Source organism: Podarcis pityusensis (genome assembly GCF_964106645.2).
Source record: "Podarcis pityusensis genome assembly, chromosome: Z".
Lineage (NCBI taxonomy): Eukaryota > Metazoa > Chordata > Lepidosauria > Squamata > Lacertidae > Podarcis > Podarcis pityusensis.
In genome coordinates, this window is record NC_138044.1 from 50,539,810 (window position 1) to 50,600,757 (window position 60,948).

Below are 60,948 nucleotides of genomic sequence, written 5' to 3' on the forward strand. Positions count from 1 at the left end.
GTCGCACTACCCCATTGACCCGGCTACTGCGCCCCAAGACGCCGTTTTCCTGGGACAGCGAGGCAGAGGAGGCATTTCAGGGGTTGAAGGCCTGTTTCCAGAGAGCACCGATCTTGCAACATCCGGATCCTTCTCGACCCTTTGTGGTAGAGACTGACGCCTCCAGTACGGCTCTCGGTGCCGTCTTGTCTCAGCAGTACGGACCTGATGCGCCACTCTTACCCTGCGCCTTTTATTCCCGCCAGCTCCTGCCAGCGGAGCGTAACTATACTGTATGGGAGCGGGAACTACTGGCCATCAAGGTGGCTTTTGAGGTCTGGCGCCACCATCTTGAGGGGGCACGACACCCGGTGGAGGTGAGAACCGACCACCGGAACCTGGAGTACCTCCAGACCACCCGCAAGCTGAACCAAAGGCAGATCCGGTGGGCGTTGTTCTTTTCCCGGTTCCAGTTCCGGATCCGCTACATCCCTAGCTCCCAAAACCAGAAGGCGGATGCCCTGTCCCGGAAACCTGAAGACAACACAGACACGGTACAGCAGGCAGTACCCACCATGATCCTACCACCGGCTGCATTCCTGGCCACCCAGGAGGCTGAGCCACTGCAGGCTCGGGTGCGGGAACAGCAGCGGGTCGACGCTTGGGCCCAGGAACGACTCCAGGAACTGGCCGAAGGGTCATGCCCTCAGTACCCGGGGCTGGTCCTGCATCAGGGCCTTCTGCTGCACCACGGGCGCCTGTACATCCCGCCAGGGCCGCTGCGGGCTGAGGTTCTCCGGATGACCCATGATGCTCCAGCAGCAGGGCACTTTGGGCGGTATCGGACCACCCATCTGGTAAGCCGTGAGTTTTGGTGGCCCCGTCTGAAGGCTGACGTGGCTCGCTACGTCGCTGGTTGTGATGTCTGCCGGCGGGCCAAGGGGCCTACCGGGCGACCCCCCGGCCTTCTTCAGCCGTTGCCGGTTCCACCACGTCCTTGGCACACGGTTTCTCTGGACTTTGTAGTGGAGCTACCCCCGTCTCGTGGCTGCACCTGCCTTCTAGTTTTCTCTGACCATTTCACGAAGATGGTGCACTGTGCCCCCTGCCCATCCGTACCCTCAGCTAAGGAAACCGCTCAGCTGTACCTTCAGCATGTCTTCCGCCTGCATGGCCTACCTGAGCGTGTGGTGTCCGACCGTGGCGTTCAGTTCACGTCCCGGTTTTGGCGTGCTTTGCACCAGGCCCTCGGAACAGAGGTCTGTCTCTCATCTGCCTACCACCCACAGACTGATGGCCAGACGGAACGGGCGAACGCGGTGCTGGAACAGTACCTCCGGTGCTACTGCAGCTACCAGCAGGATGACTGGGTCGACCACCTAGCATTGGCGGAGTTCGCTTACAACAACGCGGTGAATGCATCCACCCAGCAGACCCCGTTCCAGGCCAGTTACGGTTTTCATCCACGGTTGTTTCCGGATGTGCTGCCGGCATCTGCGGTCCCTGCGGTGACAGAGTGGCTTCAGGAGCTCCAGTCCCAGCAACAGCTGTTGATGGAGCAGCTGCGCCAGGCCAAGGAGGCGTACAAGGTCCAGGCCGACCGCCACCGCCAGGTGGGGCCGGAACTCCACGTCGGTGACCTGGTATGGCTCTCCACTCGCCACCTCCACCCTTCTCGACCTTCGCGGAAGCTGGACGCCCGTTTCACCGGCCCGTTCCCTATCGTGAACCAGGTCTCGCCTGTGGCATTCCGTCTCCAGTTGCCCGCAACCCTGAAGGTTCACCCGGTATTCCACAGGTCCCTTCTGAGTCCGGTGGCCCCACCCGACGAGTTCCACCCGGACCGTCCCCGACCGCAGCCAGTTTTGGTTCAGGGAGAGCCTGAGTACGAGGTGGAACGCATTCTGGACTCCCGATACCGCAGGGGAAAGCTGCAGTATCTCATTGACTGGAAGGGGTATGGGCCGGAGGACCGTTCCTGGGAACCAGCGGCCAACGTCCACGCGCCTGCCTGCCTCCGAGAGTTCCATGCGGCGTACCCCAGCAAGCCGGGTCCAGACCCTCGATTAAGGGGGGGGCCTGGGAGGGGGGATGGTGTGATGGCCTGGGATTCCGATTCTGAGAGTGAACCGGAGGAATCCCAGCCGGCACAGGAGTCCCCGCCTCCAGGGCCGGCTGAACTGGGGCAAGGCCTAGATTCTGAGGAGCCTGCACCTGTGCCAGATCCTCAGGAGCAGGCACCAGGTGAAACCATTCTGGCCCCAGAGGTGCTTGAGGACTCAGTGTCTACAGGTGAGCCTTCCCCGGGGCCCAGTAACCCTTCGGCCTCTCCTGAACTGCAGAGGCTTAGGGCAGAGAGGCGAAGGGAACTGGTTTCTCCCAGGAGGAGTGCTCGCCTTAAGGCCAGGAGAGGCGGGGCTCCTGGGGGCCGGGACCGCCCCTGGCCTTAGAGAAGATAAAGGGCAGTCAGCCCGGTCCCAGGTTGCGGGAGCAACGTCGTCATTGTAGAGCTGTTTTGGCCAGCATCCAGTCCTGTTCCTCCAGTGTTCCTGTTCCCCGCCCGGCTACCTGCTTCTGATCTTCGAGTGTTCCTGTCCCCGCCCGGCTCCCTGTTTCGGACCTCACCTCGCACTTTGTGGACTATCTCCAGGCTAGTGACTTAGGACTGAACTTTGACTACGGTAACAGTAACCTTCCCCCCGGGACCAGCACAGTTGCCATCAGTATGCCGATGACACCCAACTCTATCTGTTGATGGATGGCCATCCTGACTCGGCCCCAGACACACTGACCAGATGTTTGGAAGCTGTGGCTGGATGGTTACGTGGAAGCCGGTTGAAGTTAAATCCTTCGAAGACAGAGGTCCTCTGGCTGGGACGGGACGATATGGGATTGGGGGGGCAACTCCCATCTCTTGCGGGGGTGCAATTAGTGCCAGCACCGTCCGTTAAGAGTTTGGGTGTAATCTTCGATACCTCCCTCTCTATGGAGGCGCAGATTACAGCTATAACAAAGGCAGCATTTTTTCATCTCCGCCAAGCTAAGCAGTTGGCCCCTTATCTCTCTCGCCCTGACCTAGCCACTGTGATCCACGCGACAGTCACCTCCAGACTGGATTATTGTAACTCGCTCTACGTGGGGCTGCCCTTGAGACTGACCCAGAAACTCCAGCGGGTGCAGAATGCCGCGGTGAGACTCCTTATGGGGTCTTCGCTGCGAGATCACATTCATCCGGTACTATACCAGCTGCACTGGCTCCCGGTGGAGTACAGGATCAGGTTTAAGGTGCTGGTTTTAACCTTTAAAGCCCTATACGGCCTAGGACCCTCGTACCTACGGGACCGCCTCTCCTGGTATGCCCCACAGAGGAACCTACGGTCTGCAAATAAAAACATCCTGAAGGTCCCAGGCCTCAGAGAGGTTAGGCTGGCCTCAACTAGAGCCAGGGCTTTCTCGGCTGCGGCTCCAATCTGGTGGAACGCTCTGTCACAAGAGACTAGGGCCCTGCGGGACCTGACATCTTTCCGCAAGGCCTGCAAGACAGAGTTGTTCCACCAGGCCTTTGGTCAGGGCCCAGCCTGACTCCCTCCTCTGGCAACCTGCACAGAACTTTGCTTAACGGTTGCCATTAATTTGATTTTAATTAATTTTTATAATGAAATGTTTTAGAATGTTGGATTATTTGATTGTTTGATTATTTGTTTGTTGTTAGCCGCCCTGAGCCTGGCTTTGGCTGGAGAGGGCGGGATATAAATAAAATTTATTATTATTATTATTACCCATGCGTAAGCTACAGTAGGAGGATTCGGGTGGCGACATTGTCTCAACCCCTGAGCCTCTTGGGCAGGCTTCCTCAACCTCGGCCCTCCAGATGTTTTGGCCTACAACTCCCACGATCCATAGCTAGCAGGACCAGTGGTCAGGAATGATGGGAACTGTAGTCTCAAAATATCTGGAGGGACAAGGTTGAGGAAGCCTGCTCTTGGGCTTGCTGATCGGAAGGCCGGCGGTTCAAATCCCCGTGACGGGGTGAGCTCCCGTTGTTTGGTCCCTGCTCCTGCCAACCTAGCAGTTTGAAAGTACATCAAAGTGCAAGTAGATAAATAGGAACTGCTCCGGCAGGAAGGTAAACGGCGTTTTCGTGCGCTGCTCTGGTTTCCATCACAGTGTCCCGTTGTGCCTGAAGCAGTTTAGTCCTGCTGGCCACATGACGCAGAAAACCATCTGTGGACAAATGCTGGCTCCCTTGGGCAGGGCTGGATTTTGAGGAAGAGCAGTCCTTGGCCCCGCCACTTAGGAGGCCCCTCCCAGCTCCCCACCCTCACAGGCAAAATTGAGTGACGCCAAGGGTGACGGTGATGGGTCTTTAAAATTCTGCAACTCTCAATTTCTCCTCTAAAGGACAGACGGTGTCATTGTTAAAAACTATGGTGTTTTTTAAAAAAGCATAAAAATAATACAGAGAAAGTTTTGCGGTAACTGAACTTTGTAAACCTTTTGCAGAATCAGCATTCATGTTAATGTTGTACAGTGGTACCTCTGGTTATGTACTTAATTCGTTCTGGAGGTCTGTTCTTAACCTGAAACTGTTCTTAACCTGAAGTACCACTTTAGCTAATGGGGCCTCCTGCTGCTTCGCCGCCAGAGCCCGATTTCTGTTCTCATCCTGAAGCAAAGTTCTTAACCTGAAGCACTATTTCTGGGTTAGCGGAGTCTGTAACTTGAAGCGTATGTAACCCGAGGTACCACTGTAATGTTATTCTTTAAAAAAACAACCTTGAGTTTACAAATTATATTGTGGCCCTTAATTCATTCTTTTGAGTCTTGAAAAACTCCTCTCTCCTGAGCAGTTAGTAACCACAAGGCTAAAAAATAGCTGCAATAATGCTTCCACATTAGAAAGGGCCATCTGATTTCCCCCCTTGTATATAATTTGATAAATGTCTGAATGAAACAGAGAGGGCTCTGCTGTAAGCCTATGGCTTTGTCTCACATACAGGTGAAAGTGCCAAAGTTTCAGGTCAATATCTTCTGGGTATGCTTCCATCAACCGTTCAACACTTTGCTGAATTTCTTGCTTAGATGCTGTCAAATTAGCAAGAATGGCAAACAATTGTGCAACGTCACACAGTACTTCTTCTTTTTAAATTGGCTTCAAGTGCATCTAAGACAGTATAGGAATAAAGCATGGGTAGGCAAACTAAGGCCCGGAAGCCAGATCCGGCCCCATCGCCTTCTCAATCTGGCCGGCGGATGGCCTGGGAATCAGTGTGTTTTTACTTGAGTAGAATGTGTGCTTTTATTTAAAGTGCATCTCTGGGTTATTTGTGGGGCATAGGAATTTGTTCTTTCTTTCTTTTCCCCCCCAAAATATAGTCCAGCTCCACACAAGGCCTGAGGGACAGTGGATCAATTTTTAAAGAAATGTTTTTTATTAAATTTATTTTCTCAAAATAAATATCAAATATCATTACTAAACTTACCTTTTCCATTCCCCCTCCCTCTCTATTGACTTCCCTCAACTACCATTTCTGATTTATTACATCCAACAATACATTCTGCTGTTTGAATGCAATGTACTTCTTGTTCTCTGTAACTAAAGTTGTAAATGCTCATTTAAATCCTGCCAGTGAGACCATTTCTTTTTGCTGTTTCTGCAATATATCGTGAAAGGTTCCCATTATTTTTCAAAGTCACTATTATCCCTTTCACGCAATTTTTCATTAACTTTGCTAACTCTGCATAATTCACCAACTTGCCATTGTGCTTTTGATGGGACTTCTCCGGTCTTCCAGTTTTGAGCTATTAAAATTCTTGCAGCTGTCGTAGCGTACATGAATAATGTCCTTTGTTTCTGTTATGTACTGAAGTTCTCACCCTGGGCCAGCAGGGGGATACTGTAGATAGTTATGCAAATAAGGGATTGAAAGTGACGTTCAGTGATTGGATAGTTTTAGAAAAGTTGTTAGAATTATGTGTACTGGAGCTCTATATAAGCAGGCTGACTGAACCCTTCAGCTCAGTTCTTATCTGGCCTCTAAATAAACAAGAGCTGTTTGAAGAATCGCTGTGTTGTTTGATATGTTCACCCACAACTAAACACTGGCGACGAAGGTGGGATCGATGGACATCAGAGCACAGCCAGATGCGGCCACCCTCTGAGCTGAGCTGAATCACTGAGCTGAATCACTGAGCGAAAACAGAACCAATTCAGAGCTGACTGTTCTGGCTAGAGCACTGTGTTCCATCCATCGCCCTCCATGCTGGCATTGGAATCATGGCTTCACTTGTGCCTCTACCACTGTTTGTGCCAGCCTCTGAATCATGGGACTCCTACCTCGCTCAGTTCGACTGCTACCTCCAAGCCAATGAACTGACAGAAGTATCACAGGAGCGGAAGCGGGGCCTATTCCTCAGCCTCTGTGGGCCTGAGGTGTTTGAGACGGCCCGAGCATTGGTTGCACCTGAAGCAGTCCAGGCAGCACCGTGGGACTCGATTCAAGAGAAGCTCCGCAACCACTACATGCCAAAGCTGTCCAAGATTGCTGCCCGCCATGCGTTCTATTACCGGAACCAGGCAGAGGGGGAATCAATTAACAACTACACCACCGCCCTCCGACAGGCTGCAATGCACTGCGAGTTCCGAGACTTAGACGATGCCATGATGGATCGAATCGTCTGTGGGGTCCGGGACATCCGTCTGCAACGGCGTCTCCTCGCCAGGCCAGACCTCACACTGCAGAAAGCCATTGAGGAGGCCGTGGCCTCGGAAGCTGCTGAACGCTCTGCCCAGGAAATCCGCAAGGCCAGCAGCCCGCATCTTACTAGGAAGCCAGTTCCAGTGCATCACAAAGAGGCCAGCAGTGATGAGGCATCCTCCAGTGAAGACGATGACGTGCACCAGACAAAGCGGGAGCGCAGGAAGTTCCAACAGAAGTCCAAGGGCCAAGCGGAATGTGCCGGCTGTGAAGGCAACCATTCTCGTACCAAGTGTCGATTCAGAGACGCCATCTGTCGGAAGTGTTCCAGAAGGAGCCACATCGCTAAGGTCTGCTGATCAGCTCCGTCCGGCACCCCTCCTTCACTGACTCGCAAGTCCAAGTCTTCACTCCAGTCTGCCAAGGAAAGCTGTTTCGCTCTCACCAACTGCCACTGCCCGTCTGGAACCACGATTGGCTAAACGGACTCGCCTACACGACGCAAGCTGAACGTCACGGTTCTCATTGAAGGAGCTCCATGTGACATGGAGATCAACACCGGGTCTGCCCTGTCCATCGTGTCTTGGAGCACCATCAAAAGATTGGTACCCAGAGTGTCTAAAAGGCAACTTGACTCTCACCGCGTACACCTGAGAGACTACCAGGGAAACGACATTCCCATGGTAGGCGTTGGCCGGTTCTGGATTGCCTTCAAGGATTTTTCGGGCCTGCTCCGACTGGTGGTGGTCGAAGGTCAGCAGCCAAGCCTCCTAGGGCTAGACTGGTTTGATGCCCTCGGCCTGGAAGTCGCCGGCATCAACTGCATCTCTAACGCAGAGACTGCGGGTTTGGTCAAAGACTTTGCTAAGGTTTTTGACGGCACTTTGGGGCAATATACAGGTACGCCCATCTCCTTTAGCCTTGATCCACAAGTCGCCCCCATCAAGCTAAAGCCACACCGGGTTCCCTTTGCTTTCAAGGCTAAGGTGGACAAACAACTGGACAAGCTGATCGCCCAAGGCGTTTTGGAGCCGGTTGACCATGCCAAGTGGGAAACCCCCATCGTCACGCCTGTCAAGCCGGACTGGTCGGTGAGAATCTGTGCCGACTACAAGTGCACGATGCAGCACACTTACCCGGTTCCTGTTGTTCAACACCTGCTGCATTCCCTGGGTGAGGGTAAGTTCTTTGCTAAGCTGGACCTTGCCCAAGCCTATCAACAACTGCCCGTCGATGATGCCACCGCTGAAGCCCAGACGATCGTCACCCACTGAGGGGCATTTCGTTGCTGCCATTTGCAGTTTGGAGTGAGTGTGGCTCCTGGCATCTTCCAAAGCCTTATGGAGCGTCTCCTGCAAGGGCTTCCGGGCGTGGTACCGTATTTTGATGACGTCTTGGTATCCGCAGACTCACACCAGCAGCTGTTTGAGCGCCTCCGTGCCGTGCTGACCAGGTACCAGGAGGCCAGACTCAAGGTAAAGAGGGAGAAGTGCCAGATCGCCATTCCACAGGTGGAGTTCCTGGGCTATCTTATCGACGCCTCCGGCCTTCACCCGACCACATCCAAGATCCGTGCTATCCAGCAGGCCCCCATCCCAAAGAACAAGACGGAGTTGTATGCGTTCCTGGGACTGCTGAACTTTTATAACATGTTCCTTCCCCACAAAGCCACGGTGGCTGAGCCTCTTCACCGACTCCTCAGTACGAAAACGCCTTGGTCCTGGGGTCATCGGGAGACAGCGGCCTTCAACGCGGTCAAGGCTCTCCTTTCATCGGACAGTGTGCTGGTACAGTACAGTGAAGCCAGGCCGCTGGTCCTTGCCTGCGACGCCTCACCTTTTGGCATCGGCGCTGGCCTTAGTCACCGTTTTCCAGACGGAAGAGAAGCACCGCTCGCCTGCTTTTCCAGGACGCTATCTCCGACTGAACGGAATTACAGCCAGCTCAACAAGGAGGCACTGGCACTTGTGGCTGGAGTGAAGAGGTTCCATGAATACCTCTACAGCAGGACTTTCAACCTCATCACCGACCACAAGCCGCTCCTGGGCCTCCTCGCCGCGCATGCTGCAATGGACTGTTTTCCTGGCTGCCTACCACTACCGTCTCGTCCATTGCCCAGGGAAATCGATGGGCCATACCAACGCCCTCAGTCGTTGCCCTCTTCCAGTGTTTGTGAAAGGCCCGGCTCCTGCTTCATCGCGCCTCCTGATTGAGGATCTTCTGGCAGCACCTGTATCGGCTGCCACTGTGGCCTCCGCATCTGCCCAGGATCGCACCATCAGCCGTGTGCTCAACTGGGTGTGGAGGGGGTGGCCACAAGGGCCTTTTGCTTCGGAGTTCCAGCCCTTCACAACCAGACAAGACAAACTCTCGGCTCATCGCGGCTGTCTGCTGTGGGGAGACCGCGTTGTGATTCCCCAAAGACGCATCCTTGAGGCTCTGCACGTTGGCCACCCGGGAATCGTAAAAATGAAAGCGTTGGCTCGGTGTTACGTCTGGTGGCCTAACATGGACGATGCCATCACTGCCTGGGTGTCCGCCTGTCAAGCGTGCCAAGAATTGAGGCCTGCACCACCGGCAGCTAAGGGACACACCTGGGAGACGCCCAAGATACCCTGGTCGAGGGTGCACATCGATCTGGCTGGCCCCTTTCGTGGCTGGCCCTTTATAGTAGTGGTGGACACCTATTCCAAATGGCTGGAGGTGGCCCTGATGCCCTCCACCACTACCAAGGCGGTCATCCGGGTGCTGTGAGGCCTCTTTGCAACGCATGGGTGTCCTGATGTCCTCGTCTCTGACAACAGACCGCAGTTCATGTCAGGCACTTTTGAATGGCACCTTTTGGGACTGGGCATCCGCCATGCCCTACCAGCACCATTTCATCCATCCAGCAACGGGCAAGCGGAGAGAATGGTGCACTTGGCAAAAGAGGCACTGGCGCACCTGGACCAGGGAGACTGGTACGAGTGGGTTGCTGAATACTTGTTTGTGCAACACATCACCCCTCATGCGGCCACAGGGTGGAGTCCTGCCGAACTTCTTATGGGCCGCCGCCTCAGGTCTCCGCTCGACCGGCTGCACCCGGACTTTGCCATGGCCAAACCCCCAGGCTGTGCCAATGCGCCACGGTCATTTGTTCCAGGAAACCAGGTCTTTGCCCAGAACTTTGTGGGGGACATTCCTTGGGTGCCAGCCACAGTAGTGGGAGTCACTGGACCTCGCTCATACCAGGTGGCACTTGAAGACGGATGCTTGTGGCACCGGCACATAGACCAGCTTAGGTGCAGGGTTGCGGACTTGGACACTACTGCAGTGCCCCCAACTGCGCTCATGGATCCAGAACAGACACTTACAGATGGCGAGGCTCCACCTACACCTCTCTCACAAACTGCAGGCGTGGAGCCGAACCAAGCTGCTTCAGAGGGTTTGCCGGACTTCCCACAGACTCAGACCACTGCCGTGCCTGACATTCCGCCAACTCCACTTGCGGATGTTCCACCCACAGCAGCGGATCCAGGGGACTTGGTTTCAACGCCACCTAGGGTCGCGCCACAGCCTCAGCAAGAATCGGGCAGCCCCCTGGACCTGGGTACCGCTCCCCGGCAGTTTGGCAGAGTTTCCAAGCGCCCAACTTATTTAAAGGACCATGTTATTGGACATATAATACTGTTGGCCTAATGGAAGTGTTGGGTGTAGTGAAGGGTTAACCTTCTGTGTCTCAAGGCTGAGAGGAGGCGCTTACAAGGGAAGTAAGCCAGGACGTGACGAAAGCAGCTTGGAATGCTGTGAGCTGAGTGAAAAGTGAAAGCAGCTTTGCTACGCAGCTGCTGAGAGAGACAGGTCGAAAAATGCAACTGGAATCAGATGGTGTCTAAGAACTGTAAATATGCTACTTCTGAGCAAATAAAGTGCTACTAGGAAAGAAGAAACGTGTGGGACCTATTTACTGACTGCCTTTTCTACACGAACTGCTGTGCAATTCTGCTAATTGCTTTACGACCTGCAGAGGTGCAGGGGAGCGTGCCGGACCACAACAATAAAGCAATAAATCTATCCTAACATGGTTATGGGTCAACGTGAAGCGTGTGAGGAAGGGCTTTGAAGCTTTATCTGCTGGTCGTCAGCTTGATCGACTGCCGGAGACTTCAAAGAGGCAGATCGGAGGAGGCTGACGGAGGCTGGGAGCCAAGAGCCATGACGTCCGGAGTTTCCAGTTTGGCTGAGTGAGTGAGTACCTTTTGGGAAAAGCCAACAGAAGGGAGGCAATGGCTCAGCCCCAGGGACAAGTCTTTGAGAGTTTCAATATCCCCTTTGAGAGACTCAATGGGAGTAATTGGGAGAATTGGCTGCAGTGGAGCTTTCAAGTGGAGCTTTTGCTGGTGGGGGAGCAGCTGTGGAATGTAATTCACCCCACACAGAATGCAGCTGGGAAAGCAGAGGCTGAAAGGGCTGCAGAGCAAAGTGAAGTGGAGAAGCGTGTGCTTGCTTTTTTGGCAGAAAGTGTGGATGCTCATCTGGTGCCTGTTGTCATGGGTGCAAGAAAGCCAGAGGCCGCTTGGCTAGCACTCCAAGAAGCTTGTGGAGCTGGAGTGGGAAGCAAGGGCCGAGAAGGGGCTGCATCCGAAAGGGAGAGGCAAGATGGCGCCGGCCACATTCTTGATAGCCGATACACAGCTGGGCGGAGCTGTGAGCCCCCACAGGGGGGCGAAGGGACTGTTGTTGCTGTTGTTGTTGCTAGCACTGCTGCTTGTGCTTTTGCTGAGCCTGGGAGCTGTGTGGATGCTGCAACGTGTCTGTGTGAGGAACCTGAAGAGAGGCCAAGTGTTGAGAGCCCTTTACCCTTCAGAGGGGGTGCAGAAAAATGTTCTGAAGACCCCATGAGCAGTGGGGGGGGCAGTGAGCAGTGAAAGCTCAGAGACGCCTCTTTCTCCAAAAGCTGCCAAGAGTTGTTTACGTCGTGAGTCGGAGCCTGGGAAGCTGAAAAGGGCTAGAGGCTTCAAGGTCAGCCACCTGCAGCAAGTAGAGATAACAGCTTCAGAGTTGTGTGGGAACGCCGAGACAAGTCCAGTCTCCATGGCAACTGAGAGAGTTGCATCTACGGAAGCTGTGAAGGTCGTGGGCAAGTCTTCCTGCCGGGGGGAGTCTGTTGCCGTGACAACCAGAAAGGACATCTGCAGAAGCCCCAAGGAGGGGGGTAGTGAGGAGATTGTTGCCCTGGCGACCCAGGAATGTAAACAACAAGACTTTCTCACTATAATCATAGACTCTGGTGCCTCAAACTCGCTAGTGCCATCTCCTGATCTTTTGAGGAATTGCAGGACAGTAAAAACTGAGAAGTTTGTTAAGTTTGCAGATGGGAGCAGAAAAAGGCTGACAGAAACAGGACTGTTCTTCTGTCCTTTCCTTAAGCATGAAGTCAAAGCTTATGCAATGCCCGGTTTAACTAACTGTTTGTTAAGTGTGCATGATCTATTGATTGATAATTTTCAAGTTTCTTTTGCAGGTGACAAATGTGAATTTTCCAAGGATGGGAAACACGTGTACACAGTGCAGTCTAAAGATAATTTGTTTGCTGTAAATGTGCCTTTTTCCACAGGAGAGGATGACACCAAAGATGCGAAGGGCCAATGTGTGAATGTAGCGCCCCACAATGGTTGTGCACATATTTGGCACAGACGCTTCGCTCATTTGAATTGGAGATTTCTCCAGAAAGCACCAGAGCTGACACAAGGGTGCAAATTTAATGTTTGTGACAAATTTCTAGATTGCAATGCATGTAAACAGGCGAAAGTTGTGACATGCTCATATCCAAAGTCAGAGAGGCAGACCACAGAACCCTTTGAATTAATTCATGCAGATTTGTGTGGACCCATGTCTGTTGAGTCACTGGGAGGTTCGAAGTATTCTTTGCTTTTGATTGATGATTTTTCGAGGTCTGCTTGGACCTTCTCTCTGAAAACGAAAGGGGAGGCGGCTAAAATGATCAGGGATTGGATCACCGCAGTTGAGGTAACCTTTTCCACCAAAGTTCGTGGTTTTCAAAGTGACAGAGGTGCTGAATTCACTGGTTCTGCTTTACAGGATTTCTTTAGGGAGAAGGGGATTAGCCACAGACTGACCACTCCTTACTCTCCGCAACAGAATGGGGTCGCAGAGAGAAAGAACAGGATGGTGCAGGAAGCTGTGTCTGCGATCTTGTGGGACGCAGGGCTACCCCAGAAGTTTTGGTCGGAGGCCTGGAGATATGTGGTCTATACCGAGAACAGAGTGTACAACTCTAGTGTAGGAAATACACCGTATTTCTTACTTCATGGAAGGCAGCCCAAGGTACACTACCTTCGTGTGTTTGGTTGTGAGGCTTGGGTGCTTATTCCAAAGGCTCTACGCAAGAAAGGTGAGCCAAGATCTAAAAGGATGATCTTTGTAGGGTATGAGCCTGGCTCAAAGGCCTGGAGGTTTGCGTACCCAAGTGGAGATCAGTCTAGGTTGGTTATCAGCAATAGCGCTGAGTTCTGTGAGCAAGCTGGTTGGAAGCGTCTGCACGCTAATCCAGACGTGCTTCCACAGCAGTTCTATGACTCAGACGAGGAGGAAGAGGAACTTGGTGCTGGGGACCGCGGTCCAGAGCAACAGAGTCCAAGGCAGGGACAGCTCAGGATCCCTCAGAGGGGGGAACCTAGAACCTCCTCAGGCAAGTGTCAAGTTTGAGCCAAAGAGTGAGCCTTCTTCACCTCCTGGACCAGCTGTAAGGCCCAAGAGGCGCAGCAGGTCAGAGGGGGAAGACACTGAAGGTTGAGGATGATTTAGCTGGACCCAGTGAAGCAACAGGGTCACCAGGATTCACACTGAGGAGATCAGCGAGGACAAGGAGGCCTCCTGATCGGTACGACGCTTCAGGCGTCTGGGTAGGTTCTGCAAGATGTGAACCTGAATCCTTCGAGGATATTCAGAGTTTACCTGAGGAAGAAGCAGGCAAGTGGCACAGGGCAATGGACAAAGAGATGAAGTCCATGAAAGATCTAGGTGTGTTCTCACTCACAGAGTTGCCACCGGGGAAGCAGGCTGTGAGTTCCAGATGGGTTTACCGCTTAAAACCCACTGACGCTGGAGAGCCGCAGTATAAAGCCAGGTTAGTTGCTCGAGGATTTACTCAGAGGAAGGGAATACACTTCACGGAGGTGTATTCGCCAACGTCACGAGCGGAGACTCTGAGAACGCTTTTAGCTTGTGCAGCACAGAGAGGCTGGAAGGTAAACCACTTTGATGTGGATGTTGCCTACCTTAACTCAGATCTCCAGGAGGAGCTGTACATGATTCCTCCTCCAGGGTTTGAGAACTCAAGGCAGGATGTTGTGTGGAGATTGCACAAATCCATCTATGGATTACGTCAATCTGCTAGAAACTGGAACATGTGCCTGAATGAAGCTTTGGAGAAGCTAGGTTTCAGGAAGAGTCTTGCTGATAGTTGCCTGTTCCTTAGAGGATCAGGAGACTCACAGGAGCTGGTGATGATTTGGGTTGATGATGTGCTTTTCGTCTCAGAAACAGATGAACAGGCGGAGAAGTTTGCCAAAAAGCTAGGTAAACGATTCAAGCTTAAACAGCTTGGTGCTGTCAAAACCTATCTAGGTGTCAATGTTGAGCGTGCACAGGATGGAAGTTTTTTGCTCAGCCAGAGAGGTAAAATTGAGCAGTTGCTTCAGAAGTTCAGGATGAGTGATTGTGCAGGAGTGAGGAGTCCTATGGAGACTAGTTTTGTGAAGGACAGCCAGCAAGTAGAACGCGCTGCGTTCGAAAATACTGAAGTGTTTTAGTCAGCTCTAGGGAGTTTGTTGTACTTGTCCCAATGGAGCAGACCTGATATAGCGTTTGCTGTCAATCTGCTCAGCAGGGAGGCATCAAACCCTAGTGTGCAAGCCTGGAATGGCATCAAGAGAGTTCTGAGGTATTTGCAGGAGACCAAAGATTTTTGTCTTAGGTTGCCAGCACAAGGAGAAGTGAAACTGACTTGCTTTGTGGACTCGGATTGGGCTAATCTTGAGGATCGCAAGTCTGTGTCTGGCCTAGTGGTGAAGTTTGGGAACTCAGTAGTTGGATGGAGGTCCAAGAAGCAAAGTCTGATAGCGCTCTCATCCACTGAGGCTGAGTTTAGTGCTCTTTCAGAGGTGTGCAGAGAAGTAGAGTTCTATGCTTGTTTGGTGCAGGAACTCTGCGAAGTGGATTGTCTGCCAATACGTGTTTTCGAGGACAATCAACCATGCCTGCGTTTGGCAGAGTCAGGTCAGTTCAAGGCCAGAACGAAACACCTAGACATTCGCTTTCGGAATGTGTGCCAGAGTGTTCAGGAGGAATTAGTTGTGCTGAAGTATTGTCCCTCTGCCAAGAACCTAGCTGATGGGTTCACAAAGCCACTCACCTTCCAAAGACATGGAGAGTTTTGTGAAGGTCTGGGTTTGGGACGACCAAGGGTCGATTCTCCCCTCAGGCGCGAGACAAGAGGGGGTGTTGGGTGTAGTGAAGGGTTAACCTTCTGTGTCTCGAGGCTGAGAGGAGGCGCTTACAAGGGAAGTAAGCCAGGACGTGACGAAAGCAGCTTGGAATGCTGTGAGCTGAGTGAAAAGTGAAAGCAGCTTTGCTACGCAGCTGCTGAGAGAGACAGGTCGAAAAATGCAACTGGAATCAGATGGTGTCTAAGAACTGTAAATATGCTACTTCTGAGCAAATAAAGTGCTACTAGGAAAGAAGAAACGTGTGGGACCTATTTACTGACTGCCCTTTCTACACGAACTGCTGTGCAATTCTGCTAATTGCTTTACGACCTGCAGAGGTGCAGGGGAGCGTGCCGGACCACAACAATAAAGCAATAAATCTATCCTAACAGGAAGTATGTGAAATGTAACCGATATGCTTTTGTGCCTAATTGAACCATTACATGTAGTGCTGTATATAAGGAAACCATTACGATTGTAACTAACGCCTTATCTCGGTGGGGAAGGGTGTTATGTACTGAAGTTCTCACCCTGGGCCAGCAGGGGGATACTGTAGATCGTTATACAAATAAGGGATCAAAAGTGACGTTCAGTGATTGGATAGTTTCAGAAAAGTTGTTACAATTATGTGTACTGGAGCTCTATATAAGCAGGCTGACTGAACCCTTCAGCTCAGTTCTGTTCTGGCCTCTGAATAAACAAGAGCTGTTTGAAGAATCGCTGTGTCGTCTGATATGTTCACCCACAACTTAACAGTTTCTTTCGGCAGATCTTGTCCTAAAATACCAAACAAGAAAGCTTCTGCTGCAAATTCATATGTTCTGACTGTATATCTTCTTTCCTTCCCCCCCTTTCCCATGCTTTATTGTCCATAATTGCATTGGTACATCAAAGACGTATCTTGATTATTGCCCATCAATCAAACTCGTCGAAAATCAGAATCCAGCAAAAGAATGTTTCCACATTGGAAAAGTGACCATGTTCCTTCTAGGACAGGATGGATTCCAAAATCAGTTGAATATGCAGAGTTGTTGGACAATTTGTCGGAAAAAAAATAAAATAAAACAAAACGCGTGTTAAAATATATATGATAAATAATTGTTGCAGTCTAAACGCTGTTGTAGCATTTGAATAATATCTGTAATAGTTATTACAGATAAAAATAATACTGAAATAATAATAATATAAATATTATAATAACTATGATAACGATAGGAACCTCTGCTTCAGAGTATCTGACAAATGATCCCCAGTGACAAAGTGAGTATTGCACATGAAAGCTCATACCTTGAAAGCTTATATTTAATTGATCTTTAAGGTGCCACCGGAATTATTACAAAATATTTTTTTCATCTTTCATCTTGTGATTTATTATCTGTAATAGGTGGTAGTAAGAATCAAGAACACAGTTTGGCATGGAAAACTGCAGGCCAGTTCAGACTCCCATGACACCAGATTTCCCAAAGACAGTGTGTGATGATGAATTTGATCAGCCTGAGTTGTATCACTCAAAAATAGGATCACTGTTGTATTTAAGCCAGTGGTCAAGGCCAGACATTGCATGTGCTACAAATGTTCTGAGCCAACGTGTATCTAAACCCAGTACTGCCGATTGGTGTGCTTTGAAAAGGCTTATCAGATATTTAAAGGGGACATTAAATGTATGTTTAAAGACATCTAGTACACAAGATGAAAAACTAGAAGTATTTGTTGATGCGGACTGGGGAAGCTGTGTAGCTACTAGAAAATCTACAAGCGGAATGGTTATGATGTTTGCCAATTCCATAATTGGATGGAGGTCAAAGAAACAAGGATTTGTTGCGACCTCATCCTGTGAGGCAGAATATGGGAGCCTGTCGCTAGCATACTACGAAATCATATGGTTTATACAGATACTAAAAGATCTAGATTGTAAAGTTGATTTGCCTATCCAAGTGCATGACGGATAGCATGGAAGAATGGATATTTGGAAGAAGATGATTGAAACTTTAGCAAAGTGGCTACATTTACAGGAAAAAGACATAATAGAACAGACAGAGAAAATCTTCAGAGTGAACTCAAGAAAAGCAAAAATGAACAAATGGCCGGCAGACTGCATCATTGTATTCACATCGAATTGGATGAAAGATAAGATCCTCCAAGTAAAGAGTAAGAACAAATTAACCATAGATGGAAAGGAAATAATAATTTTACGAGAAGTCCCACCTAGGCTGATAAAAAAGAGACAGCAATTCCAATTTCTAACAAAAGCACTAAAGGCCAAATCAATATCTTTCAGATGGGAATGCCCAGTGGGGATTTCCTTCAACTTCAAAGGAAAAAGAAGACGATTTGAGACATTTGAGGAAGCAGATATGTTTTGGAGGAAGTATCGAGGAGAATTAGGAGGCGGGAAAAGTGAAGTAAGAAATGAGGAAGGAAGAAAGAAAGGGAGAGCTATCGGATGAGGCGGAAGAAGAAGAAAAAGCTCAGCAAAGGGTGGAAGGATAAAGAACTACGCCAGTGGTAAATAATCAGACCAATAACTATTACAAAACCCTTCTCCTTTACCACTGCAGATAACTTAAACTCTTTCCATTAACTTTTTAATTTTTTTACTAATAAAGAAGGAAATTTAAATTGTTATCATGGAACGTAAATGGTTTAAATAATAGGAGGAAGAGGCAGAAAATAGAACGTATCTTAGAGAGGCAGAAGTGGGACCTTGCTTGTTTACAAGAAACCCACATCAATACTAAGCATAAAAGACTATTGGTAAAACCAAAGTTAGGGGAAGAATTCATCGCATCTGATGTAAGAAAAAAGAGGGGGGTTGTAATGTTTGATAAAAGCAAATATGACCCAGAATTGTTATATGAAGACAAAGAGGGGAGGATTGTAATAGTCAAAATATCACTAGAGGGGGAACCAATTGTAGTAGCGGGAATCTATGGATCAAATAAAAGAAAATCAGAATTCTATGTTAAAGTAAGATCATTATTAATGGAATATATAGATATGAGAATTATTGTGTTAGGGGATTTAAATGGAGTAATGGAACCAGAATTGGATAGGGGGGGGGGGAATGAAGGGAAGTTGCCAAAAAGCTTTATGGAAATGGTAAAGATTTTTAATTTAGTGGATATATGGAGATATGAACATCCTGTCGAAAAGGAGTTCACATATTTCTCAGAACCAAAAAATTCGTATAGTCGAATCGACAGTATATGGATTACTAAGGATATGACAATTGAAGCAGAGAATGCCGAAATATTGCCAAAAACACTTACCGATCACAATCCAGTATCATTAACTCTTAAAGGAAAAGAGGAGAAAGGGAAAAAAAGGTGGAGAATTAATGTTTTCTTATTAAAAAACGAAAAAGTAATACAAGGAGCCAGAAAGTTGATGAAGGAATATTTTGAAAACAATTGGAGGAAAGGGACAGATGTTAAAACAGTGTGGGATGCTGGGAAGGCGGTTGTTAGGGGATATTTCATACAACAAAACTCAATAGCATATAAGAATAAAGAAAAAAAGAAAAGGGAGCTTTTAGAAGAAATTAAAAGGAAGGAAAAATTGGCCTATGCAAGCAAAAATAAAGAGAGATTAAATCAAGAAATTAAATTACTGAGAGTAGAATATAATAAAATTATAGAACAGGAGGTAGAACAACAAATCAAATTTTGGAAATATAAAAATTTTGAATGGGCAAATAAGCCAGGCAAGATCCTTGCCTGGCAACTAAAGAAACAAAGAAATGAAAAATTAATAAATAAAATAAAAGTAGAAGAGAGGACAATAAGGGATATGACAGAAATTTAAAAAGAATTTGAAAAATATTACAAAAAATTATATCAAAAAGATGAAGTGCCAGTAGAAGAAATAGAGGAATATATAAAGAAAAATAAATTAATAGAGATAGCAGAAGAAGACCATAAATTATTAAATGAACAATATCAACCGTAGAAATTAAGGAATCAATTCAAAAATTAAAAATAGGGAAATCCCCAGGTCCAGATGGCATACCAGCAGAATACTACAAAGAAATGTTAAATGAATTAATCGACCCACTAAAAGAAGTAATAGAGGAAGCAGTAGAGAAGGGGAATATTCCAGACTCTTGGACTCAAGGGTATATAACGCTCCTGCCAAAACAAGGTACGTATTTGGAATCTGTCTCAAATTATAGACCAATTTCATTGTTAAATTCCGATTACAAAATTTATGCAGGATTATTGGCTAACAGGTTGAAAAAAATTATAGGAAAAATAGTACATAAAAATCAGGCTGGATTTGTGGAAGGTAGACAATAAAGGATAATATCAGAAATTTAATAGACATAATGGAATATCTACAAGTAAGAAGAGACAAACAAGCAGCCCTGATTTCAATCGATGCGGAGAAGGCTTTCGACAAAATCTCATGGGAATTTATGAAAAAACTATTAAAAGAATTGTGTCTAGGTGAAAAATTCCAAAAAGGTATAAATGCAATATATAACCAACAGAAAGCAAAAATTATTATTAATGGAGAGTTTGGAGAAGAAATCAACATCTTTAAAGGTACAAGACAAGGATGCCCCCTATCCCCAATGTTATTTATAATAGTATTAGAGGTTCTATTAAAGAAAATAAGGCAGGACAACCAAATAAAAGGAATAGCAGTTGGTGAAAAAAGATACAAGTTAAGAGCCTTTGCAGATGATGTTATGATCACAACAGAAAATCCCCTACAATGTACACCTAGAATATTGGAATGCATAAACGAATATGGCAGATTAGCAGGATTCAAATTAAACTATGGGAAAACAAAAATACTAGTGAAAAATATGGAAGAAAAAGATAAAGTGAAATTACAAGAAATTACAGGATTGGAAATTAAAAAGAAAATAAGGTATCTTGGAATAAATTTAACAACAAACACTATAGATTTAAGTAATGAGAACTATGGGAAAACATGGAATGAAATAAAAAATGACTTGCAAGTATGGGGGAAATTAAATCTTTCCTTACTAGGGAAAATATCGGTAATAAAGATGAACATATTACCAAGGATGATGTTTTTATTTCAAAGTATCCCAATACTAGGAGGAGATAAATGTTTTAATAACTGGAAAAGAGATTTGGCTAAATTCGTATGGTCAGGGAAAAAGCCAAGAATAAAACACAAAATAACGATAGATAAGAAGGAGAAAGGAGGATTTGGTCTCCCAGATATGGAATTATATCACGATGCGGTGGGTCTGACCTGGCTAAAGGAATGGATCAAATTAGATGACTTGGATGTATTTGATTTAGAGGGAGTAGAGACGAGATTTGGATGGCATGCCTATCTAATAGATGAAAAAGTGAGAGTACATAAAGGCTTCCTAGGGCATATAATCAGAAAATCTATATATAAAATATGGGAGAAATATAAAAGACTCCTAGAACCGAAAACTCCCTGGTGGGCATCGCCAGCAGAAATTGCCGCAGTGAAAAAATTAAATATGAAAGAAAATTGGGCTACCTATAAAACTGTATTAAAGGAAGAAAACGGAGAATTGGAATTAAAGGATTACACAGAAATTAAAGCTCATATTAGTGATTGGTTCCAATATATTCAAATTAAGTATAGATTAGCGAAAGACAAAAAGTTAGGATTTGAAAAAGAAATATCAAAATTCGATAAATACTTAATACAAGAAAAATAAAAAAAATATCTAAATTGTATAATCTGATTTTAGAGTGGGAAACAAAGGATGAATTGGTTAAAGCATCAATGATTAAATGGGCGCAAGATATTGGGAAAAATATTATGTTTGAACAATGGGAAAAATTGTGGAAAGAAGATATGAAATTCACTATGTGTTATATACTGAAAGAAAATTACCTTAAAATGCAACATAGATGGTATGTTACACCTGAAAGAATAGCAAAAATGAATAAAAATTGTAGCGATGTCTGCTGGCAATGCAACACGGGAAAAGGTACTATGATACATATATGGTGGAATTGTTTAAACATCAAACAATTTTGGGAAATAATATATAATGAAATGAAAAAAATGTTTAGATACTCATTTAGGAAAACACCAGAAGGTTTTCTATTGGGAATAGTACCAGGAAGCCTAAAGGAAGAAGATAAGACCTTATATTTATACGCAACAGTAGCAGCAAGGATATTGATTGCGAAAAACTGGAAAAGTGGTATAATACCGACAAAAACACAGTGGCTTGCCAAATTATTGGAGTATTACAATATATCCAAAACAATGGAAGAAATTGGAAGGATTTCAAAAGAAAAGATAGATATGGACTGGAAGGTGTTTAAAAGATACTTGCAAAATCATATCGAAAAATCAGAACTCCTATTAGAATAAACAAGTTCCGTTTCAAATACTGAAATATCAAATAAGATGGATAACAATGTGTAATAGAAAATGAAGTATGAAATTAGGCTAAAGGTGTGTGAAAGAAAGTAATAGAAGTGGAAAGAAGTTGTAATTGAGTAGATTGGAAGTCAAACACAAAGGTGGGGTGAGGGGTGGTGGATGGTGATGGGGAAAGGAATTATTTGTGGGATTGAGTGTAAGTATGTTTGAACACTTTTAAGGATTGTATGAAATGTATGTTTGTATGCTTGTATATGTGTATTAATGATGAACTATTTTAACAATAAAAACTTATTTAAAAAAATATATATTTATGTATACTTTTGGCTTTGATAACAACCTGACAAGTTTTGGCAACCAGATAATAATGAATATGTGAAATATGGAGTGGATGGGAAGTTATATGTAATTAACAAGATATTCTTTATTTTATTATATTAGATTTTTTCCCCTTTTAGTTGATTTGCTTTATAATTTTGTATTAATGGATGATAAGGAAGCTTTCTTTTATTTATTTCAATTGAGCATATAAAATTAAAAAAAGAAAAAATAATATAAATCTTAGAAAGATTTTTACCTCCCAAAGCATTTTATTTTAAAAATCCGATTTAAATTTTAAAAATCCGATTAAAAAAAATCCGATTTTTATGAAAATAAATAAATAAATCCGATTTTTTAAAAAATCAAAAGAAAGCATTGATTTTTATCCACCCTGATAATACATTTTTATTTGCTGCAAGTCACTTAGAGACCTTCAGGTGACAAGCGACTAATAATAATAATAATACCCGAAAAATAAAAGTCACCGGCAAAAGAGCGAACGGGGACTCGAACTCGTAGCCCTGAAAAGGAATCATGACGCTTCCTCCACCGGCCCCTCCCTTCCACCGCAAAAGCCACTTTCTGGATTGGCCTGTTGTCATGGGGGACGTCAAAGTAAAGCAGCCAATCTGCGTTACCGCGCCTGCCCCGCCCTCAGTGGGCGGAGCGGCAAGGGCGAGCCGCCGCGACGAAATCAAAAGGCTCGCCTTCCACAAGGCACAAAGACAGGTAGTCACCAAAGATGGTAGACTACCGAAAACCTTTTTTGACATGACAGACAACTTGGACTTAGTGGATATTTGGAGAATTAGAAACCCCTTGGTAAAAGAGGGAACTTTCTTTTCTGAAGCCAAAATGACTTGGACAAGAATTGACCAAATTTGGATAACTAGAGGAATGGCACCAAAGACAAGAAAGGTGGAAATCTGCCCGAAAATTTGCTCCGACCATAATGCTGTTAAGATGGAAATGAGACTAACACCAACTGGCTCCTTCAGATGGAAGATGAATGACACCTTATTTAGAGATGAAGAATTTCTTAAGAAGGCCCAAAAAACTCTAAGAGATTACTTCGAGATAAATCTCAGTTCCAACGTGGAGAAAAGAGAAATCTGGGACGCAAGTAAAGCTGTTATGAGAGGGTTCCTATTACAACAGAATGCGATAAAGAAAAAAACTCAAAATGAAAAGAAGGATAAAATTATGAATAAAATGAATGAATGTGAAAAAAGACTGCGAGTAAATCCCAAATCTCAAGAGATTCTGAGAGAGTTAAAGTTACATCAAGTACAATATATGAAAATAATGAATCAGGAAATAGAATGGAAGATTAAACAAATGAGACAAAAGACTTTTGAATCGGCTAATAAATGTGGTAAATTGTTGGCATGGCAAATGAAAAAGAGACAAAAATTAAATACGATTACGAATCTAGAAGTGGAAGGAAGGAATATACAGAACCCTGCAGAGATTAGAAGTTGTTTCCAGAAGTATTTTAAAAGACTATATACTCAAGGGCCAGTGAAAGAAACAGATTTAGACCAATTTTTGAAAACAAATGGACTACAAAAAATATCTCAAGAAAAGAGACTAATTTTGAACGACAGAATAACTGAACAGGAAATAGAAGGTGCCATTCAAAATATGCAACTGGGTAAATCTCCAGGACCAGACGGCTTGACCTCTAGATACTATAGATCTTTAAAAGAATGGCTAATTCAACCATTGAAAGAGGTCTGTAACGAAATTATGGAGGGGAAGAGGGCACCAGAGTCGTGGAAAGAAGCGTATATTACACTTGTACCAAAAACAGAGACTGAAAAGACACAACTTAAGAACTACCGCCCTATATCATTACTTAATGTGGATTATAAAATTTTTGCAGATATTTTGGCGAAGAGATTTAAAAAAGTGCTGTTGGAAGAGATTCATAAAGACCAAGCGGGCTTTCTCCCAGGAAGACATTTGTCTGATAATTTGAGGAATATAATCGATATCCTGGAAAAATTAGAAGTGAATATTAACACTAAAGCAGTGTTGATATTTGTAGACGCGGAGAAGGCCTTTGACAATATTTCTTGGAATTTTATGAAGAAGAATCTTCAGGGTATGGGGGTAGGCCAAGGTTTTGAGAATGGTATAAGTGCAATTTATTCAGAACAAAAGGCTAAACTAACTGTAAATAATGTTGTGACGGAAGAACTTAAAATTGAAAAAGGGACACGACAAGGTTGCCCAATTTCCCCACTTCTTTTTATTTCGGTCCTGGAGGTTCTGCTGAATATGATTAGAAGGGACCAAATGGTTAAAGGTATACAGGTCGGAATTAAACATTATAAATTGAGAGCATTTGCAGATGACTTAGTATTGACGTTACAGGAGCCAGAATCTAGTACAAAAAGGGTTTTAGAACTGATTCAAGAATTTGGTCAAGTGGCAGGATTTAAATTGAACAAGTCAAAAACCAAGGTTCTAGAGAAAAATTTAACACCGTTTGAAAAAGAGAGGTTTCAGAATGAGACAGGTTTAACAGTGGTTAAGAAAGTTAAATACCTGGGGATTAACATGACAGCAAAAAATGGGAATTTATTTAAAGATAATTATGAAAAATGTTGGTCAGAAGTGAAAAAAGATTTAGAAATTTGGTCAAATTTGAAGCTTTCACTGCTAGGCCGTATTGCTGCGATAAAAATGAATGTATTGCCAGAATGTTGTTCTTGTTTCAAACTTTGCAGATCGTGGACAAAATGGATTGTTTCAAGAGGTGGCAGAAAGATATCTCTAAATTTGTCTGGCAGGGCAAGAAGCCTAGAATAAAATTTAAAATACTAACAGATGCAAAGGAAAGAGGTGGATTTGCCCTGCCAGACCTCAAACTTTACTATGAATCAGCAGCCTTTTGCTGGTTGAAAGAATGGCTACTTCTTGAAAACACTGACATTTTGGACTTGGAAGGTTTCAATAATGTATTTGGATGGCATGCATATTTATGGTATGATAAGGTCAAAGCACATAAAGCATTTAAAAACCACATTGTCAGGAAAGCGCTATTTAATGTTTGGTTAAGATATAAGGATTTGTTAGAAAACAAAACCCCAAGGTGGCTGTCACCAATGGAAGCGAAAGCCTTGAAAAAGGTCAATATGGAGGTCAAATGGCCGAAATATTGGGAAATTTTGGAACAAGACGGAGATAGACTGAAATTGCAGAGTTTTGAAAAACTAAAAAACAAAGTGCGAGACTGGCTTCATTATTATCAGATAATGGAGGCATTTAAATTGGACAGGAAAATTGGCTTCCAGGTGGAAAGATCCAAATTAGAAACAGAATTGTTAGAACCCAAAACTAAGAATTTGTCAAGAATGTATAACTTGCTGCTGAAATGGAATACTCAGGATGAAACGGTAAAATCGGCTATGATTAAATGGGCACAGGACATTGGACATAATATCATGTTTGCTGACTGGGAACAGTTATGGACCACAGGTATGAAATTTACGGCATGTAATGCCTTAAGAGAGAATATTATGAAAATGATATACAGGTGGTACATAACCCCAGTCAAGCTTGTGAAAATCACTTGCCCGATAACAAATGTTGGAAATGTAAAGAAACTGAAGGTACATTTTTTCACCTTTGGTGGACGTGCCCAAAGATTAAGGCTTTCTGGGAAATGATATATAATGAATTAAAAAAGGTATTTAAGTATACCTTCCCCAAGAAACCAGAGGCCTTTCTCCTGGGCATAGTGGGCCAAATGGTGTTAAAAAAGGATAGAACTTTCTTTATGTATGCAACAACAGCAGCAAGAATACTTATCGCAAAGTATTGGAAGACACAAGAACTTCCCACCCTGGAGGAATGGCAGATGAAATTTATGGACTATATGGAATTGGCGGAAATGACTGGCAGAATCCTTGACCAGGGAGAAGAGTCGATGGAGGAAGATTGGAAGAAATTCAAAGACTATCTTCAGAAACACTGCAAAATTAAAGAATGTTAGAGTGATGTTGGACTGAAAATAAGTGGTTTCCAGCGGTACAGGTTAAAGTTAAGGATAGATTAAGATTAAAGATTAAGATTAAAGATGTCTAAAGAAATGGAAATTTGATAATAAAAGGGAAAAATTTAAAGTTATATGACATTAAGAGTAAGGATTAGATTTAAAAAAGTTGAAGTTATATATTTTAACATTTTATTAAATTAAAGATTGGGATAAAAAAGTGGAAAAGAAACTGCTGGACAAATAATGTGGATTGGAATACAAAAGAGGGAGGTATGAGGAAGTCCAGAAAATAAGTAATTTAAAATTGGAAATGGAAAAGAGAGTTTGCTTTTAATTGTTATGTTTTATGTTTTCATTGTTAAGTTTTGTATTGTTTTTCGTGTGTGTTGTTTTTCTGTTTTCTTTGTTTAAAATTTTAATAAAAAATTATTTTTTTTTTTAAAAAAAGGCTCGCCTTCCCTCGCTCGGGTTTTTTCCCTCCCCCCCCCACGCCCTCTACTCCTCCTCCTTGGGAGGTGCTCCGGCCAGACGTACGCACGCGCAGAGGCCGACATGCGCAGGAGCAGCGGGGTGCATGCGTGAAGGGCCGGCCCACCGTTTCCCTCCTCTCCCAGCAGCCAGCGCGCGCACACACCCGCATGCGCACCGCCTCCCGGCTGGCCCGCCTCCGCCTGAGGAGGCCCATCGACGCTGTGTTCCGGCGAGAAGGACGCACGCATACGCAGGAGCAGCCCTTTCCTTTCCTCTCGCCCATCAGCCGGGCGATCCAGTACGCGTGCGCGCGCATGCGCAACGCCTACCGGCTGGCCGGCCTCCGCCTGAGGAGGCGCTCCGACGCCGCTCCGGAGGCGAAGCTGAGGCGACGACGGGCAGGAGGAGCCGCCTCCCCCGGGCAAGCCCTCCGCGGGCGCTGCCATGCTCCTTCCGCCGCAGCTGGGAGGCCGGGCCTGAGGAGCCGCAGCCGAGCCGCCCTCGGTGAGCAGGCCCTCCGCCGCCGCCGCCTCCATGGCCCAGGCCGAGAAGATGGAGCTGGACCTGGAGCTGCCGCCGGCCGGGAGCGAGGGGGGCGGCCTGAGGCGCTCCAACAGCGCCCCGCTCATCCACGGGCTCAGGTGAGGCACGAGCCCTCCGTCGCGCGCGGGACCGGTGGTCGGGGATGGAGGGATGGGCTATGGCTGGGTGAGGGGAGGGCAGGGCACCTCCTCCTCTTGGGCCTGGCCCTTGGCCACAGGACGAATAATAATAATAGTAATAATAATAATAATAAAAATAAATATTATTTGTATCTCGTCCTCCCTGGCGGAGGCCAGGCTCGGGGCGGCTAACATAGTAAAAACAACACAGTATGCATAAAAACAGACATCAGTTAATTAAAACTGATCTTAAAATTAATTCAGACAAGTTATAACCTGGGCAGGTGGCAATTATCAGGTTGGAATTAAGAGAGGTTAACACTTGCTAGGACCAACTGTTTCCACTGTTTAAAATAATGGTTATTATTTTAAAAAGGGCATTGGGGTCAGGAAGGGCAGAAAGGGGGCATCACCCCCGGAAGTAGCACTGCCCCTTGGCCCTCCAGCTGCTTTGGGACTACAGTTCCCATCATCCCTGACCACTGGTCCTGTTAGCTAGTTGAGAGCCAGTGTGGTGTAGCGGTTAAGAGCGGTAGTCTCCTAATCTGGGGAACTGGGTTCGCGTCTCCGCTCCTCCACATGCAGCTGCTGGGTGACCTTGGGCCAGTCACACTTCTCTGAAGTCTCTCAGCCCCACTCACCTCACAGAGTGTTTGTTGTGGGGGAGGAAGGGAAAGGAGAATGTTAGCCGCTTTGAGACTCCTTAAAGGGAGTGAAAGGCGGGATATCAAATCCAAACTCTTCTTCTCTTCTGATGGGAGTTGTAGTCCCAAAACAGCTGGAGGGCCAGGTTGTGCCATGCCTGCTTGAAATGAATGGGCGTACTCGAGACTCGAAGAGACCAAGATCCATCATGCGCAACGAAGCTGAACTTAGGGTCGACGTGGGAATTATGAGACGTATAGGATGCCCAACTACCACGCTTACAGTCCCAGAGCAGAAATGTGAATATTGTTTATAGGCACCTTGCCTGTATATATATGTGCAACGGAAGGCTTAAAAGCAGTTCTTGCGCCAGGTGAGCTGGGGGTTCCCCTGGAGGAAAAGCAAGGTGGATTTGATTTAAATCACTAGTCAGTAAGGCTTGATTTAAATCCATTTTTTTACAGAAAGTTTTAACCTTGCTGGCATCCTCTTTGTATTGACAACCAGAGGAAGATTGCATTTTTGGAAGAATAAATTTTCAGAGTTGTTTTTACAGTGACATCAGAAAGGACCGATTTGGTTATATTATTAGAAATACATAGACAGAAAATGATGAAATTATTTTTATTTGGACACTGTACTTGATTGGAAGGAGAAAAATCATTTCCTTCATAACCATTTCAACCATGTATTCCACTATAACAATAACATGATAGCATATGGATCCATGTTTGTGAAGTGATGTGGTTAAACAATTTTTTTTAGTCAGAGTTTTAGCACACATGAGAAACTTTAAACAAATCCTTATTTCCTGATGAATAGCCTTTGGAATAGAATGTCACATAAATAGAAAACTATCTTTAGAAAGATTTTCCCTCCAGAAGCATTTTATTTTTTAAATCCGATTATTTTTTAAAAAGTGATTTAAATAAAAAAAATCTAATTTTTTATTTTTGTTCTTTTACATCAGTGATGACCCAATTTGGCCCTTCAGCTTTTTTGGGCTACAACTCCCATCATCCCTAGCTAACTGGACCAGTGGTCAGGGATGATGGAAATTGTAGTCCCAAAACAGTTGGAGGGCCAGGTTTGGCCATCACTGCTTTAAATCATTGATTTTAATCTACCCTGATGTATTATATATATATATATATATATATATATATATATATATAAAATATTTTTCATTCCATAAGACACGCCTAGTTTTTAGAAGAGGAAAACAAGAAAAAATATATTCTGAATCAAATGTTGTACTAAACTACAGTGGTACCTCTGGTTAAGAACTTAATTTGTTCCAGAGGTCCGTTTTTAACCTAAAACTGTTCTTAACCTGAGGTACCACTTTAGCTAATGAGGCCTCCTGCTGCTGCTGTGCCACCGGAGCACAATTTCTCTTCTCATCCTGAAGCAAAATTCTTAACCTGAGGTACTATTTCTGGGTTCGTGGAGTATGTAATCTGAAGCGTCTGTAACCTGAAGCATCTGTAACCCAAGGTACCACTGTATATGAGCTTTCCACATTGAGTCCCTTAGATCTAAGGACTGTATGGTTTGGGCCTACACAATTATTTTAATAAAGCCAAAAGAAGTGGGACTTCTTGTTCATTGCAGAGAGCTCTGGGGGCTTTCATATGAGGGAGGAATCTGATTCAATTCCCATTTAAAGTCACACCTTCGTACACAACGCAAGGACCAAACCACAGCTGCCCTTCAAATTTCACACTTCTGCAAAGGAAGGTACTATTGTCCCAGCAAGACCAGTGGTGGAGGGAGGGTCTTGTGTGGCGGCACGTCGCCTGCGGGGACGTGGGATGTCGCCCATGCGATCGTCGTCTCAAGGGGGTGGCATGTGTGTGCGCGTGCCCATCCCAATGGGGCGGCCAAGCACAGGGGCAGACGTATTACACGACTCCCGCTGTGTTTGCTTTGCACCCGTCATCATCCATGACCTCTTGTCCTGTTAGTTAGGGATGATAGGATTTGTAGTCCCAAAACAGCTTTAGGGCCAAGTTTGGCCATGCCTGCTTTTAAAGCATACAGTTAAAGCACAAATACAGTGGTACCTCTGTTTACAATTCGTTCCAGAGGTCTGTTCTTAACCTGAAACTGTTCTTAACCTGAGGTACCACTTTAGCTAATGGGGACTCCTGCTGCCGCCGCATGATTTCTGTTCTCATCCTGAAGCAAAGTTCTTAACCCGAGGTACTATTTCTGGGTTAGCAGAGTCTGTAACCTGAAGCGTCTGTAGCCAGAAGCATCTGTAACCCAATGTACCACTGTAAAGGATCTGGAGAGGACATTGGAATGTTGTTCTACTTTACGCTACCTAAGGTCACAGGGAACTGGTATCCTATAGACCAGTGATGGCCAAACTTGGCCCTCCAGCTGTTTTGGGACTACAACTCCCATCATCCCTAGCTAACATGACCAGTGGTCAGGGATGATGGGCATTGTAGTCCCAAAACAGCTGGAGTGCCGAGTTTGGCTACCACAGCTATAGACGTCTGTTACAAAGGGCAATTAACCTGTATATCAGTGGGGCTTCTGTTGTTTTGTTGGCATCCGTCTGTCTTGGGAGAGAATGGAGGATTGCACCTGTGGAATGGCCTTCATAGTAGTTTCAGACGGACGGCTTCTTGTCTCACAGCTCATACTCTTAGCCAACGTACTGCTATTCCATTAGTAATTAATAATACTAACAATTTATTATTTATACACCCCATGCCCCCCAATCTGGCTGGGTTTCCCCAGCCTCTCTGGGTGGCTTCCAACCGAATATTAAAAACACAAGACAGCATCAAACATTAAGAAACTTCCCTAAACAGATATCTTTTAAAAGTCAGATAGTTGCTTATTGCCTTGATATCAGCTGGGAGGGCGTTCCACAAGGCAGACGCCACCACCCAGAAGGCCCTTTGCCTGGTTCCCTGTAACCTCACTTCTCGCAGGGAGGGAACCGCCAGAAGGCCCTTGGCGCTGGACCTCAGTGTCCGGGCCGAATGGTGGGGGTGGAGACACTCCTTCAGGTGTACAAGATGGGGCTGTTTAGGGCTTTCAAGGTAGGCACCAACCCTTTGAATTGTCCTCGGAAATGTACTGGGAGCCAATGCAGGTCTCTCAGGACCAGTGTTATGTGATCTTGGTGGCCACTCCCAGTCCCCAGTCTGGCTGCCGCATTCTGGATTAATTGCAGTTTCCAAGTCACCTTCAAAGGCAGCCCCACGTAGAGCGCATGGCAGTAGTTCATTTCCTAAGTTAGATGGGTTCCACACAAAGTTTCTTCAGTCCCTATTACAGGTCCCAAACTGTGTCCCAAATTCAATTCTTGGAAACATGTGAATGCCCACTCTCCACTAAAGTATGGTGGGTTGCCCTGAGATACAGTCGCAAGATCTCAGTACTTGGCCTGGGGGAGGGGTTACTTCTACATTTAACCAACAAGGAGTTTATCAGCCCATGGCTGAAAACTATGGCCAGAAAATCCAGAAAAGCCCTTGAATCCCTGAGGCAAAGATTTTGGGACATTTCACATAGCGACCTGCAATCCCGATCTTATGTAATTTGTAGCCCGGTCGCAGCTGGAATCCAATACAGGTACGACTTTCAGATATCCTCATATCTTAGGAACCTGTCCGTACCAACATATTAGTGTTTATTTACCAAGCCAGACTAAATGTATTTCCGTCGGAAGTGCTGAATGGTAGACTGAGAGGCATCCCTTATCAGAACTGGCTTTGTTTATGTTCTCAGGACATTGATTGCATGAAGCATATTTTACTGTGATGTGGGCAGTAGAAGCAAGCAAGGGACCAACTGATCAAACCTCTTCTGGCAAATCTGCCGGGAAAATCTGAAGCGTCCCATATCAAACATCTTTTGGAGGACAGGTCCAATGATATTGCACTGGCTGTGGCAAAGTTTCTTTCGGAAGTTAAAAGAAACAAAGATCTTCATGCTTAAAAGATCTTCATAACAAAACGACCGCTTCGGTTTCTCTTTCTTTTGTGGTTGGCTGTCATAACTGTATTTTGTCCTGAAATTGTTCAATGGGTCTTTGGACCACAATAAAGGTTGATGATGATGATGATGATGATGCAGGGCAGCAGTGTGGCCAGGATTCAGAGTGCCACAGGTGATATTGTGCTAGCTGTGCATGGGAGCTACGTATTTATATAGAGCCAGCAATATACATGGCACATTTCCGAACAAACCAAGCAGCCTCTTCCAAAGTTGATAGTCTACATTCAGATGGGAGAGAAAAGTGTGGGAAGGGAAGGATAGTCACCTGCATAACGTAATAGACGCTTTCGCTTCTTTCAGTGATAATTCCCAGGTCTTCCAGCCACACGTCTTGCGCACCCGCCGGAACAGCACAACGGTCGTGAACCGGCACAGCATGGTAAGCACTGGGGAGATCCAAAGAGCTTTCGAACCCCAGCGGTTTGTGGAAGATGGAGGCTGTGCGGGAGACTGACTGACAGGCGGCGGAGGCCCTGTTGCATTTTGATCAAAGCTGAATTGGTTGCTGGAGGGCCGAGTTTGCCTATGCCTGCTTTAATGCTACTGTTAACTCCAGATAATAAAGGTAAAGGTAAAGGTACCCCTGCCTGTACGGGCCAGTCGTGAACGACTCTGGGGTTGCATGCCCATCTCGCTTAAGAGGCCGGGGGCCAGCGCTGTCCGAGGATACCTCCGGGTCACGTGGCCAGTGTGACGAAGCTGCTCTGGCGAGCCAGCACCAGCGCAGCACATGGAAACGCCATTTACCTTCCCGCTAGAAAGCGGTACCTATTTATCTACTCGCACTTAAGGGTGCTTTCGAACTGCTAGGTGGGCAGGAGCTGGGACCGAACGACGGGAGCTCACCCCGCCGCGGGGATTCGAACCGCCGACCATACGATCGGCAAGTCCTAGGCACTGAGGTTTTACCCACAACGCCACCCGCGTCCCAACTCCAGATAATAAACCAGAATAAACCAGATTTCCATCTCACAGTTGACGTGTGTGCTGTACTATCCAATCCAAACCATTTAAACCTGGCCCTCCAGATGTTTTTGGGACTACAACGCCCATCAGCCCTAGCTAACAGGACCAGTGGTCAGGGATGATGGGAATTGTAGTCCCCAAACAGTTGGAGGGCCGAGTTTGGCGATGCTTGCTCTGATATGACTCTCCTACCAAGGAGTTAACGCTCTCGTGTCCAGATTGTGCTCTGGAGCATGCATATATATATATATATATATATACACACACACACACACACACACACACACAAACATATTTATATGTGTGTGTGCGCGCAAGTTCTCTCTGGTGTCTCTTAATGAGCTGTATATGTCTGTATATAATACAGTGTTGTGGGGCATTCTTCCTGACTATATTACGTGGAAATTAATTAAATTCCTCTGGGTTGACTCTCCTCTTTACTTCTTGGGTACGCAGGCTTCTTTTCTGATCCAGACATTGTTTTTTTACAATCGCTGCCGTTTGCACGTCTCAGTTTCCCACCAGGGCAGAACTCCAACTCGAGGCCAGGCTTCCCATCGCGCCTGACGTAATCACACAAATAGAAACTGCAAATAGAAATATGCCCTGCCATCCCACTGAGAAACTCTGCTCTGGAGCGTAGCTATTCATGACATCTCAGGATTGAAGTTGTTGAGATTTTTTTATGGTTTTGCCCCAAAGCTGTTGAGCTTCTTTTAGGATTCAGGTTGTTGAGCTTTTTTTAGGGTTGGAATTGTTGAGCATGCAGTAAACTTTATTTCCTCTTTCCATAACTTTTTGCAAGATGAGAAACTTGCAATTTTCTGTCTTGCAAAGAGGCAAGCTGATAACATTTTCAATGGCAGGGATTAATTCAGCTAATTTTGCCCCGAGATTGAATTAGCTTTAGTATCAGTCTCTGCATGGTAGGCTAAAGTGTCAATCATCTCCACCAGATGAACAGCAAAGATGAGAAAAATAAGTTTTGCACCTGAAATTTCACATATAAATAATGCTTCAACTCTTCTTAGCCACCAGTGAAGGTGTTTTCAGGTTCTATTGTTGTTAAAATATTCAGAGTAATATTACCTTCCTTTGCAACAGATTTATATGATGGAGTTTGACTGCGTCTGCATGAGAGAAACTGTCATTCCTCTTTCCTTTTAAGAAGAATGAATATTCTTTCAATGCTATAAAAATAAGGAGTTTTCAGGGCCACCTGCCTTGGAGTAGAGGCTGAGTGGTAGTATATTTCTCCTACATTAAAATGGGTGGAATGCATATCTACCATAATCCATAGTCCTTGGGAGGTTACAGCTGTGGAAATATTAGTGTTCTTCAGGGTGGATTTGATTTAAATCATGATTTAAACCACTAGTAAGTAAGACTTGATTTAAATCATTTTTTTACAGAAAGGTTTAATCTTGCTGGCATCCTCTTCATATCGAGAACCAGAGGAAGGTTTCCTTTTTGGAATCTTAAATTTTCAGTCATTTTTACAGTCACATCAGAAATAACTGATTGGTTCTACTATCAGAAATAAACAGATCATTGTTTCTGTTTGGACAACTTTTCTGCTGTACTTGATTGGAAGGAGAAAAATAATAATTTCCTTCATAACAATTTAAACCATTTATTTTACTAAAACAATAACATAGTTTATGGATCCATGTTTGTTAACTGATGTGGTTAAACTATTAGAAATACATTGAAAGATAATTATGAAATTATGGTGAGGTTTAATAAGTTAACTGTTTATATTTGGACTGCATTTCTGCTGTACTTGATTAGAAGGAGAAAAATAATCATTTCCTTCATATTTCACTAAAACAAGAACATGATAGCATATGGACCCATGCTTGTAAACCATGCTTGTGGTTAAATTAATTTTTTTAATATTAAAAAAACTTCGAGTTTTAGCACACATGAAAAACTTTAAATCAGGGGTCAGCAAACTTTTTCAGGAGGGGGCCAGTCCACTCTCCCTCAGACCTTGTTGGGGGCCGGACCCACCGCCTCCCGAAAGCACCCCCCTCCGGAATGCCCCCCCCTTATGCCACTCACGCCACAGCCACTGGCGCTGCCCCATCTTCGGCAGCGTCGGCATCCCCTGTCTTGGCGGAGTACAGAGGCCATGCCGCTGGCCTGGTGGCGGAGGCAGCCTCCACACTGCTGCCGCTTCCTTCCCACTCGACCGCTTCCTCCTGCTCAAGGGACGTCGCGGAAGTCAGTTTCCGCGTGGTGAGGCCTCTGCACCGCGCCTGTTTAGCACGGGGATTGACCAAGTGGGCGGTAGAGTCCTGCAAGGTTCGTGGGCCGGATTAATGAGCCCAGTGGGCCATATCTAGCCCGCGGGCCTTAGTTTGACAACCTCTGCTTTAAATGAATCCTTCTTTCCTGATGAACAGCCTTTGGACTAGAATGTCACTTAAACAGAAAACTATCTTTAGAAAGACTTCCTCCAAAAGCGTTTTATTTTCAAAATCCGATTTACCGAAATTTTCTGGGTATAAGATGCCCCCATGTCTAAGACGCCCCCCCCCCCATGGGGGACTCCAAATTAAGAAAACACCCCTCAGCACTACCCATGTATAAGATGAGCCCCAATTTTAAACCTATTTTGGGGGTAAAAACCCCCCAAAAGACACAGAAAAATACGGTAAATTTTAAATTTAAAAATCTGTTTTTTGTTTTGTTTTGTTTTAAAAAATATAGTTGATTTTTATCCACCCTGGTGTTATTACTATACAAGTTCTGTGGGCAGTTATTATTAACGGCTCATCTTTCCGTCTTTACAAAGTGGCGTGCCAGGTTCTTGATTGAGTGTCGGTTTTCAGCCCAACCAAAGAAAGGTAACATCTGAAAGGTCTGTGCCTTCTTCCTTCTCTCCTGCAGCTGATCTCTTCCTCTACAATTCGTATCCCCAGCAGCCGACTCCATCAGATCAGAAGGGTAAGCAACATTTCACTTTTATGGGCACTGTCATTAAAGTACAAACATATATAAAAGTTCTTTGGAATTGGTCTCTCAATAATATCTCGGTTCTTTGAAGAAAACAGTTGTCTTGTGTGCTCCACTCCCAAAACCAAGCTCTATTTTTTTGCCTTCCTAAAAGGAAAAAAATTCTGGGTTTCTTAGCTAAATTTTTCTAGCTTCCACATATGGTTGTTAGAATTGGGGTCTCCATGACCCTATTCCACCTCTCCCTAATTTTCAGAAGCGCAGATTTTTCCGTGTATAAGACTAGGGTTTCCCCGGAAAAGATAATGTTCAGAATTTGGGGGGCGTCTTATACTTGGGGGCGTCTTATAGACGGAAAAATACGGCAGTTAAATGCAACTTAAGGGAAAGTTCTTGTTTGCAGGTCTGGGGTCCCACAGTGTGCATTTAACCCAGGCATAGGCAAACTCTGCCCTCCGGATGTTTTGGGACTACAATTCCCATCATCCCTGACCGCTGGTCCTGCTAGCTAGGGATGGTGGGAGTTGTAGTCCCGAAACAGCTGGAGGGCTGAGTTTGGATGTGCCTGATTTAACCTTTGGCCATTGCTAATTGGAATCCTCCTACCCTACTTGCATTCTAGAAGCTGAGCTATATCATCATCATCATCATACTCTTTTTTAGAACCCAGTATAATGGTCTCTATATAATCTTGGACTGGAGCTTTTGTTGGGGGTGTTGTTGCTGTTAATATTTTGTACTGTATCTTTATTTGGAATCTTACATTTTACATGGAAATTGTTCTATTTGGCTGTGTACTATTTCTTTATTGTATGTGACTACTTTTCTTTGTAGCTACGTATTTTTTATAGTATGTTGTAAGCCTTGAGCATGACTTTAACTTTGGAAACTCAATAAGCACATGAGATGTAACCGGCTGTGTTCTTAGATAAATAAGGTATACTATTCATAGAATCAAATTGTAAATTTCAACAGAAGTAACTCATAAAATTCAACAAACGAACAAAGCAGAAGACCCAGTGGATCAGATCATTCTATAGTCAGTTCATGCATAAGGTCCATTCGTGTAATGATATTGTATACATTTGCATTACTTAGAGCTTTAACTACTGATGAAGCCCAGGACGGTGAAACAAGGCCAATATTCCGGAAATCCTTGTCTTAGACTCTGTGAAAGGGTTTTATGGAACTGTAACAACCTTTCATGTGGATGGTTTGGACTTTATGAACAGACAGGTGGAATAGACACCATTACACGTACAAAACCCACACATATGTACATTAGTGACAGAGGTGACCTCTGCTCTTTTTAAGCAGCATTTGAACACAGTTTGGCATGGAGTCTACTAGTTTCGAACAGTCCCTGTAGATCAGGGGTCAGCAAACTTTTTCAGCACGGGGCTGGTCCACTGTCACTCACACCTTGTGGGGGGCCAGACTATATTTTGAAGAAATAAAAATGAACGAATTCCTATGCCCCACAAATAACCCAGAGATGCATTTTAAATAAATGGACACATTCTACTCATGTCAAAACACCAGGCAGGCCCCACAAAAAACCCAGAGATGCACTTTAAATAAATGGACACATTCTACTCATGTCAAAATATGCTGATTCCAGGACCGTCTCCGGGCTGGATTGAGAAGGCCAATGGGCCGGATTTGGCCAGCAGGCCTTAGTTTGCCTACCCATGATATAGGATATATTAGATTCTGCTGATATAGGACAGGCCTAGGCCAACTCGGACCTTCAGATGTTTTGGGACTACAACGCCCATCCTCCCTGACCACTGGTCCTGTTAGCTAGGGATGATGGGAGTTGTAGTCCCAAAACAGCTTGAGGGCTGAGTTGGCTGGTGCCTGATATAGGATATGTGGTTGATATAGGAAATGATAATTTTGCGGAGCAGGAAGTCATTGAGAACTAAGCTGTGAATTCTTGTACTCCAGGAGGAAGGAGTGGATTTGATGAACAGAGAAGCGGCGCATGAAAGGTAGGCGCAACTGAACTGCTGTTTTTTAAAAAAGCAGATACTGTGTTCTCTTGTCGCCACTGATGAGCCTTTTTGTGTTTTAGGGAAGTCCAAACAGCAATGCAGATAAGCCAATCATGGGAAGAAAGCTTGAGCCTGGTAATCCTTTTACAGATGTTTAATATTTTAATTCCACTCCCTGACTTAACCAGTGAGCTCAGAGTGGGGGATGGAGTGATTGGCCGTTCTCTTTTTCATCGGGATCTTTATGGCGCAGCCTCTAGGGCCGCTGCGTCCTGTGAGGCTGTCAACATGACCCTTTTGTGTTCTCAGAGTGACAATGACTTGGACAAATCGGAAAAATCCTCGTCTCCAAAGAGGATAGACTTCATTCCCGTCTCTCCGGCACCTTCGCCTACGAGGGGGATTGGAAAGGTACGCCAGAGAGCTTCCTCGGTTTGGGAGTTGCAAAGGAAGCGGCAGTGTGGGAAGACTACAGGAACTAAATGATATACAGTGGTACCTTGGGTTACAAACACTTCGGGTTACAGACTCCGCTAACCCAGAAATAGTACCTCGCGTTAAGAACTTTGCTTCAGGATGAGAACAGAAATCGCGCGGCACCAGCGAGAGGTCCCATTAGCTAAAGTGGTGCTTCAGGTTAAGAACGGACCTCCAGAACGAATTAAGTTCTTAACCAGAGGTACCACTTTATAGCGGGGCCTCAAATCTTTTGGACCGATAAGCTCATTAATAATCTTCAGAGAGGGCTGTGGGCACCAAGCCTTCTTGTTGCTTCTGTCTAGAAATGGAGAGATAAATATCCTTTACTTTCCCATGTAGTCAAGTTAAAAACAAAAACACCATCGCATTAAAGCTTGCCTTGGTAAAAACCGTAGATTCCCTGCTCACTAACACCACAAAACCTTTGATCCAAAGCATGCAACCGAATGCTGAATGCTCAGATGCTACATGGGCAGCTGAATTAAGATTTCCGGTGGTTTGGAGCCGGATTTAATGTCGAAGTAATTTGTGCCGGAAGGAGTACCATGTAGCGTCATTTCAGCTTCCTTCACTAGCAGGGGTGGAATAGTGAAATCCTGAGCACCAATTTTGAGAACCTGCTAGAGTATCACAGTGGTTTCTGATGACAGCACTTTTTAAGTGAGAAAAAAGCATCCGATGTTTGCAATATGTTTATAAAACGTTTTTTAATATCATAATTTTTATTAATTTTTTGCAAACGTTTTAAACATAACATGCAATTTATATATAATATAGAAAGCATTTGGCTACAACAGCCTGAGACTTCCCTCCTCCTTGACTCATTGTTTCCCCACTTATTATCTAATACTGCATTTTGGAATTGTAATTATTACCGTGTTTTTCCGTGTACAAGACTAGGTTTTCCCCCTAAAAAAATAATTTGGGGCGTCTTATACACGTATACGTCTCGCCGCCATTTTCTTAAATCGGAGTCCTCAAAAATAGGGGGTGTCCTATTCATGGGGGTGTCTTATAGGCAGAAAAATATGGTACTATTAAATCTTAATCGTAAATCAACCATTTTTAAATTACCGTATTTTTCTGTCTATAAGATGCCCCCTATTTTTAGGAACCCTGATTTATGAAAGGGGGGGGGGGAGATGGCCCGCATGTATAAGAGGCCCCTCAGTTTTGGACATTATTTTTCAGGGGGAAACCCTAGTCTTATAGACAAAAAAAATACAGTGGTACCTCTGGATGCGAACGGGATCCGTTCCAGAGCCCCCTTTGCATCGTGAGCAGAACGCTTTACCACATTAGCGCATGCGTGTGACGTCATTCTGAGCATATGTGCAAGCGGCGAAACCCAGAAGTAACCTGTTCCATTACTTCCGGGTTGCCGCGGAACGCAGCCTGAAAAGATTTAACCTGAAGCGTCTTTAACCTGAGGTATGACTGTACTAAGAAATCCTAATCGTAAATCAACCATTTTTAAATTATACTTTGAAATAATGGATAAAGTCCACCTTGTAAAACTTCTTGCAACCCTACTAGCGAAGTTAGTTTTTTACAATTGTCTTTCAAGTATTCTGTAAGTTTATTCTAATATTTCAGGAAAGTCTGGTCTTGCTGGTTCCGAGTTTTCCCTGCAAGTTTTGCCAGCTCACCATAGTCCATTAATTTCGTCAGCCCCTCTTCTTTCATTGGCATCTCATGTGCTTCCATCTCTGGGCTAATAATATTCTTGCTGCAGTTTTTGCAGATAAAAACAGTCTTTTATATTGCTTATGTATTTCATTACCCACAATTCCTAGTAAGAAGGCTTCCGGGTTTTGTTTTGTTTTTTTAAAATAAATGTATGTTTCAACATTTTTTTAAACCACATACAGTTAAAAAGTAGCTTCCTTTTCTTTACGTTTCCAACGATGATTCATTGTTTTATACGTTTTTAGCTAATTTCACTGGTGTTTATATGTTGATAAGACTTCTTTAAAACATCGTTTCAGGTGCTTTTCAATGCTGTGCTTGTCTTTCCTAGCAATGCTTTTCTCCCTCCCTGCAAATGTTTGTGAGTAGTAATGGACTGCCTCCAAGCCCAATTCCCAGCCCCACAAGGAGATTTTCAAAGTAAGTCACTGTATCTGTGGAAGTGTTTCTTAATAATCAGTTTGACTTCTGTACTGTTAATTTATACTGTACATGAACTATGCCTGTGAATGGAATATATCAGGGTGCATAAAAACATTGATTTTTAAAAAATATTTTTTTTTAAAAAAATCGGGATTCTTTTTTTATTTAAATCAGATTTTTAAAAAAATTTAATCAGATTTTTAAAATAAAATGCTTTTGGAGGAAAAATCTTTCTAAAGATAGTTTTCTATTTAAGTGACATTCGAGTCCAAAGGCTATTCATCTGGAAATCAGGATTTGTTTAAAGTTTTCCTTTTTGGAAAATAATAAATTTTCAGAGTAGTTTTTACAGTTTTATCAAAAATTACTGATTTGGTCCTACTCTTAGAAATACATTGATTGACAGATAATTATGAAATTTGTTTCATAAACAAATTATGACAATTTATTTTAAGTTTTCATTTTTGGAAAATAATAAATTCCCAGTTTTTACAGTTCTATCCAAAATGACTGATTTGGTTCTACTATTAAAAATACATTGATTGACAGATAATTATGAAATTATTGTGAGGTTTAATAAATTAACTGTTTCTATAATAATAATAATAATAATCTTTATTATGTTATGTGGTCCAACGACCCATAAAATGGATTCAAAATAAAATAGATTCATACAGACAACCCCCCAGAGAAGGGAGACCGAAGCGTTATTTGTTTAGTCATGGGTATGTTGATCTTTGATTTGTATGACTACTGAAAGAAACTTTGCCACGGCCACTGTGATATCATTGGACTTGTCGTCCAGAAGATATTTGATATAGTAGGCTTCAGATTGACCCAGCCGATTTGCCAATAGTGGTTTAATCTATAGTTCCCTAGCTTGATCAGCTGATGCTGATAAAACTGATGTATAGAACTGATAATTATTTATTAAAAAAATAATAATTATCAGTTCTATACATCAGTTTTATCAGCATCAGCTAGCTACACTGGTTAGTGAGCTCTGATCTACAAGTATTATATTTACATGTATGGATATCCTAAAAAAAATACTTGGTACGTATTCCTTATTTATTGTTTATTTGTTATTTAATATGCAGGGGACGCGGGTGGCGCTGTGGGTAAAACCTCAGCGCCTAGGACTTGCCGATCGTGTGTTGCATTCCTCATCTATGCAGATATAAATTGGCGTTTCACATGTTACATAACTTGTCATTATTTGTGTTTTATTTTCTGCAGATGATAGCATTTATTTTCAACTTTATATTGATGTTATTAGTGTTGCCCAGAAAATACTGCACTGTGTAGATTTGCTTATTAAAGAGCAGACTCATTTAACAGAGGTTCATTTGATAACCCGCTTGGGCACAGAGTCCATCTTCAGTGAAATTCCTCCGGGGGTTAAAAATATTATGGGGTTTTCTTTTCGGGATGAAATCTTGTGAAAGGCTACTCTTTGTAAGGATTGGGGGGGAGGGTTTCCTATACAGCATTATAATCAGGGTGGACTTGATTTAAATCAAACCGATTTAACTCACGATTTAAATTCCTTGATTTGAACCACTAGTCAGGAAGGCTTGATTTAAATCTATCTTTCTTTCTTTTTTTACAGAAAGGTTCAACCTTGCAGGCAACCTCTAAATATGGACAAGCAGAGGAAGGTTTCCTTTTGGGAATAATAAAATCCCTTTTTTTACAGAAAGGGTTAACCTTGCTGGCATCCTCTTCATATTGACAAACAGAGGAAGGTTTCCTTTTTGGAATCATAAATCTTCAGAGGACTTTTTACAGTTATATCAAAAATGACTGATTTAGTTACACCATTAGAAACAATTATGAAATTATGGTGAGGTTTAATAAGTTAACTCTTTCTATTTGGACAACTTTTCTGCAGTACTTTATTGGAAGGAGAAAAATAATCATTTCCTTCATAACAATTTAAACCATTTATTTCACTAAAGAAATGACATTATAGCACATGTATCCATGTTTGTTAACTGATGTGGTTAATTAATTTTTTTTAAACACACCTTAGACCAGCGAGGGCAAAGTTGGGCCACGCCTGATCTAGAACAGTGGTGGCTCAACTTGGCCCTCCAGCTGCCTTGAGACTACAATTCCCATCATCCCTGACCACTGGTCCTGTGAGCTAGGGATGATGGGAGTTGTAGTTCCCAAACAGCTGGAGGGCCAAATTTGGCCATGCCTGCCTTAGACTGAGTTTTAGCACTTAAAAAAAATCCTTGTTTCCTTGATGAATAGCCTTTGGGCTATAATGTAACCGAAATAGAAAACTATCTTTAGAAAGATTTTTCCTTCAAAAGCATTTTATTTTAAAAATCTGATTTAAATAATTAAAAATCATTGATTTCTATCCACCCTGATTATAATATTGAAAACACAATATAGTAGCTTTAAAGTCATTCACCTTGTCACCTCGGAAGTTTCCCCGTTCCTGGAAAAACCATAATCCAGCTTTGATTTTAGCAGGAGGAGCCAGAGTCCAATCAACTGCATCCGGCCCAGCGCTCTTGGTCCCATCAAAAGGAAAGGTAAGTGCAGAGGTGGAGGAAGGGGGGGCAGTGGAGGCAGGGCGCCCCGGGTGTCACCACTGACGGGGTGGTGACAAATTGCTGGGCGGCCCTTGTTGTGGGGCCTGCGGCCCGCCCAAGCCGCACATCTCTCCTGCTCTAGATCAGGCATGGCCCAACTTGGCCCCCCAGCTGTTTTGGGACTGCAACTCCCATCATCCCTAGCTCACAGGACCAGTGGTCAGTCCCAAGACAGCTGAAGGGCCAAGCTGGCCTAGGCCTGCTCTTTTCTCTGCCAAGCTTGTGACTTCCCTCCATCCCTTCAGCTGGTTTTTTTTTCTTTTCAGATCTTTGTATTGCCCTTTAAATTAGCATTTTCTGACCTTAATATCCTTGTAGCCAACTCTTATCTCTTTGGCCAGATTTTTTGCAGTACATTTTTAGAATAATTGTTCATATACCAAATAAATTTACTCCAGTCTCTTCAAAAATTTTGGTTGTCTTGGTTCCGGATTCTACCAGTCAGCGTGGCCAATTCTGCATAGTCCAGGCATGGCCAAACTCAGCCCTCCAGCTGTTTTGGGGACTACAACTCCCATTGTCCCTAGCTAACAGGCCCAGTGGTCAGGGATTATGGGAATTGTAGTCCCAAAACATCTGGAGGGCAGAGTTTGCCTATGCCTGGACTACAACTCCCATCATCCCTAGCTCTCAGGACTTGTGGTCAGGGATGATGGGAGTTGCAGTCCCCAAGCAGCTGGAGGGTTGAGTTTGGCCCCCTCTGGCTTAGTCCACCATCTTCATTCTGCCACTCCTCAATCGTTGGTAACTCTGGCAGTTTCCACCTCTTAGCTAATAAACCATCTGAAACAAATCTGCTTGATTTCAATAGGTGAAATGGAAACCGAAAGCCAGCCCAAGAGACTTTTCCAAGGAACCACCAACATGCTTTGTCCTGACGCGACACACCTTTCTGACCTCAGCTCATGGTAAAATTAATCTTAATAATACATATACTACTCATCAATGCCCAGAAATGGTTCGCTGTATCTTTTGATGCTCTAGCATTCCAAAATAGTTCCTACCCAGGGTGGATAAAAACCAATTATTTTTTTATAATTTGATTTTTTAAAAATTTAAATCAGATTTTTAAAATTTAATTTGGAATTTTAAAATAAAATGCTTTCTAAAGATAGTTTTCTGTTCAAGTGACATATGTCCATGGATCAGGGTGGCTAAAAATCAAGGATTTTTTTTTTAAAAAAAAGATCGTATTCTTGAAAAAATTATATCAGATTTTTTTTTTCTTCAATTAGATTTTTTTTATTTAAATCAGATTTTTAAAACAAAATGCTTTTGGAGGAAAAATCTTTCTAAAGATTTTTTATTTAAGTGGCTTTCTAGTCCACGCATAGGCAAACTCTGGCCTTCAGGATGTTTTGGGATTACAACTCCCATCATCCCTGACCACTAGTCCTGTTAGCTAGGGATGATGGGAGTTGTAGTCCCAAAACAACTGGAGGGCTGAGTTTGCCTATGCCTGTTCTAGTCCAAAGGCTATTCATCAGGAAATAAGGATGTGGTTAAAGTTTTTCATGTGTGCTAAAAAATCACTCATTTTTTATATAACTGTAAAAAACTATTCTGAAAATTTATGATTTCAGAAAGGAAACCTTCTTCTGGTTGTCAGTATTAAGAGGATGGCAGCAAGGTTGAACCTTTCTATTAAAAAAAATGACTTGAATCAAGCCTTACTGATGAGTGATTGAAATAGTCTGACTGATGAGGGATTTATATCTATTTGATTTGTATCACATCCACCCTGCCACAAACACTCCCCCAGCCCGTAAACTGTAAAAGCTTCTCTGTAAATTGATGATTCCAAAAAGGAAACCTTCCTCCAATGGTCCATATTAAGAGAATGCCAGCATGACTGAACCTTTCTGTAAATAAAAAGGATTTTAAATCAAGCCTTACTGACGAGTGATTTGAATTGTGATTTCAACCGACTTGATAGCAATAAATGATAGTACCCAATCCACCCGGGTGGGTACTGACCTGAAGAAGTGTGCAGATACATAACGTATTTTTTGCTTCATAAGACACTTTTTTCCTCCTAAAAAGTAAGGGGAAATGTCTGTGCGCCTTATGGAGCGAATACGTGGTCCCTGGAGCTGAATTGCCCAGGGTCAAAAAGCAGATCATGCTCCTTTTTTTGAAAGAGGGAAGTGGGTGTTGAAAGGAAGCAGCTGATTGGTAAGCGATCAGGAAAAGAGATAAGGGACACGATAAAGGAGGCTGCCTGGGAGGGGGGATCCTCAGGATTTTTACATTGCGTCACCTCAAATTCACCATCAGATCACGTAACATGTCCATGGCTACAGCCTGCACCAAAAAAATCACGCACCCACTGTTTTGTGGGGCCACAATGGTGGAACAACGTGGTTACAAAGCACAGATCCACATGAATCCTCAGGATTTTTGCAATGGGCTACCCCAAACTCACCGTCAAATCACGTCTGTGGCCATTGCATGAACCACAAAACTCATACATCCACTGTTTCGTTCAGAATTTTTTTTTCTTGTTTTCCTCCTCTAAAAACTAGGTGTGTCTTATGGTCAGGTGCGTCTTATGGAGCAAAAAATATGGTAACTTGGCCCTCCAGCTGTTTTGGGACTACAACACCCATAATCCCCAGCTCACAGGACCAGTGGTCAGGGATGATGGGAATTGTCCCAAACCAGCTGGAGGGCCAAGTTTGGTCACCGCTGCATGGCCCAACTTGGCCCTCCAGCTGTTTTGGGACTACAACCCACATCATCCCCACTTCACAGGAGCACTGGTGAGGGATGATGGGAATTGTAGTCCCAAACATAGGAGTTTGCCTATGCCTGCTCTAAGATGCTACTGGACCATTTTTTATTTTGTGCCCTGACTGAAGCTTGCGGTTTCCCCTCGTGTCCGCAGCCTGCCCTCAGATGCCCTCGACAGCTGCTCCAGCGGTGCCAGCCCCTCCACTGACTCACTGGCCAAAGGCGCCGCCTCTGGCACCGCAGCGGAATCGCCTGCCGCGCGATCCGAACCTGCTTCCCCATTCATCTTGATGGAAGACCTTTCCCCCAAGTGACTCGCCCTGCCGCCTGCCTGGATGTCCGCCTGTGCCATCCTTTTGCTATACCCTACGGAGAAACCGGCGGCATAAAATCCCCAAGGGCATCCGGATTAGGAGTGCCGAGTGCGAAACACCCACGTCAACCCTCCTCGGCAACGTCTCCAGGCGATTTTAATCCTCCTTTTAATGGACGCGTCAGGCCCTGGCGCTGCCTGGTCTGCCGGTTTCCCTTTTAAATCTTTTGCCAACGTCTGCTCGGTTTTCCTTTTAACTACAAATTATTTTGCGAATGTATCCTTGGATCGGGACTTTCCTTTCAAAGAAATGACACCCACATTTCCTCCGAATTCCCGGAAAAGCATCCAATTTATATTCGCATTAAAAATGTCGGTGGGAAACCAGTCGCCGTCGCGATCCCTTGTTCCGAAGGTAAGAATGGAACTGAAATAAATGAGTTTATTCTAGGTCAGGCCTAGTCAAACTTGGCCTTCCAGCTGTTTGGGGACTACAATTCCCATCATCGCTGACCACTGGTTCTGTTACCTAGGGAGGATGGGTATTGTATTCCCCAAACAGCTGGAGGGCCAAGTTGGTGGCCCAACTTGGCCCCATCCGCTATTTTGGGACCACAGTTCCCATCACCCTGACCACTGGTCCCGTTAGCTAGGGATGATGGGTGTTGTAGGCGAAAACATCTGGAGGGCCAGAGTTTGCCTGTTTCTTGAGATGAATGCTGGTGGAAACTGAGAAGGAAACTGAGAAGTACACTTAAGTATGGGAAATGTCATTTGGTTTTGGGTGCAAGAAATGATCTATTCCAGGCTTCCTCAACCTCAGCCCTCTAGATGTTTTGAGACTACAAATCCCATCTTCCCTGACCACTGGTCCTGCTAGCTAGGGATCATGGGAGTTGTAGGCCAAAAACATCTGGAGGGCTGAGGTTGAGGAAGTCTGATTTATTCCTCACAAGATCCAATTGGGCTTAATTTCCAAAAAAGGGAAAAAAAGATGCAACCCATTTGTAATCTACTGTGTCACGCTATTTATTATTTATAATTCTGTAAAATAATAACAAAAGTCTGGTGATTTATTAGAGTATTTTTTTATGATTGAAGCCCTTTCCCCATGTCCTGCGAGCACTGGCTGGTCTGTATTGATAGGCAACTTTGTCCGCCGGATTTGTGCGATTCTGGTTCCAAATGTTTCTTGTCTTCCGGATTTGGAAAACTTTGATTTCCTTTCTTCCTTCCAAGAAATAGTGCGGAATTTGAAGCGTGATTGTGCTTGTCTGGCTCGGAAAGAGGGCGGAAAAAAGGACATTTGGCTTTCCCCTTCCTGGAATTTTCCTTTGGAAAGCGTTGGTTTGGAATCGGAGTTGGGCCTCTTGTTACCTGTATTCCGGTTTTTGCCTGGGAGAGAGAGAGTTTCCTTGCCTCCAATAAATGTGCATATTGTAAAATGTCACCCAGGGGTATCTTTATTTTTTTTAATGACTATTTTATCCACATGCACACAAAAACTTCGACCCAGAACAAACTTAGTTGGTCTTTAAGGGGCTACTGGACCGATTTTTTATATATATATTTCAATTTTATCCGCGTGCGAATTGTATTTGTATAGATAAACTGTGCTGTTTTGGCTGGCCTCCCAGCTGCTGCTAAATAATAAAGAAATCTGATTTAAATCCAACAAATTCGATCTTTTATTATCATCATCATTTTTTAAAAATAATAATTTTATTTTATAATAATTATGATTATAAAATTAGTAATATATTATTAACTTAATATTAATGTTATTAATATAATTTATAATAATAATTTTATTTTAGAATTATTAAGCTTTCCCTGACATCTCCAGGGGGAAAGACACACGTGAAGCCCATGAGAACAGCTGCCAGTCAGTGTTGACAACACCAAGCTAAACGAAGGGCTGACTCCTATCAAGTGGGTTTCCTATAGTCCCAGCAATACAAGACCTATTACACAGGATGTTATCTACAGCTTAGAAAATTTATATTATATAACAACAATTTTATAATTATTTTATTTTATTATTAATAATAATAATTTTAAAATACAAGTTGTCAATCCGTGCACGTACTGGCTGCTGTTTGACCTGGTACTGGAACTTCAGAACCGTGGCAGTGAAGTTTTCAAACCTCAATTCAGGAAAGGCTCGATACCTTTGGATAGATCAGGCAACTCCAGCCCTCCAGATGTTTGGGACCACAATTCCCATCATCCCTAGCTAACAGGACCAGTGGTCAGGGATGAGGGGAATTGTAGACCCAAACATCTGGAGGGCTGGAGTTTGCCTATGCCTGGGATAGATCATTCTTGCTTAGCCTCGGTTCCTTGTTCTTTAAAATGGGAACATTTGAGGCTTATGTGGGCAATCCCAGGTAAGCTCAGAGCATTTGAAAGCACTGCATGACCACATGACAGGGTGGATAAAAATCAGTGCTTTTTTAAAAAAAACAACCCCAAAATCAGATTTTTTTGGATTTAAATCAGATTTTTAAAATAAAATGCTTCCGGAGAGAAAATCTTTCTAAAGATGGTTTCCAATTTAAGTGACATTCTAGTCTAAGGGCAGCTGTGTCCAGCATTGCCAAATGCTTCACAATAATGTCCATGGATCAGAGTGGATAAAAATCAATATTTTTTTTTTAAAAAAAGATTATTAATTTTTAGAGCTACTTTTTACAATTTTACCCCAAAGTTGCTGAGCTTTTTTAAAGGATGTTTTTAGTGTGTTTCCCCACACTTTGTAACTCTCCCCACTGGCACCCACGCTTGAGAATACAGTAGTGATAGAATCAATGAATAGGTTTCCATTGGCAAACCCTCTTCTCAATTGGTAGACCAAGTTACAAGATGTAGTTGTCATGGGAAACGGAAGGAGCTATCCCCTACTACAGGCATGGCCCAACTTGGCCCTCCAGCTGTTACAGTTCTCATCAACCCTGATCACTGGTCCTGTTAACTAGGAATGATGGGCGTCGTAGTCCCAAAAGAGCTGGAGGGCCACACCTGTGCCTGCTATGCATGACCTGCCCTGAAGTGCAGATACAGCAGTACGTCAGCTTACCTAACCCTCTGGTTGCGTAAACTTCGGGATATGTAAGCGACAAACCTGGAAGTATTTTACCAGGTTTTGCCGCATGCACAGAAGCACTCTACTGTGCCGCACGCATGCGCAGAACAGGCACCTCCTGTTGCAAAAACCTCGGGATCCGGCCACTATAATGTATTAGTTTTAAAAAATAAAAAAATCTGTGTCGCCAATTAGGCAGTCAACAATTCATCTGGTATAGTTGTATGGTTGCAAAAGCTTGTCCTCTTTTCTCCTTTTCTAAAAAGGGCGTCAGGGGTCAGCAACTTTTTCCAGCCGTGAGCTGGTCCACTGTCCCTCAGACCTTGTGGGGGGCTGGGGGGGAATGAATGAATTCCTATGCCCCACAAATCACCCAGAGGTGCATTTTCAATAAAAGCGCACATTCTACTCATGTCAAAACACACTGATTCCCGGACTGTCCACAGGCTGGATCCTGAGGCGACTGGGCAGAGCCTTAGTTTGCCTACCCATGCTCTGGGCAAACACCCCCCCCCCCGTTTTCCTAAACCGGAGTCTCCAAAAATAAACGGAAAAATACGGCAGCTTCCACCATCGGGCAAGCGGCTTTCAATTCCGCCATCCAGGCGTTTTTATCTGTATTTAAATTTGCAATACTTACAGGCAAATGAACACTGCAGATAGAACTGCCGGCTCCTATGGCGATCAAACACTGAAGTTGACATGAATTTAAAAACATGCAATTTAAAAAGAAAGCACAAATGAGATTTTTGCACGGTAGACGTAGGTAGAAAAGCTTCTTTCGATTCCTTTTCCTTCAACCATTTCATCAGTCAAAAAGCATCTCCGAGCGCGTGAGTCTTTCCGGTGAAAACGGAGTTAAAACTTTGCTTTCAAAAAAAAGAAATAAAAAAAAGAGAGCGATGCAAATCGCCAGATGATTTTTGCACCCAAATGGAGGTCAGAGGCCCACGTTCAGGATGCGGATTTAAAAGGCAGTAAAAAAATAGGAGGAAAAAGATGGACATCCAATTGTGTTATCGCTCATGTTCTCAGGATGACCATAGTGATGAGACCTGTAAGAATCAGAAGAAAAAAGCCAGTTATTTCGGCTTAACTTGAGAAATAACCCACACCAAGAGTTTTGTTAGGTGGGGCGCACGCGCATGAAAGCTTGTTCACTGGGAGCACGTTTGTGAATATTTGTGAAACGTGGTTTACATACACAACTTATCTTACATACACAACTCATCTCTCTACAAATGCCGAAATGTCAGAGAGCTCAAATTTACTTTCAGTTGCAATAAGTTAAATCACTAGTCAGTAAGACTTGATTTAAATCTTTCTTTTTTTCCCTTACAGAAAGGTTCGGCCTTGCTGGCATCCTCCTAATATTGACAAGCAGAGAAAGGTTTCCTTTTTGGAATCGTAAATTTTCAGAGTAGTTTTTACAGTTCTATCAAAAATGACTGATTTGGTTCTTCTATAAGAAATACATTGACAGATAAGGATGAAATGATGGTGAGGTTTAATAAGTTGACTGTTTCCATTTGGACAGCTTTTCTGCTGTACTTGATTGGAAAGAGAAAAAGAATTGTAGTCTCAAAACATTTGGAGGGCCGAGGTTGAGGAAGCCTGCTTTGGACTATAATGTAACCTAAACAGAAAACTATAGAAAGATTCTTCCTCCAAAAGCATTTTATTTCCAAAATCCAATTTAAATAAAAAAATCCTATTTTAAAAAACTTGCTTTTAAAAAACATTGATCCACCCTGGTTGCAATTTGCTGACATGGCCCTCACGCAGTGACTCGATTATAGGGTTGTTTTTTACGTTTCTTTACACATTTTCATTTTTACACTCTGCTCCAAACCCTATTTCGAAATGACGACAAAAAGATGCTTACCTAATACGTAAGCCGCTACTAACTTTTGATTCACACTTAAGTGGAGGTAGAGAGGCACAAGGGAACCCCCTTCTCCCAGCGTGGGAAGCATGAGAGCCGCAATGCACACGATTCCGAGGAACACGGTGAGCAAACTCGGCCCCGATGAGGCAATTCTGTTTTCTGGGAAAAGGAAAAGGCATTTAACACTATGGAAAGGGGCAATTTCTTTCCTTTCCTTTCTCCCCCCCCCCCCTATTGAATTTAGTAAATAACAAAACATTTTAAAAAAATCTTTATTATATTGCAAAGTAAATACATCAAAACAAAACCATACATAAAGAGTAATATCAAATAAAACAGAAAGAAAAAATAAAGAAAAAGAAAAAATGCAAAGAAAAGTAGACAGAAAAGAAGAATAAAGTATCATATTTCATTACAAAACACTGATTTACAAAATAATAATAGACTTCCATCACTCTCACAGCACTTCCTTTCACCTTTCATATTTTATCTGTATTTCAGTATTATTTTCATCTGAATATATAAATGTGTATATATGTATATTTCCCCTTTTCCATTCACCAGGTCATTCTAGACACAGCCTAATTTTTACATTTGAACCTTGTCTTTCTAAGTAGTCATTCAAGCAATTCCATTCCTCCTGGACTGTATTCATTGGCTTTAGTCTTATTATATCCGTCCATTTGGCCAGTTCCAAATATTCACATAATTTATATAGCCACTCCTCTTTGGTCAGTACCTGGTTACCCTTCCAGTACTTAGCCACTAGAATTCTTGCCGCTGATGTTCCATACAGAAAAAAATGAGTTTTTTCTTTTGGAATATCACTGTTCAATATTCCCAAAAGATATGTTTCTGGTCTTTTACTTTGTGAAGTTCTTAGTAACTTTTTTATTTATTCATGGATCATGTCTCAGAACTTTCTGATCTCTGAACATGTCTACCACATATGGTAGAAGGTTCCAATCTGCTTTGTGCATCTCCCAACACTTATTACTAAGCGATCTGTTCATTTTAGCCAATCTCTCCAGTGCTAAATACCACCTATGGTGCATTTTCAGGTAATTTTCTCTTATTAAATAACATGCTGTAAAATTTATATTTTTTGCCCCCAGTTTTTTGAATGGTATAACATAGGCATGTCGAACAGGTAAATCTGAAAGCATCTGAAGGCAGCCCTGTTTAGGGAAGTTTTTAATAGCCAGATGGGTGGGGTATAAATTAATCATCATCATCATCATCATCATCATCATCATCATCGGCTCCCCCTAAAGAAGCTCAAGAACTTTGGCTTCCCTAAAAAAAGCTCAACAACTTAGACCTGAACCGGGGTAGATCACTGCTAGTTTTTAACTTTCTGAGTAGATCACAGTCTTGCCCACCCTAACAAAAAGTTCAAATGAGATCCACTTCATTCCTAAACATTTCATTTCACCAAACATTCTTGCTTTTATTGACATTGGGCTTCCCATCAAATCCACCCAGCCAGAATGGCTAGGACTTCAGAGATTGGCAACCTTTTTCAGCAGGGGGCCGGTCCACTGTCCCTCAGACCTTGTGGGGGGCTGGACTAGTTGGGGGGGGGAATGAACAAATTTCTATGCCCCACAAATCACCCAGAGATGCATTTTCAATAAAAGGACACATTCTACTCATGTCAAAACACGATTCCCGGATGGTCCGCCGACTGGATTGAGAAAGCGATTGGGCTGGATCCGGCTCCCGGACCTTAGTTTGCCTACCCATGGGCTAGGTTCGACCTCCAATGGGGGAAAACAGTGTTCCTCTGAATACCAACTGCCAAAAACCACCAGCGGGCAGAGGGATGCTCAGGTTCAGCTTTTGAGCTTCCCATTAGGTGCAGGGGCCAGCAAATTTTTTTTTTGCTGCAGGCTTGTTGTCCACTGTCCCTCAGACTTTGGGGCGGGCCGGAGAACCAGCACCAGGGAGGGTGGGAGCTGGAAGAAGAGGCGAGGTGGGCAAGTAGTCCTCCTCCCCATCCCCCACGCTTACCCTCCCAGGGGCTGCCGCCGCTTCTCATGGGTAGGCAGGGCGGCGGGGGAAAGCTGAGTGGTGCGAAAGGGCTGGCTCCAAAGAGGGATTCCTGAAAATGGTGCTCAGCCAGCTCCCTTCCTCACCTAGGCAGGGGAGGGAGAAGCCAGGAGGTAAGACTTGATTTAAAACACACACACACATATTACAGAAAAGTTCATCCTCTTCATATTGACAAGCAGAGGAAGGTTTCCTTTTTTTCCGAATCATAAAATCCTTTTTTTCCCTTACAGAAAGGTTCAACCTTGCTGGCATCCTCTTCATATTGACAAGCAGAGGAAGGTTAAGCTTGTAAGGTGACTTGATGTTACACCGTAATCATACTATCAAAGAAGTAATTGCAGTGATAAATAATACGTAATGGGAATGAGAACTTAAAAGGACTCTCAAGGTGACAAGTGCTGGTGGAGGGGAGTCAAATGGGTGGGCTCCTCCATCTTTTCTATTTTTCTCACCTTTTCCCTTTACTGTCTTTGGTTTTTGGGGGTGAGGTGTGTGTACCTGTTTGTTTGTTTGTTTGTTTGTAAATATTCTCAAATAAAACATTAAAAAGTCAAATGGGTGTAGTCCTTTCTTTCTTTCTGATCCTTTCCCTTTACTGTTTTTGGTTTTTAGGGTTAAGTGCAGGCTTCCTCAGCCTTGGCCCTTCCAAATGTTTTGAGACTACAATCCCATCATCCCTGACCACTGGTCCTGCTAGCTAGGGGTGATGAGAGTTGTAGGCCAAAAACACCTGGAGGGCTGAGGTGGAGGAAGCCTAGTTTAAAGATGAAAACCAGCCCCTGAAACCTGACCCTGTGCTCCACTGGGAGCCAGTGCAGCTGGCACAGCGCTGGGTGGACGTGGTCCCGCAGCGGGGACACTGCGAGGAACCTCGTCAAGGCGTTCTCTGCCCGCTGGGGTTTCTGGGTGAGCTTTGAGGGTGACCCTGCGTAGAGCGAGTTACAATAATCAAGCCTGGAGGTGACCGTTGCATGGGTCACTGTGGCGAGGTCAGGACAAGGGAGGTAAGGGACCAGCTGCTTAATACGGCAGATGTGGGGAAATGCCTCCATATTGTCTGCTTGTAAATATGCTTAAATAAATAAGAAATAAGAAAGGACAACTGGAAATTATTTATGCGTGAAACAACAGCAGCAAGGATTCTATTAGCCCCAGCTCGGAAGACGGAAGAAAGCCAAGAAAGAACAATGGCAAGAGAGTCATGGAATAATATGCAGAATTAGCAAAATGAACAGATAAATTACATGAGAGGGACAACAAAGACTTTAAAAGAGAATGGGAACCATTTATGATATATATGAAGAGACAACAAGGAGAGTTGGACTCATTGGCAGGGTTTGAGTAAACATTCACAAATGCATATAACAAGGGTAGGCAACCTAAGGCCCGGGGGCCAGATGCAGCCCAATGGCCTCAATCCGGTGGACTGGGACTAGGAATCGGCATGTTTTGACATGAGTAGAATGTGTCCTTTTATTTAAAATGCATCTCTGGATTATTTGTGGGGCATAGGAATTCGTTCTCCCCCCCCCTCAAAAAATCTAGTCCAGCCCCCCACAAGGTCTGAGGGACAGTGGACCAGCCCGCCATGAAGAAAACTTGCCAGCCCCTGCCATGGGTAGGCAAACTACAGCCCAGGGGCCGGATCTGGCCCAATTGCCTTCAGGCAGTCCGGGAACCAGCGTGTTTTTACGTGAGTAGAATGTGCCCTTTTATTTAAAATGCATCTCTCGCCCCCTGCTGAAAGTTTGCTGACCCCTGGTATATAATACAGTGGTACCTCTGGTTAAGAACTTAATTCGTTCTGGAGGTCCATTCTTAACCTGAAACTGTTCTTAACCTGAGGTACCACTTTAGCTAATGGAGCCTCCTGCTGCCGCTGCACGGTTTCTCTTCTCCTTAATCCAAGGTACTATTTCTGGGTTGGCGGAGTCTGTAACCTGAAGCGTATGTAACCCAAGGTACCACTGTAGTAGTAGTAGTAATAATAATAATAACAATAAATAGATAAAGAGACAGGTCTATAGCTCCAAAAAGCAATGGTGTTCCAACCATCCAACTACCTGGCTGGCACAAAGCCTGCTCGAAAAAGACGCTCTCTGCCAGATGTGCCGTGATCCTCTTCTCCTCCTCTTCCTTCGGGTCTTTCGCTGCTGGAAGCAGAGTGGCGATGACCTCTTTCCTCCCCAGCGCTTTCCTCTGGCTCTGCTCTGAGACCTGGAGCCGAAACTTGTCGATCACGCCATAGTGGCAAGGTCGGACATCTCTGTGACGGATCACGCTGTAATGGGAGGAGGACGTGAATGGCCACATTTCCTTTTTTAACACGTTATTGCTCTTTTTTTGTTTTAATACAATGTTTATTAAATTTTCTTATTTATTTTATAACAGGCATCCCCAACCCGCGGCTCCCCAGATGTTTTGGCCTACAGCTCACATGATCCCTAGCTAACAGGACCAGTGGCCAGGGTTGATGGGAATTGCAGTCCAAAACATCCGGAGGGCCAAAGGTTGGGGATGCCTGCTTTATAACAAACAACCAAATAAAATTTCTTCATCACATATATCTTTGCTCAAATTGAGCTTTGACTTTCTCCCGTTCTCCTCCCTGACTACCATATGCAATCACTTTTATCTCCGCATTTCTAAATCACCCTATTTACCTTATCTCAGGCTTCCTCAACCTCGGCCCTCCAGATGTTTTGAGACTACAATTCCCATCATCCCTGACCACTGGTCCTGCTAGCTAGGGATCATGGGAGTTGTAGGCCAAAAACATATGGAGGGCCAAGGTTGAGGAAGCCTGTCATCTCCATACTAAATAGACTTACTTCTAATATTTATAAACAGCTCATTATTTATATATGCACAACAAGTTGTCATAATTATTTCTATTAGTACCTTGGTTTGTGAACAACCTAGTTTACGACAGTTTTGAATGACGATCGATTCAAACCCAGACGTGCACGTCCCGGTTTGCGAACCTTTTTCGGGTTACAACCCGTGGTTTTTTATTACAAACAATTTTTTTGGTTGGCGAACACATTTTTTTGGACAATGACCCGTTTTTGGAGGCCCCATTGGCAAAAGCGTGCCTTGGGTTACGACCTGTTTCAGTTTATGATGGGACCTCCGGAACGGATGATGGTCATAAACCAGGCATAGGCAACCTAGGCCCTCCAGCTGTTTTGGGACTACAACTCCCATGATGCCTAACTCAAAGGATGAGTGGTCAGGGATGATGGGAATTGTAGTCCCAAAGCAGCTGGAATGCCAAGGTTGCCTCTGCCTGTCGTAAACTAAGGTACCACTGTAAAGCTATCGGTGATCACAAAAGATACATACAGTTTCAATTATGGGGTTTCTTCACAAACCTATGACTACCCATCCTCTCCATGTTTTTTCCCTTTCTCATAAGCGTGTTGCATCATTTTATTTCTGTGATGTTTTATAAAAACTTTCTTTCCTAGATCAATATTGTATTCCTTTATACCATGGGTAGGCAAACTAAGGCCCAGGGGCTGGATCCGGCCCAATCGCCTTCTCAATCTGGCCCACGGACTGTCCAGGAATCAGCGTGTTTTTACATGAGTAGAATATGCCCTTTTATTTAAAATGCATCTCTGGGTTGTTTGTGGGGAATAGGAATTCATTCATCCCCCCCCCCATCTAGTCCGGCCCCCCACAAGGTCCGAGGGACAGTGGATTGGTCCCCTGCTGACCACGTCCACCCAGTGCTATGCCAGCCACACTGGTCCCCGGAGCACAGGGTCAGGTCCTGTCGGACTAATTGCAGTTGTTCACAGTCGCCCACAGGTTGACCATACCCATTGAGTGCTACTACCATTTGGGGAAAAACCCTACCCCACCCTCCCACTATCTATCAGGGTCTGGTTAATAATAAAAAATAATAAACTTTTATTTGTATCCCGCCCTCCCCGTCCGAACCTGGGCTCAGGGAGGCTAACACCAAATATGTAACACTGGTATAAAATCAAGCAATAACGAAATTACCTCCTGAAAACAAGTCAGGATCAAATTCAAATCCAATTAGATGGCTTTCCGCAGGATTAGGGTTGGGAACAGTAAATGCTCGTCAGGCCCAACTGTTTGCGCTGCTCTTATATGGGCCTGTGAGAACGCTGGGAGGCCTCTTTCATACTAGACTTTGGTTTCTGTGTATCTGAAGAAGGGCACATGCCGACGTAAAGCTTAGACCCAGAACAAACTGAGTTGGTTCCTAAGGTGCCACTGGACAATTTTTTAATTTTTTGATTTCCCCACCCTGAGATGTATTGATGAGGGTGGACTATGCATCTAATAAATTAACAAATGACCTCTGGAAGGCAGCTTAGTGGTTGCTATTCATTACAAAGCAACAAACCAAAAACCAGCTTTTTACTCACATGTCAACACAGCACTGAGGCTTCACCGCGCCCGCTGCATCGACCACGACATATTTATTTGGGGTTGTGCAAAGAACTGAAAGAAAAGAAAAGGGGCCGTCATCCGATGTCAGCCAATCGCAAGGAAAACTGGCACAGAAGCGAAGCTCAACATCGGGAACGACCGAACTCCAGCCCTCCAGCTGTTTTGAGATTATAATTCCCACCATCCCTGACCGCTGGTCCTGTTAGCTAGGGGTGATGGGAGTTGTTGTCCCAAAACAGCTGGAAGGCCAGGTTGGGCCATGCCTTATCCGGACTCCCAAGTTCTTGTAACCCACCCACGGACCTTCAGGCAAAAGGCAGGTCAGAAAGCAAATAAAAGGAAGTTGAGACAATCCCTCCTCCCCAAGCAAACCCTTAAATAGAATTGTACCTGAGACGCACCTTTGAATTTTAAGGCAAATTCATAGGGGTTATAGAGAGTCAACACCTGTTTATGGGTCGACTGGTCGTCCGCATAAAATATAAGCTCCGTGGGGAATAGGAAGACAGGAAGGTTTCCTTCCACTAACTCTGGCTGCCTTTTTTGCTGCTGCATTGGCCCCGAGTCGTCCTCGCCACTGCGCCTTCTGCTCGCCCGACGGCTTTGTCTCCCCACACGTCTCGTCACAGCAATTTAGGAATCCGAAAGCATTATGGCAAACCTATAGGCAAACCTATAAAAACACAAGACAGCATCAAACATTAAGAAACTTCCTGAAACAGGGCTGCCTTCGGATGCCTTTTAAAAGTCAGATAGTTGTTTATTTCTTTGACATCTGATGCGACGGCGTTCCACAGGGTGGGCGCCACCACCGATAAGGCCCTCTGCCTGGTTCCCTGTAACCTCACTTCTCGCAGCAAGGGAACCGCCACTCTGGCAGGTAGGGTCTCATCTATCTATCTATCTATCTATCTATCTATCTATCTATCATCTATCTAATCTATCTATCATCTATTTATCCATCTTATACCTAACTTCAATCATCTATCTATCTATCTATCTATCTATCTATTTATCTATCTATGCCAGTGCCGGATTTAAGGCCCTCGGGCTTTCAAGGTCCACACGGTCATTTTGAATTGTGCCCGGAAATGTCCCGGGAGCCTATGCAGGTCTTTCAGGGTTATGCAGTCTCTGCAGTACCAGTCTCCAGTCTGGCTGCCGCATTCTGGATTAGTTGTAGTTTCCGGGTCATCTTCAAAGGCAGCCCCACGTAGAGCGCATGGCAATCGTCCAAGCGGGAGATAACCAGAGCATGTTCTGCTCTGGGCAGGGAGGGTCTCATCCCGCATATCAGATGAAGCTGCCCTGGACAGAGAACGGACCTGCACCTCCATGGGTCCAAAATTACCCCCAGGCTACGCAGCTGGTCCTTCAGGGGCACAGTTGCCCCATTCAGGACCAGGGAGTCCCCCACACCGACCCGACCCCTGTCCCCCGAGAACAGTACTTCTGTCTTTTCAGGATTCAACCAAAATCCGTTAGCTGCCATATGTCCTCCAACCGCCTCCAGGCACTCACACAGGACCTTCACTAGTTCTGATTTAAAAGAGAGGTAGAGCTGGGTATCATCCACATATTGATGGACAGCTGGAGGGCCAACTTGGGCCATGCCTGAGCTAGAGCAGTGGTGGCCAAACTGTGCCCTTCAGCTGTTTTGGGACTACAATTCCCACCATCCCTGACCACTGGTCCCGTTAGCTAGGGGTCATGGGAATTGTAGGCCAAAAGCTTTTATGCATCTATGAGATCCCACAGCAGCTATTCACAACACCCATGCCAATTAATCCTGAAAATTGCAAGCCTGCCACATTTGCAAATCACGTCATTGTTATCGGAAAAAGCAGGGGTGGCCAACTCCCGAGAGACTGTGATCTACTCACACAATTCAAAACTGGCAAAACTTGAACTAGCCCAGACGACAACGTCAATTAGAAGGCAATCAAAATAAGAATTAGTGGGATGGGAATTGTAGTCTCAAAACATCTGGAGGGCCGAGGTTGAGGAAGCCTGGCCAAGGAGCTTAACGAAGCACGTTCCTCCAGATGTGTTTCAGGCACACCAAGCAGCGAAGAGAAATCCAAAGAAATGAATGGGAGACAAACTGAACGGAATATTGTAGACGAGGAGACATGATTCCGGCCCTCTCCAATCTAGCTTGCACCCTTGACAAAACGCTGCCAAGTCACATTAGTGTTTACAACAACAGGGGTATCTTCTCCCGATTGGCCGGAACAGCAGACAAAAAATGAGCGGGGGGGGGGGGACACACACACACAAGCAGAGTCCAACCTTCGGATCCATACGTGCTCTCTCTGAGGATACGGCCCCTGCTGCTGCTGAAGCCCCCTCTAGGTGAGGGGCTGCCACGGCCAACCCTGGCATTCTTTTTAACAAAGCTACCAGACCCCTTGCACTGCCAGCAGGCATGGACAAACGTAGCCAGTGGCCAAGGATAATGGGAGTTGCAGTCCCCAAACAGCTGGAGGGCCGAGTTGGGCCATGCCTTAAATTTGGCCCTACAACTCTTTTGGGGACTACAACTCCCATCATCCCTAGCCAACAGGACCAGTGGTCAGGGATGATGGTAATTGTAGTCCAGGACAGTAGAACAAGGACACCGCTGCTGTTCTCTCGCAACAGACTTCATCCCTTTCTGGCCCAGGCATGGCCCAACTTGGCCCTCCAGCTGTTTTTTGGATTCCAAATCCCATCATCCCTAGCACCAGTGGCCAGGGATGATGGGCACTGTAGTCCCCAAACAGCTACGGCGGTCATCTCTGACGCAACTCTGCCAAAGGCACGACGACGACCCCCCCCTCAGAACAGCCAGGCCCTCCTCGCCCTCAGCGATGGTCATCTACTTTTTCGAGAGCCATTTCCCCCAGGAAGCCCCCACCCAGGCCAGAGACCCCCGATCGCCCCCTCCCCGCCGAGGGGCGCGCGAACGCTCAGGCTGAGGCGAGCCGCCGCCCCACCGGAGCCGCAGAGGAGCGCAGCGCAGCGCAGCCCCTTCCCCTCAAGCCCGAAGAGGCCCGCTTTTGTTTCGGGCTCGGGTCGCCTCGCAGCTGTTTGGGGACTACAACTCCCATCATCCCCAGCTACCAGTAGCCAGCGGTGAGAGATGATGGGAGTTGTAGTCCCCAAACAGGCCCCTCGCCGGGAATGAGATCCCTGAGGACCCTTCCTGGGCGACGACGGACCCTCGCTCCCTGCCCTCACTCACCCCTCGGACCCGCCTCCGCCTCCGGGTTCTTTCGGTCACCAGTCGCCGCCGAGGAAGCACCGCCTCTTCGCCTCTCTCTCCCTCGCCTCAGCGGACCGGCCCGCCCATTTCCCCGCCCCTCTCGCGTCACCAGGCGCTAGGGCTGCCGGGAACGTGAAGTGGAAAGCGGGAAAAGGGCGACAGAGACGCGAGAGGCGGCGCTTCTTCTCGACGTCCTTGGGAGGCGGGGGCGGTGGTGGTGGGAGCTTTTTCTACGCGTGCGCAGAGAGGAGGGCTCGCTCGGGCCCGCCGCTCGTCGCTTGCTGCTCACGGGACCAGTGATCAGGGACGATGGGCATTGTAGTCCCCGAACAGCTGGAGGACCCGCTTCCCTCAGGGCTGCCACCATTCCACCCTAATCCGTTATCGGAACGAATTGCTGGTGTTGCCGTTTGTAAACTA

General features: G+C 44.7%; 2 protein-coding genes across 8 annotated transcripts; one reads left to right on the forward strand and one right to left on the reverse strand.

Annotated features, from left to right (window-relative positions):
• Positions 1–26,620: 26,620 nt before the first annotated feature.
• Positions 26,621–53,405, forward strand: LOC308468303 (P2R1A-PPP2R2A-interacting phosphatase regulator 1-like). 7 transcript variants are annotated; one of them, XR_013981547.1, is made up of 11 exons: positions 26,628–26,959; positions 31,949–32,027; positions 35,510–35,566; positions 37,526–37,569; positions 37,653–37,707; positions 37,882–37,983; positions 40,073–40,161; positions 42,652–42,716; positions 43,588–43,684; positions 45,664–46,237; positions 53,081–53,405. XR_013981547.1 is itself a non-coding variant. In XM_080990442.1 (10 exons), the coding sequence occupies exons 1-10, from the start codon at positions 26,853–26,855 to the stop codon at positions 45,821–45,823; spliced, it is 852 nt and encodes a 283-aa protein (XP_080846568.1). In that variant the 5' UTR covers positions 26,621–26,852; the 3' UTR covers positions 45,824–47,272. The 7 variants fall into 7 exon arrangements, 4 of the variants coding, with proteins under 4 accessions (XP_080846568.1, XP_080846570.1, XP_080846569.1 ...); XR_013981548.1 differs by lacking the exon at positions 53,081–53,405 and adding an exon at positions 50,249–50,631; XR_013981549.1 differs by lacking the exon at positions 53,081–53,405 and adding an exon at positions 47,062–47,272.
• On the reverse strand, positions 49,469–60,665 carry MOSPD1 (motile sperm domain containing 1). The gene is made up of 6 exons (XM_080990448.1): positions 60,508–60,665; positions 57,683–57,954; positions 57,257–57,332; positions 54,914–55,131; positions 50,793–50,954; positions 49,469–49,962 (listed from the first exon to the last, which is right to left on the reverse strand). The coding sequence occupies exons 2-6, from the start codon at positions 57,834–57,836 to the stop codon at positions 49,931–49,933; spliced, it is 642 nt and encodes a 213-aa protein (XP_080846574.1). The 5' UTR covers positions 57,837–57,954; positions 60,508–60,665; the 3' UTR covers positions 49,469–49,930.
• Between the last annotated feature and the right edge of the window lie 283 nt (positions 60,666–60,948).

Coding starts and splice junctions, on each gene's coding strand:
- MOSPD1 (XM_080990448.1), bottom strand. CDS start 57,836: ATGCAGCAGCAAAAAAGGCAGCCAGAGTTAGTGGAAGGAAACCTTCCT. Junction 57,333..57,682: donor ATTTGCCTTAAAATTCAAAG/GTGCGTCTCAGG, acceptor CTTTTCTTTCAG/TTCTTTGCACAACCCCAAAT. Junction 55,132..57,256: donor CCTCAGTGCTGTGTTGACAT/GTGAGTAAAAAG, acceptor CTCCCATTACAG/CGTGATCCGTCACAGAGATG.
- LOC308468303 (XM_080990441.1), top strand. CDS start 26,853: ATGGCCCAGGCCGAGAAGATGGAGCTGGACCTGGAGCTGCCGCCGGCC. Junction 32,028..35,509: donor TCGTGAACCGGCACAGCATG/GTAAGCACTGGG, acceptor TCTCTCCTGCAG/CTGATCTCTTCCTCTACAAT. Junction 37,708..37,881: donor GGGAAGAAAGCTTGAGCCTG/GTAATCCTTTTA, acceptor TTGTGTTCTCAG/AGTGACAATGACTTGGACAA.